At 43.9% G+C, this 72,089-nt stretch overlaps 2 protein-coding genes and 1 long non-coding RNA gene across 4 annotated transcripts in view; 1 reads left to right on the plus strand and 2 right to left on the minus strand.

The window, feature by feature from the left end:
• LOC311122412 (NLR family CARD domain-containing protein 3-like) overlaps window positions 1-9,163 on the plus strand; it is a 62,593-nt gene extending 53,430 nt beyond the window's left edge. The window contains exons 3-9 of the mRNA XM_084196771.1: window positions 1,512-1,628; window positions 2,163-2,326; window positions 2,691-4,468; window positions 4,772-4,938; window positions 6,774-6,947; window positions 7,963-8,009; window positions 8,480-9,163. Coding sequence (XP_084052897.1) covers window positions 1,512-1,628; window positions 2,163-2,326; window positions 2,691-4,468; window positions 4,772-4,938; window positions 6,774-6,947; window positions 7,963-8,009; window positions 8,480-9,006 — 2,974 coding nt within the window. The 3' untranslated portion in view covers window positions 9,007-9,163. The remainder of the gene's footprint in view (window positions 1-1,511; window positions 1,629-2,162; window positions 2,327-2,690; window positions 4,469-4,771; window positions 4,939-6,773; window positions 6,948-7,962; window positions 8,010-8,479) is intronic.
• A 24,608-nt stretch (window positions 9,164-33,771) lies between these two features.
• On the minus strand, window positions 33,772-42,476 carry LOC311122416. Of its 2 annotated transcripts, none has more exons than XR_014612434.1 (3): window positions 42,148-42,476; window positions 37,998-38,093; window positions 33,772-34,115 (listed from the first exon to the last, which is right to left on the minus strand). It is a non-coding gene; the product is annotated as an uncharacterized lncRNA (long non-coding RNA). The 2 variants fall into 2 exon arrangements; XR_014612435.1 differs by having other exon boundaries at window positions 37,998-38,115; window positions 42,148-42,475.
• A 4,216-nt stretch (window positions 42,477-46,692) lies between these two features.
• On the minus strand, window positions 46,693-47,971 carry LOC311122415 (uncharacterized protein). Its single transcript, XM_084196773.1, has 3 exons — window positions 47,960-47,971; window positions 47,614-47,842; window positions 46,693-47,094 (listed from the first exon to the last, which is right to left on the minus strand). The coding sequence occupies exons 2-3, from the start codon at window positions 47,822-47,824 to the stop codon at window positions 46,943-46,945; spliced, it is 363 nt and encodes a 120-aa protein (XP_084052899.1). The 5' UTR covers window positions 47,825-47,842; window positions 47,960-47,971; the 3' UTR covers window positions 46,693-46,942.
• Between the last annotated feature and the right edge of the window lie 24,118 nt (window positions 47,972-72,089).

Here is a 72,089-nt window from a genome sequence, read left to right on the forward strand (position 1 = left end):
ATTTGCTTTTTTGAGTAATGGTCAGTGACAGTATGAGTGTAGCCAGATCCTTTTCACTCGCTATCCTTGTTTCATCTTGTGGTTCACCGGATTCGTCATCATCCTCGAGGGACAGACGAATGACCTGCTAGCTAGCCAAGCTAGTCGGTACAGCTAGCTAAGCTAGCTACTCTACCAGCAGCATCCTAGTTATCCTAGCTACCACTACATCATCACCGGCTGCCTGCATTTCTTGTGGACCGATGGAGCTCCCTGGTTCTTTCTTCCACCTGTTAAATACCGTGGAGGGCTTCTCCCTCTCTCGTTGACGGATGCTGGCTACCTACCATCCCTCTGTCCGGTTCTCCTCTTCACTAGATGGACAGTAACTTTAGTGTTTAACCCCTCTGTGTCCAAGGACCGAACTTTTGAATATTATTTTTTACAACGTTTTTTTTCTGATAAAAATTAGTTCATTGCATCCGCCATGGAGCCTTGTTTCATAATATTACCTTATGTCTTTAGTTATGAAGTAGTCGCGAAACAACGTGCCTTATTTCATGGCATTTTTCACCCTACCAGCTCCTATTAGTTCTATTGAGCTCCGTGACACCGACTCGCCTTCAGAACGTTCTATTCCCAGCCCATTGTTCTGCGTCACAATGCCAGCTTCACTATTGTTATCAATGAGACCTGCCTGCGTTAAGCCTATAGGTTTACCTCAGGTAACTTATTATTAACAAGGTAACAGCTACTTGGGGAGCGTTAACCCTGTAGGTTTATCTCAGGTAACTTATTATTAACAAGGTTACGGCTACTACTAGGCAGATATATATTATTACTGTGTAAAACCTAGTAGTACTACTTATTTCTCTGAGAGTGAGGCAGATATATATTATTAATGTGTAAAACCTAGCAGTACTACTTATTTCTCTGAGAGTGAGGCAGATATATATTATTACTGTGTAAAACCTAGCAGTACTACTTATTTCTCTGAGAGTGAGGCAGATATATATTATTACTGTGTAAAACCTAGCAGTACTACTTATTTCTCTGAGAGTGAGGCAGATATATATATTATTACTGTGTAAAACCTAGCTGTATTACTTATTTCTCTGAGAGTGAGGCAGATATATATATTATTACTGTGTAAAACCTAGTAGAACTACTTATTTCTCTGAGAGTGAGGCAGATATATTATTACTGTGTAAAACCTAGCAGTACTACTTATTTCTCTGAGAGTGAGGCAGATATATAGCATTTTGCAAAAAAAACATGATTATTTGTCTCTCTGAAATGAAACCATCAAGTGATAGATTTTAAACAAATACATGTCTGTCATTGAACAACCCCATGCCATGATTAGATAGTAAAAAACACACCAATCTCTTTCATAATTTCTTCAAACAATAAAATATAATTGACCAACATTTCTGAAAATGGATATATAGCGTTTTGGAACGAAACTCTTGTTTCCCCATCTGAGCTCAGAGTAGATGAGAGATGTAATGTTTGTCTCTGTTGTGTTGAAGTCCAATCAAGCAGGAGAGACCAGCCTCCCCTGTACCCAGCTGTGTGTCCAATAAGAGTGACTGGTCTATGAGTCAACCTCTAAACTTTAGAGAGGGAGACTTTTCTACTGAACAAAGGTAAGAAGAACTCATGGGTCATGGTCATTGAGTTAAACAACACTGTCTCTAGTCATTTCTCCTCTCCCATTTTCCCATTTATTTTTGTTGTTTTCATAATCCATAGGGTAATCATTTTTTCCATTTTCATAGTCCTGAAATAATTTTAAACAAACACTACATTCCCTCTCTGTTTGTGTGTGTGTGTGTGTGTGTGTGTGTGTGTGTGTGTGCACTCCCTGGATGAGGAGATGTAATCTGATGTTTTGTCCACAATAGCCAACAGGAGAGATCAGAGTCAGAGATTCTCAGTGGTCAGTCTTCCCAGAGTCATCAAACAGACCTGGCCTCCATATTCAGTGTATGTGGTCCTGTTATGTACATTTGTTTTGGTTTACCTCAAGTAAAGTTGATCTATCAATCATTCATTCATGTGTTAATGAGAAAGCATTTAGTCTCTTGCTTATCTTATTTACTTGATTTATTTCAGTTGCTTGAAGAGAATATTATGACATTTGTGAAGAACGAGCTGAAGATGTTCAAGAGGATTCTTAGTCCAGAACTCCCAGAAGGCTTTGAGAGTCAGAAGCAGGATAAGGAAGTGGTGGATGCTGAAGATGAGAAGCAGGAGAGCAGTGCCAGAGAGGGGGCTCTGAAGATCACACTGCACTTCCTGAGGAAAATGAACCAGAAGGAGCTTGCTGACACACTGGAGAAAAGTAAGAGCTGTCTGCCTCATGTTGAATGCTGTTTTATAACAAATGTTTAAAAGCTGAAGCTAAAGTACAGATAAAGTAGCTGTGTAACTCAATTATATTGTAGCAGCCTTAACACAACACCTAGTGACGTCATCAAGTAGCAGCAGGGATGTGTGTTGATTAATTGAGAGAGAGAGAGAGAGATTAACGTTAATGACACCATCAGTAATACCAAATTATAATAATAGAATCAGTCACTCCAGTGTGGATTGCATTATGAAAACATTTACACATTTATAGAGTCAGTTCATAACACAGACCTACAATACTGTAGGCATTAAAATATATGTAATATTAATATCCTCTCTGTTATTTCTTCATTCAGATGAGCTTGCTGTGATTTGCCAACGTGAACTCAAATCTAATCTAAAGAAGAAGTTTCAATGTGTATTTGAGGGGATCGCTAAACAAGGAAACCCAACACTTCTAAATAAGATCTACACAGAGCTCTACATCACAGAGGGTGGAAAAGGAGAGGTCAATAATGAACATGAGCTGAGACAGATTGAGACAACAACCAGGAAACAAGCAAGACCAGAGACTGCAGTCAAATGTAACGACATCTTCAGACCCTTAACTGGACAAGACAAACTTATCAGAACTGTGCTGACAAAGGGAGTCGCTGGCATTGGAAAAACAGTCTCTGTGCAGAAATTCATTCTTGACTGGGCTGAAGGAAAAGCAAATCAGGATGTCCAATTTGTATTTTCATTCCCTTTTCGGGAGCTGAATTTGATGAAAAAGGAAAAACACACTTTGATTGAACTTCTCAATCACTTCTCAATGGAAACCAAAGAATCAAGAATCTCCAACTACGACAAGTACAAAGTTCTGTTCATCTTTGATGGTCTGGATGAGTGCCGACTGCCCCTAGACTTCCAGAAGAACAAGATTTGTTGTGACATCACAAAGTCAACCTCAGTGGATGTTCTGCTGACAAATCTCATCAAGGGAAATCTGCTTCCCTCTGCTCTCCTCTGGATAACTACCCGACCTGCAGCAGCCAATCAGATCCCTTCAGGGTGTGTTGACCAGGTGACAGAGGTACGAGGGTTCAATGACCCACAGAAGGAGGAGTACTTCAGGAAGAGATTCAGTGATGAGGACCTGGCCAGCAGAATTATCTCACACATAAAGACATCAAGGAGCCTCCACATCATGTGCCACATTCCAGTCTTCTGTTGGATTTCTGCAACAGTCCTTGAACACATGCTGAAACATAAGAGAGAAGAGATGCCCAAGACTCTGACTGAGATGTTCATACACCTTGTGGAGTTTCATACCGAACAGAAGAATGAAAAGTATCTTGGGAAAGAAGAGACAGGTCCACACTGGAATAAAGAGAGCATTCTGTCACTGGGAAAACTGGCTTTTCAACAGCTTGTGAATGGCAATCTGATTTTCTATGAAGAAGACCTGAAAGAGGCTGGCATTGATGTCAATGAAGCCTCAGTGTACTCAGGATTGTGCACACAGCTCTTTAAAGAGGAATGTGGGCTGTACCAGGACAAGGTGTACTGCTTCGTGCATCTGAGCATTCAGGAGTTTCTGGCTGCTGTATATGTGTTCCTCTCATTCATCAACAACAATGAGAATCTAATGGCCAAACCTCAATCAACGTCCAGCAACTTTTCTGTGAGGATCAGACAGAAGCGTAAAGTTACCGTCTACAAGAGTGCTGTGGATAAAGCCTTACAAAGTGTGACAGGAAACCTGGACCTGTTCCTCCGCTTCCTTCTGGGCCTCTCACTGGAGTCCAATCAGAAGCACTTACGAGGTCTACTGACAGAGACAAGAAGCAGCTCACAGAGCCATGAAGAAACAGTCAAGTACATCAAGGAGAAGATCAGGGAGAATCCCTCTCCAGAGAGGTGCATCAATCTGTTCCACTGTCTGAATGAACTGAATGACCATTCTCTAGTGGAGGAGATCCAAAGCTACCTGAGATCAGGAAGTCTCTCAGAAGAAGAACTGTCCCCTGCACAGTGGTCAGCTCTGGTCTTTGTGTTGCTGACTTCAGAAAAGGAGCTGGATGTGTTTGACCTGAAGAAATACTCCAGATCAGAGGAAGGTCTTCTGAGGCTGCTGCCAGTGGTCAAAGCCTCCAGAGCTGCTCTGTGAGTACATAAAATGACATTTAAGAACTAATCATCAGGAAGAAATATTACGTTTAGAGTAAAATATGTATTATAATATGTATATAATATTCTATTGAAAAATATATTGAATAAATGCATTGATGTTCACATTAATATAACAATATGACCATACAATTCTAGGAGACGGAAGATGAATCTATATGTTGTTTAAGAGAATAAACCAAATGCATCTGCCATTGTCCTTCTACACTACTGGTGTTAAATTAACAGTTTGTGAAATCATGATGATCTCTCTGTCAGGCTGTCAGGCTGTGGAGTCACAGAGAAAGGCTGTGCTTCTCTGGTCTCAGCTCTGAAGTCAAACCCCTCACACCTGAGAGAGCTGGATCTGAGTAACAATGACCTGAAGGATTCAGGAGTGAAGCTGCTCTCTGCTGGACTGGGGAATCCCCACTGTAAACTGGAGACTCTGAGGTCAGTATTCCTGTAGTTGGTCAACAAGTAATAACTGTTCACCAGATCCACATGTGTTTACCAGGCACACATAGTCCACACCATATTTGTTTGGACAGTGAAGCTTACAGTTTTACATTTGGTGCTATGCTGCAGCATTTTGGATTTGAGATGGAATGTTTCATATTAGGCAACAGTATATAATGTCACCTTTTATTTGAGGATATTTTCATACATATCTGAGTTACTGTTTAGAAATTAAAGCACTTTATGTATCTATTTCTCCAATTTTTATATGTCGTAATAATTTGGACACATTCACTTATATTGTATTAAAGTATTCCTAAGTTTAGTATTTGGTCCCATATTCCTTACCTGCAGTGATTACATCAAGCTTGTGATTCTACAAACTTGTTGAATGCATTTGCAGTTTGTCTTGGTTGTGTTTTGGATGATGTTTTTCCCAATAGAAACTGAATGGTGAATAATGTCCTGTCATTTTGGAGTCACTTCATTTGTATTGTCAGTAAGAATAGAAGATGTTTTTGAACACTTCTACATTCATGTGGATGCTACCATGATTATGAATAATCATGAATGAATCATGAATGATGATGAATGAGAAAGTTACAGAGGAACAAGGATCATACCCCCTCTGTTATTGGTAATGGTGAGAGGTTAGCATGTTTTATTGTAGCCTCTGTAACTTTCTCACTCATTATTATTCATGATTCATTCATGATTTTTCTTAATCATGGCATCATTAGGATTAATTTAGTAGTGTTTAGAAACATGTTATCTACTCACTTAGACAGAAAATTACTCCAGTCATCATCCACCATTCAGTTACTATTGGACAAAACATAACCCAAAACACAACCAAAACAAACTGCAAATACAACCAACGAGTTTGGGACCAAATACTCAACTTTTGACTACTTTATAAGTGAATTGGTCAAAATAGTTATGACTTCTTCAAATGGGGGACTAGATACATAAAGTGCTTTCATTTCTAAATGGTGAAACAGATATGTATTAAAATACCCTCAAATAAAAGGTGACATTATATACTGTCACCTCATATAAAACCTTTGATCTCAAATCCAAAACGCTGGAGTATAGAGCCACATTTAAAATGTTATCTTTGTCAAACCAGATATGGTGTGGACTGTATACTCAATACAATCTAAATCTGATACCTCACTGTCTGTCTTTTGACTGATACTGCTTTTTAAACTGCTCTGGTCAGTCTACTCAAATATTCGTACTATACATGTTTCTCTGTACAAGCAATATTATGATAATTTCTAATAATGATACATTCATTTATGAATAGATATGGCAGGTGTCACTAGCTGAGGTTAATATGGTGCGGGAGTCAGGCGCAGGACACCGAAGCTTAGTCCAACAACGTGTACTAGTGCAAACCCAAGCACAATACAATGAACGGCCTCAAACAACAAACAGAGGCGAGCGATTACGCAGACTGTGCGTAAACTAACAAAACAATAAACAGAGAAAACACGCAGCACTAACGGAGAGGCGAATAACAACACACAACCCCACCAATACAAAACAGGCAACTTATAGAACACATAATCAAACACAAACGGACACAGGTGCAATAGACAGACAAAAGCAATCAAACATAGAAACATTCAACGGTGGCAGCTAGTACTCCGGGGACGACGAACGCCAAAGCCTGCCCGAACAAGGAGGAGGAGCAGACTCGGCAGAATCCGTGACAGCAGGTTTCAGGACACTGATATATCTGAACATGCTGAAAAAATATACTGCCACTATTTTGACCACCAAAGAATATCAGTGTGGTTTTAATATGATTTGACTCTTTGCAGGCTGTCAGGCTGTCTAGTCACAGAGGAAGGCTGTGCTTCTCTGATCTCAGCTCTGAAGTCAAACCCCTCACACCTGAGAGAGCTGGATCTGAGCTACAATCACCCAGGAGACACAGGAGTCAGACTGCTCTCTGCTGGACTGGAGGATCCACACTGCAGACTGGAGAAACTCAAGTATGTAGAGGGTTTATGTCAATGTTCATATCAGACATGTTGGAGTTATCTGGCTAGTTAAGACAAACATTCTGACCCCCACTTGGACTAAGTTATATAAAGACTGTGTGTTTGTCCAGTGTGTGTGGGTCCAGTGTGTGTGTGTGTGTGTGTGTGTGTTTGTCCAGTGTGTTTGTGTGTACACACACTGGACACACACACACTGGACACACACACACACACACTGGACACATACACACAAAGGACGCACACACACACTGGACAAACACACATACTGGACATACACACTCACACTGGACACACACATTGGACACACACACACATTGGACACACACACACACTGGACAAACACACACACACACTGGACACACACACATACTGGACACACACACTCACACTGGACACACACACACTAGACACACAAACACACACACACAAACACACTGGACAAACACACACACACACACACTGGACACACACACACACACACACACACAAACACAACCACAAACTGGACACACACACAAACACACAGACTTACTCACACTGTAAACACACACACAAACACTGGACACACACATACACTGGACACACACACAAACACTAGACACACACACTAGACATACACACACACAATGGACACACACACACACACACTGGACAAACACACACTGGACACACACACACACACACACAAACACACAGACTTACTCACACTGGACACACACACACACACACACACACACACACACTGGACACACAAACACAAACACTGGACACACACATACACTAGACATACTTACACTGGACACACACACAATGGACACACATACACACACTGGACAAACACACACACACACACTGGAAACACACACTGGAAACACACACACACAGGACACAAACAGTAGACACACACACACACACACTTGGACAAATGTATGTACTGACTGTTTGTGTGTATGTGTGTTCAGGTGTATCCCTCAATGACTGTCTGTTCTTCTGCTTACCGCTACAGTGTGGAACATGGTGGAGAGAACAGAATGAAACCTGGAGTTAGAAAATGTGAGTGTTGACTGCTGTGAAGAATATGACTAAGAATAAGTCTTAATTCAAGTGAAGTCAAAGTCAAAGACAACCATCATTACTTACTTGGTCATATTAAATATCAGCTGTAGTTCTACAGAAGCACAAATCAGGGACACCAAAGTTTACAAAGAGTTGCTTTGACAATGTGTGTGTCTGTGTGTGTTTTCATGCTTGCATGCATACAGGTGTGTGTTCAGGATGTGTGTGTGTGTGTGTTCAGGATGTGTGTGTGTTCAGGGTGTGTGTTTGTGTGTAATTAATGGGAATAAGTGTGTTTTATATTCCCATACAGCAGAACATATGATCATTGAACAAATCTCAAGTTACCTTAACTTCTCCTTTTGATACCTAGAAACATCTACATTAAATGAATTAGTGAAAAGTGAGTTAACATTCTAATGTGAATGATGATGATTTCTAATATTGTGTCTGGTTTCATCCATCAGATGTCTGTGATCTCACACTGGACCTAAACACAGTAAACAGATTCCTCTCTCTGTCTGAGGAGAACAGAAAGGTGACATGGAGGACAGAGGAGCAGCCGTATCCTGATCACCCAGAGAGATTTGAGGTCTGTAGACAGTTGCTGTGTAGAGAGGGTCTGACTGGGCGCTGTTACTGGGAGGTAGAGTGGAGTGGGAGTGGGGCTGATATAGGAGTGACATATAAAGGAATCAGCAGGAGAGGAGGGGGTGAGGACTGTGTGATTGGATGGAATGACAAGTCCTGGAGTCTGTTCTGCTCTGATAACCGTTGCTCTGCCTGGCACAATAATAAGTCCACTACCATAGACGTCCCCTCCTCCAGCTCCCACAGAGTTGGAGTGTATCTGGACTGGCCAGCCGGCACTCTGTCCTTCTACAGAGTCTCCTCTGACACACTGACCCACCTGAACACATTCCACTCCACATTCACTGAGCCCCTCTATCCAGGGTTTTGGGTTGATGTTGTTGACTCCTCAGTGTCCCTGTAAATAATAACCATGGTAACACTGACACACACACACACACACACACACACACTGGACACACACACACACACTGGACACACACACACTGGACACACACACACACACACACACTAGACACACACACACACACACACACTAGATTCACACACACACTGGACACACACACTGGACACACACACACACACACTGTACACACACACACACACACTGAACACACACACTGGACACACACAAACACACACACTGGACACAAACAAACACATACACACACACACACACACACACACACTGATCACACACACTGGACACACACAAACACACACACTGGACACAAACAAACAAATACACACACACACACACTGGACACACACACACTGTACACACACACACACTGGACACACACACACACACACTGGAAACACACACACACTGGTCACACACACACTGGACACACACACACACTGGACACACACACACTGGACACACTCACACTGGACACACACACACACACACACACACACTGGACACACACATGCAGGACAACACACACACACACACACACACACACACACACACACACACACACACACACACACCGGACACACACACACACACACACAAACACACTTGGGACACACATACACACACTAGACACACACACACACTGAACATACACACACACACACACACACATACACTGGACACACACACACACACTGGACACACACACACACACACACTGGACACACACACGCACTGAACACACACACACACACACTGGACACACACACTGGACACACACACACACACACACTGGACACACACACACACACACACTGGACACACACTGGACACACACTGGACACACACACACACTGGACATACACACACACATACTGGACACACACACACACACACTGGACACACACACAAAGAACACACACACACTGGACACACACACACACACACTGGACACACACACATACACACTGGATACACACACACTGGACAAACACACACACTGGACACCCACACACACACATTGGACACATTTCCATGTGTTGGATTTTGATGAAAGGAAATCCCATATAGCCTACTGGACAGGACTTTGCTATGGCATCTTCTGTTTGGGTGTCTCAGGTCAGGTCTGAGCCATGATCAGAATGTGTCTCTGTGTCTATTTCCAGCCCTGCCATTTCTACCTGTCCTGATCTAGTGTTTCACCCCTGACCTCCTCACACCGTCTCACTGTCCATGTCTGCTTTTAGCTCCCACCTCTACTTCACTGTGTTATAATGGACCTTATGCTTGTTATGTCACCTCTGTAACCAGTTATCAAACATACTGACCTTTCTGACCCTATCCCATGGCCCTACTTTCTACAACTGAACATTTAAATTCCTCTATGAGTTTTATTTAGTGTCCATTTACTTATGTATGTATTTGTTGTATATTGGGGTTGTGCTGCAGAGCATCATGGGGGTTTGTATGTGTTGAGATGATCACGTTCCAGATAAATGGTTGAACTGATTCCTGTCTCCTGTCTCATCATTATTGAATTGTTATACAGACGTGGTTATGAAACCCACGAGACATAACAAAAGATTGGCGATGAGTAAGTCTGAATCTACAGGAACTATTCTGTCTGGAAGTAGTGGGTTTTTACAACTGTTTAAAACTGTTATTTTCTGTGGTACAGAATAGGCTAATGTTAGCACAGTGTATTGCTAGCAGAGGCAAGTGCATAGTCCAGCTAGCTAAGAAAGAGCGTTAACCAGTGGTGTAAAGTACTTAAGTAAAAATACTTTAAAGTACTACTTAAGTAGTTTTTTGGGGTATCTGTACTTGACTTTACTATTTATATTTTTGACAACTTTTACTTTTACTTCACTACATTCCTAAAGAAAATAATGTACTTTTTACTCCATACATTTTCCCTGACACCCAAAAGTACTCGTTACATTTTGAATGCTTAGCAGGACAGAAAATGTTCCAATTCACACACTTATCAAGAGAACATCCCTACTGCCTCTGATCTGGCAGACTCACTAAACACAAATGCTTTGTTTGTAAATTGTCTGAGTGTTGGAGTTTGCCTCTGGCTGAACGTACATTTTAAAAACAAGAAAATCATCTGGTTTGCTTTATGTAAGGAATTTGAAATGATTTATACTTGTATTTTTACTTTTGATACTTTAGTATATTTTAGCAATTACATTTACTTTTGATACTTAAGTATATTTAAAACCAAATACTTTTAGACTTTTACTCAAGTAGTATTTTACTGGGTGACTTTCACTTTTAGTTGAGTCATTTTCTGTTAAGGTATCTTTACTTTTACTCAAGTATGACAATTGGGTACTTTTTCCACCACTGGAGTTAACATCGTCATGGACGGCAGAAAAGGACTGGAGACGGACATCGGAGTGGGAAAACAACGTGATTAAAAAGTAGGAATATACAGTGATTAAAGGATAGGACATTTATTCAACTGTGAAGACAAACCTTTTAATTAAATCTGCTAAATGAGCGAACTTAGGAGGAAACGTCAGTGAGTGAAGTGAATGAAGATCACGTGACTGAGGAAAATATTGCTTGGGTTGAGGACAATATTGAAGTGAGTGACAATCAGGAGCTTATTGAGAAACAAAACATTATTGGAATTGTTGGAAACATTGGACAGTTTGATGAAAGTATTGAACAGTGGAGCTCTAATACAGAACAGTTTGAATATTTTGTTCTTGTAAATGACATGGATGAGGACAACATTGTGCCTACATGTTTTAGTGTAATGGGGCCAAAGACATTTAATTTACTAGGCAGCCTGCTACAGCCAGACAGAACAGGTAATAAGACGTATGGGGATATTGTGGAGATACTTAAAGGACATTTATCACCAGAACCACTAGTTAATGCTGAAAGGTTCAGGTTCCACAGGAGACATCAGGAAGAGGGAGAATCAGTAACAATGTTTGCTGCTGCATTAAAGAAACTACCAGAACACTGTGAGTGTAATGCTGTTCTAAATGACATCATTAGAGACAGACTAGTATGTGGGCTACGGAGTGAAGCTACACAAAAGAGACTGTTGACTGAAAGTCATCTGACCTTGGCAAAGGACATTGAAATCAGTGTGTCCATGGAACTAGCTGCTAAAGAGGCTCACCAGTTGAGTTCATCAGGAACTTAGTGGGTTCATCTAACAATCCTAATCACCAGCTGATACATTTTAATTTCATACCTTCCACCAAGAAAACATCATTTAATAGAAATCACAACCGCTCCTCTGTGTGATCTATGTAATCAAGGTGCCTTGGACTCCTTTAATCATATGTACTGGGAGTGACCAGGGGACATGTTTTGGAAAGAGGTATCCTCATACCTTGTTGCCCCCAACTGTTATTACTGAATGATAATTCTCCACTGTCATTACAGCAAAAACGTATAATGTTGTCAGGTTGGACAGCAGCTAAAAAGATGTTGGAACTAAGATGGCAACCACCACACCTCATTGGATCAGCACTTTTATAGATATCATTTATTTAGAACTATCCACTGCTAGGATCCATGGGGCTAGCCAAACAACAATTGCAGCTGAAACCATAAAATAACTCCTGTAGTGGGTTTTACCCAACAGATTGCCCGTTAATTATAATATTTGTGCAAACGTGTACCTTGATTTAGTATTTAATTTAATGGAGATCAGGTTGGGTGTGTTGGGGGGGTCCCAGGAGGGGTTGGAGGGTGGGTTGGGGTGGTCCCAGGAGGGGTTGGAGGGTGTGTTGGGGTGGTCCCAGGAGGGGTTGGAGGGTGTGTTGGGGTGGTCCCAGGAGGGGTTGGAGGGTGGGTTGGGGTGGTCCCAGGAGGGGTTGGAGGGTGGGTTGGGGTGGTCCCAGGACGGGTTGGAGGGTGGGTTGGGGTGGTCCCAGGAGGGGTTGGAGGGTGGGTGATTGTATATGTGGTTTGTTATAATTGTATTTATCTGCAATAACTAGTTTCCATAATATACTGAGATATACAGTCGGGAAAAAAAGTATTTAGTCAGCCACCAATTGTGCAAATTCTCCCACTTAAAAAGATGAGACAGGCCTGTAATTTTCATCATAGGTACACGTCAACTATGACAGACAAAATGAGGAAAAAAAATCCAGAAAATCACATTGTAGGATTTTTTATGAATTTATTGGCATATGATGATGGAAAATAAGTATTTGGTCAATAACAAAAGTTTCTCAATACTTTGTTATATACCCTTTGTTGGCAATGACACAGGTCAAACGTTTTCTGTAAGTCTTCACAAGGTTTTCACACACTGTTGCTGGTATTTTGGCCCATTCCTCCATGCAGATCTCCTCTAGAGCAGTGATGTTTTGGGGCTGTCGCTGAGCAACACAGACTTTCAACTCCCTCCAAAGATTTTCTATGGGGTTGAGATCTGGAGACTGGCTAGGCCACTCCAGGACCTTGAAATGCTTCTTACGAAGCCACTCCTTCGTTGCCCGGGCGGTGTGTTTGGGATCATTGTCATGCTGAAAGACCCAGCCACGTTTCATCTTCAATGCCCTTGCTGATGGAAGGGGGATTTCACTCAAAATCTCACGATACATGGCCCCATTCATTCTTTCCTTTACACGGATTAGTCGTCCTGGTCCCTTTGCAGAAAAACAGCCCCAAAGAATGATGTTTCCAACCCCATGCTTCACAGTAGGTATGGTGTTCTTTGGATACAACTCAGCATTCTTTGTCCTCCAAACATGACGAGTTGAGTTTTTACCAAAAAGTTCTATTTTGGTTTCATCTGACCATATGACATTCTCCCAATCCTCTTCTGGATCATCCAAATGCACTCTAGCAAACTTCAGACGGGCCTGGACATGTACTGGCTTAAGCAGGGGGACACGTCTCGCACTGCAGGATTTGAGTCCCTGGCGGCGTAGTGTGTTACTGATGGTAGGCTTTGTTACTTTGGTCCCAGCTCTCTGCAGGTCATTCACTAGGTCCCCCCGTGTGGTTCTGGGATTTTTGCTCACCGTTCTTGTGATCATTTTGACCCCACGGGGTGAGATCTTGCGTGGAGCCCCAGATCGAGGGAGATTATCAGTGGTCTTGTATGTCTTCCATTTCCTAATAATTGCTCCCACAGTTGATTTCTTCAAACCAAGCTGCTTACCTATTGCAGATTCAGTCTTCCCAGCCTGGTGCAGGTCTACAATTTTGTTTTTGGTGTCCTTTGACAGCTCTTTGGTCTTGGCCATTGTGGAGTTTGGAGTGTGACTGTTTGAGGTTGTGGACAGGTGTCTTTTATACTGATAACAAGTTCAAACAGGTGCCATTAATACAGGTAACGAGTGGAGGACAGATGTGCCTCTTAAAGAAGAAGTTACAGGTCTGTGAGAGCCAGAAATCTTGCTTGTTTGTAGGTGACCAAATACTTATTTTCCACCATAATTTGCAAATAAATTCATTAAAAATCCTACAATGGGATTTTCTGGATTTTTTTTTCTCAATTTGTCTGTCATAGTTGACGTGTACCTATGATGAAAATTACAGGCCTCTCTCATCTTTTTAAGTGGGAGAACTTGCACAATTGGTGGCTGACTAAATACTTTTTTTCCCCACTGTATGTTAACAGTATTGTGTTTCTAGCTGTATAACCATTCCTGCTGCTATTTGTTCTGATATATATTTTAACAGTATTGTGTCTCTATCTGTATAACCATTCCTGCTGCTATTTGTTCTGATATATATTTTAACAGTATTGTGTCTCTAGCTGTATAACCATTCCTGCTGCTATTTGTTCTGATATATATTTTAACAGTATTGTGTTTCTAGCTGTATAACCATTCCTGCTGCTATTTGTTCTGATGTATATTTTAACAGTATTGTGTCTCTAGCTGTATAACCATTCCTGCTGCTATTTGTTCTGATGTATATTTTAACAGTATTGTGTTTCTAGCTGTATAACCATTCCTGCTGCTATTTGTTCTGATGTATATTTTAACAGTATTGTGTCTCTAGCTGTATAACCATTCCTGGTGCTATTTGTTCTTGTCTGTGTTCCTTTCAAATAAATAAAAAGTTTCAACAGAGTTCTGATATACACTACCGTTCAAAAGTTTGGGGTCACTTTTAAATGTCCTTGTTTTCGAAAGAAAAGCAAATTTTCTGTCCATTAAAATAACATCAAATTGATCAGAAATACAGTGTAGACATTGTTCATGTTGTAAATGGCTATTGTAGCTGGAAACTGCTGATTTTTAATGGAATATCTACATAGGCGTACAGAGGCCCATTATCAGCAACCATCAGTCCTGTGTTCCAATGGCACGTTGTGTTTGCTAATCCAAGTTTATCATTTAAAAAAGGCTAATTGATCATTAGAAAACCCATTTGCAATTATGTTAGCACAGCTGAAAACTGTTGTGCTGATTAAAGAAGCAATAAAACTGGCCTTCTTGAGACTAGTTGAGTATCTGGATCATCAGCAATTGTGGGTTCGATTACAGCCTCAAAATGGCCAGAAACAAAGAACTTTCTTCTAAAATTCGTCAGTCTATTCTTTGTTCTGAGAAATGAAGGCTATTCCACGTTCTGTTTCATCTCAGCCGTCTCCCCATCCTGATAATAAAGTGTTTTATTGGTATTTTCCACTAGATGGCAGTAAACACCTGCTGTAACTAGACTACGACTATGTGTTCGGTTTCATACATGCAGTTTCCCAGAGGAGGAGTGCTGATCTAGGATCAGGTCCCCCCTGTCCATCTAATCTGTTTCATTATGATCTAAAAGGAAAAACTGATCCCAGATCAGTACTCCTACTCATTATGAATACTGTCACAGGTGACTCCTCAAGATGAGGCTCATGATTTATAAGTTATATTCTTTAAGAGTCAATTAATATAGTTAATTGAACTGCTTTGCCATGAACAGATCTGTGACGTCTTAACTTAAAGGTGCTACATAGACTTTATGGTCATTTAAATGGGGTTGAACATTAATCCCATCAGATTGTGTAAAGGATTTTATGAGTTCTGAAAAATACTGACTTGGAAGCATCTCTATGATCTCACCCTGCTGAAACACACCCAAGTAAAGACCACATAGCTACAGTTATATGCTTTTCTGTTTTTACCCACTTTTACAGCCAATGTGTGCACTGGCATCCATATGAATCAGTGGAAAATACAGACTAGTTAGCCATCTCCCAATAGATGGACCCCACGCAGAACTTTCAGCAATGCAGCATCTTCAGTAAGCGAGTATTCCAGACACTCCCTTCTTATGAACCAGTTGCTATTAAATGAAGGTTTTTGGACAGAAAACCTGCGGCTACGGTAGGATTCTAGGCTAATCTGGGCTGGCACCTCTGTTCCAAGATAGTCAGGAACAGTCGGAGGTGGAGGGGGCTGTGGAGCCATTATCCTGGCGGTGCTTGTGGAAGGGTGGGTAGGCTCTGCACACGGAGCTAACTGGAGCTCGGCAGCATCATAACTGTTGGGCTTGCCGGCGGCCTCGCTGGTTTGATGATGCTGCTGATGCTCATCACTCTCCTTTGGCTTTGTTTGGCTACTTTTTGTCCATTGTCTGAAGAAGCCTATTGTGGTGAAACGTCAGGAGTACGTTTTTTTTTTTTAGAAACTTTTAAATGAGCCACATGGATGCTAACTGGGGACTCAGCTAAAACTGGACAAATACACCTTTTTATTTTGGTATTTTGGGGACCAAATAAATGTATACCAACAGTGGACAATTCCCAGCAAAAGCATGGAGCTCCAACTCTCTAGTGGAGAATAGAGGGAGTATTCCCCTTGGAGAATCCAGAGTGGCTCACTGAAGAAAAACATATTGGAGAATAACAACAATCTCAATCTGAAGCTACAAAGAAATAAGGGGAATTCCTCTGAAAATCAGGAACACCATTCTTCCTCCTGCCCCACCTATTGTCCCTGTATGAATATTAGTTGGCATCTAATTGAAGAACATTCTGCTTTATAGATCCCAGCCTGACAAACAATTGTTTGGGCCTTACTTTGAGCACTTTGCACTGTGCCTCCATTGAGTCTCCATGTGTCAAGCAGTACAGAGAAACGCCCTCTAGATGACTGCAGAGGCCTGCTCTTGGATCTACCCTGTCTAACCACCAGTTTAGTGACCTTGTTCCATCAATATGTCCATACTACTTCACAACCGATTTGAGGTCTTGACCAGCAATGTCCCATTGGGCTCAACCGACCTTCAATTAGCTGCTCAGTGTTGATCTCTGTGGCTTGAACATATTCAGCCTCTGGCAGACTCTCTACATCGCTCATGTCATCTTCAATGGGATCAGTCCCCGTCTCAAATTCATCATGAGAGCAATTCTCATCTAAGTTGGGGCTTAAAAGCTCTGTGGTTTTGGTAGATGTGTGACCTATAGGCGCTGAAACATCTATTTGTTTTCCCACACCCATTAAGTCCACAGGTATTTAGACAATGTGGTTCATGCTGGTGATAAGAGGCCAATATGTGTGAGTCGTCTGAAATCCATACTTTTTCCATAAACGTTCATCAAATACAACCACCGACTTTTTGCTCCTTTCTGTTTCTTGAAGGTGGAAACGCAGCACGAATGCCCATGTGTCAATTGAATATCCGATGACGTAGGTCAACAAATACTCGTTATCCAATCAAATCACACAATCTACATGTCACGTTGTATAAGGATTTGAAGACAGGCGCAGGAATAGGTAATAGGGGTTTTATTTTCTCACCCCAACACAAGGTACGTCATGAACAACGACGGGGACGAAGCTCAAAACAAACACGTATATATATATATATAACACTGGGCTGTAACCCAAACACGTATATATTGATATATATATATATATATATAACACAGGGCTGTAACCCAAACACGTATATATTTATATATATATATATATATAACACAGGGCTGTAACCCAAACACGTATATATATATATATATATATATATATATATATATATATATATAACACAGGGCTGTAACCCAAACACGTATATAAATATATATATATATATATATATATATATATATATATATATATATATATAACACAGGGCTGTAACCCAAACACGTATATATATATATATATATATAACACAGGGCTGTAACCCAATCAAAGGAGAGAGGTGTAAACCTCTATATAATACACGGGACGAGACCCGTAATAACAAGAGCACAATACACGGTACTCAGGAGACCAACGGACATGGGGACAATAATGGACAAGGACAATGGGGAACAGAGGGGACATATATACACATACTAATCAGGGGGAATGGGAACCAGGTGTGGTAATGAGACAAGACAGTCCGGGGGTTGGTGGTAATGATCCATGTCAGTGGCGCCTAGAAAGCCGGTGACGTAGACCTCCGGAGCTGGTGAACGGAATGAGCAGCAGTACCGGGGGGATCCGTGACACTACAGATGGGGTGTCAACCAATCAACATTTCGCAGATCATTACAGGCGTCAGAAAACACAAAATGTGGCGCATAACTTTATTGACTTGGCACATTTTCTGTCCAGAGACACTGAGAAATAACAACCAGGAAAGATAAATCATAGAAATATATGTTTATTTTACATATTACAATAATTGTATAGCCTAGGTTTCATTTACAAACAGACACATTCACTACATTTGTTCCATTATTCACCAAATTACTTATTATTTTCAGTAAACTCTAATTCTATAACATTTACACTGCTAGTTTTACACAATATATTTTATATATATATATGTCATTTATATAATGATCAATATATAACCATATAATATATATAGCATTTACTATATAGACACACACACACACACCTAAAGTGAAGAAGGTGAGATTGGCTGTTACACCAGCTAAGGTGAAGAACGTGAGATTGTCTGTTACACCAGCTAAGGTGAAGAAGGTGAGATTGGCTGGAACACCAGCTAAGGTGAAGAAGGTGAGATTGGCTGGAAGACCAGCTAAGGTGAAGTAGGTGAGATTGGCTGTTACACCAGCTAAGGTGGAGAAGGTGAGATTGGCTGTTACACCAGCTAAGGAGAAGAAGGTGAGATTGGCTGTTACACCAGCTAAGGTGGTGAAGGTGAGATTGTCTGTTACACCAGCTAAGGTGAAGAAGGTGAGATTGGCTGGAACACCAGCTAAGGTGAAGAAGGTGAGATTGGCTGGAACACCAGGAAAGGTGAAGAAGGTGAGATTGGCTGTTACACCAGCTAAGGTGGAGAAGGTGAGATTGTCTGTTACACCAGCTAAGGTGGAGAAGGTGAGATTGGCTGTTACACCAGCTAAGGTGAAGAAGGTGCGATTGACTGGAACACCAGCTAAGGTGAAGAAGGTAGGATTGGCTGTTACACCAGCTAAGGTGAAGAAGGTGTCATTGTCTGGAAGACCAACAAAGTCCCCTGTCCCCGAGGTGAAGAGGACACCTCCAGTCTATGGGTCTTACCAGATATTACCTGGATTGCCATCAATACCTCCATGCTTTGTTTATGAGGTCACACGTGAAGAAGTACAAAGAGGTCATCATCAAGAGGTAAGGTAGTAGAAGTATGTGATAAGAGTGATTGTTTTTTAGACTTGAGATTATAATTCAGTTGATATGCCATACCATACCATATATCTACAATGTAGGATCATAGGTTTGTGTGATTTCTATGTACTTTCAGAGAAAGGAGTTAGTGCAAGAAAAAGATGGTCCCTTGTCCCAACCGGTGGAGACAGAGGTCTTTCAGACCTTTTCCTGGAGTGAGACTCTGGCGTGGGCAGAGGAGAAGGCACCTTTGATGACCACCTGTTAGAGGGCAACCCTTCCCCAGGCCAGAAACCTCAAAGTAGACCTCATCAAAGGTAGAGAAATCACCACAATGTGAGGATTAACCCAATATCATGTTCACACTAGATGTCCAATATCAATCATTTCACAATTTACATGTTGTATATAGTTGTACCGTTTCTACAAGTCAATTAGTAAAGTAAGTACGCCTCTGACATGTAAGCCTTGTCCGAGACAAAAGACAAAACTAAGAGAAGAAACCTTCTAATGTCTCCTCTTTTCAGAGACGACTTTCAACGTAAGTGGCTGCATGAGGTTGTGTTTTTCTCTAGCAGGAGGTAAGCTTGGCTTCTCATATGGTGTTGAGTAAAGCTTAAACCATGTATTTAGATCGTAGGTAGGTAGTTTATTTACGTAGTTATTTAGGTTGTTATTGTAGGTTTCCGTAGGCAATTATTGTAGGTAAGTATTGTATTGTTTACGGCGGAGCCCGGCGAAGCACGAGGCTAGCTAGCTAGCGGGTAGCTACTGGTAACGTTTATTGGTAATTATCTGTTTAGTGCAACGGTGGAGAGTTGTTTCCAGTGTTAATGTGCTAGCTAGCCAAAGTTTAATCTTTGCCGCGTTATGAAAGGAACTAGACACGGACATGAATTATCTGTTTAGTGTGTTAACACACTCTTGGTATGCTAGCTAGCTAGCGGGTAGCTACTGGTAACGTTTATTGGTAATTATCTGTTTAGTGCAACGGTGGAGAGTTGTTTCCAGTGTTAATGTGCTAGCTAGCCAACGTTTAATTTTTGCTGCGTTATGAAAGGAACTAGACACGGACATGAATTATCTGTTTAGTGTGTTAACACATTCTTGGTAGTTTGTTGTAACCAAGTATTGGTGCTAAACTGTGTGTTATTGGATGCTAGCATGCTAGTTAGCTATGGCGTCATAGCTAGGCATTGTGGGCTGTTGTGGGTAGTTACTGTTGGTTGGCATTGTTTTTCGGTGGTGCCGGGGGTTGCAGGAAGCTAGTTAGCTAGCTAGCCGTTCTTCAAACAAGGTCAACACAGTGGCCATTGCTAGCTAGCCAACATGACCAGCTAACTGTACTGTAGTAGCTAAATACAATATAGTTGTGCTGCATAGCCGAATTATCTGCTTAGTGTGTTAACACACTATTGGTGGTTTGTTGTGACCAAGTGTTGGTGCTAAACTGTGTGTTATATATATAGTGGCAGTAGTAGTGGCTAGTAGTGATAGAGAGATAAGACCTGGGTTCTATCAGGTGGTCTATATATATAGTGGCAGTAGTAGTGGTTAGTAGTGATAGAGAGATAAGACCTGGGTTCTATCAGGTGGTCTATATATATATATGTATATATAGTGGCAGTAGTAGTGGTTAGTACTGATAGAGAGATAAGACCTGGGTTCTATCAGGTGGTCTATATATATAGTGGCAGTAGTAGTGGCTAGTACTGATAGAGAGATAAGACCTGGGTTCTATCAGGTGGTCTATATATATAGTGGCAGTAGTAGTGGTTAGTATTGATAGAGAGATTAGACCTGGGTTCTATCAGGTGGTCTATATATATAGTGGCAGTAGTAGTAGTGGCTAGTAGTGATAGAGAGATCAGACCTGGGTTCTATCAGGTGGTATATATATATAGTGGCAGTAGTAGTGGTTAGTAGTGAGAGAGAGATAAGACCTGGGTTCTATCAGGCGGTCTATATATATTTATAGTGGCAGTAGTAGTGGTTAGTACTGATAGAGAGATAAGACCTGGGTTCAATCAGGTGGTCTATATATAGTGGCAGTAGTAGTGGTTAGTAGTGATAGAGAGATAAGACCTGGGTTCTATCAGGTGGTCTATATATATAGTGGCAGTAGTAGTGGCTAGTAGTGATAGAGAGATAAGACCTGGGTTCTATCAGGTGGTATATATATATAGTGGCAGTAGTAGTGGTTAGTAGTGAGAGAGAGATAAGACCTGGGTTCTATCAGGCGGTCTATATATATTTATAGTGGCAGTAGTAGTGGTTAGTACTGATAGAGAGATAAGACCTGGGTTCAATCAGGTGGTCTATATATAGTGGCAGTAGTAGTGGTTAGTAGTGATAGAGAGATAAGACCTGGGTTCTATCAGGTGGTCTATATATATAGTGGCAGTAGTAGTGGCTAGTAGTGATAGAGAGATAAGACCTTGGTTCTATCAGGTGGTATATATATATAGTGGCAGTAGTAGTGGTTAGTAGTGATAGAGAGATAAGACCTGGGTTCTATCAGGTGGTATATATATATAGTGGCAGTAGTAGTGGTTAGTAGTGAGAGAGAGATAAGACCTGGGTTCTATCAGGTGGTCTATATATATATATAGTGGCAGTAGTAGTGTTTAGTACTGATAGAGAGATCAGACCTGGGTTCTATCAGGTGGTCTATATATATAGTGGCAGTAGTAGTGGTTAGTAGTGATAGAGAGATAAGACCTGGGTTCTATCAGGTGGTCTATATATATATATATATATATATATATATATATATAGTGGCAGTAGTAGTGGTTAGTACTGATAGAGAGATAAGACCTGGGTTCAATCAGGTGGTCTATATATATTGTGGCAGTAGTAGTGGTTAGTAGTGAGAGAGAGATAAGACCTGGGTTCTATCAGGTGGTCTATATATATATATATATAGTGGCAGTAGTAGTGTTTAGTACTGATAGAGAGATCAGACCTGGGTTCTATCAGGTGGTCTATATATATAGTGGCAGTAGTAGTGGTTAGTAGTGATAGAGAGATAAGACCTGGGTTCTATCAGGTGGTCTATATATATATATATATATATATAGTGGCAGTAGTAGTGGTTAGTACTGATAGAGAGATAAGACCTGGGTTCAATCAGGTGGTCTATATATAGTGGCAGTAGTAGTGGTTAGTACTGATAGAGAGATAAGACCTGGGTTCTACCAGGTGGTATATATATTTATAGTGGCAGTAGTAGTGGTTAGTACTGATAGAGAGATCACACATGGGTTCTATCAGGTGGTCTATATATATAGTGGCAGTAGTAGTGGTTAGTAGTGATAGAGAGATAAGACCTGGGTTCTATCAGGTGGTCTATATATATATAGTGGCAGTAGTAGTGGTTAGTACTGATTGAGAGATAAGACCTGGGTTCAATCAGGTGGTCTATATATATAGTGGCAGTAGTAGTGGCTAGTAGTGATAGAGAGATAAGACCTGGGTTCTATCAGGTGGTCTATATATATAGTGGCAGTAGTGGTGGTTAGTAGTGATAGAGAGATAAGACCTGGGTTCTATCAGGTGGTCTATATATATAGTGGCAGTAGTAGTTGTTAGTACTGATAGAGAGATAAGACCTGGGTTCTACCAGGTGGTCTATATATATATAGTGGCATTAGTAGTGTTTAGTACTGATAGAGAGATCAGAACTGGGTTCTATCAGGTGGTCTATATATATAGTGGCAGTAGTAGTGGTTAGTACTGATAGAGAGATAATACCTGGGTTCTACCAGGTGGTCTATATATATAGTGGCAGTAGTAGTGGCAAGTAGTGATAGAGAGATAAGACCTGGGTTATATCAGGTGGTCTATATATATAGTGGCAGTAGTAGTGGTTAGTACTGATAGAGAGATAAGACCTGGGTTCTATCAGGTGGTCTATATATATAGTGGCAGTAGTAGTGGTTAGTACTGATAGAGAGATAAGACCCGGGTTCTACCAGGTGGTCTCTATATATAGTGGCAGTAGTAGACTGGGGGGGGGGGGTGTATATGGTAGCATGCAGGTCTACAGGACAATGTGTGTGTGTATTAGAGCTCTGAGACAGGATTGTGTTGAGGCACAGATCTTTGGTCCCCAAGAACACAGTGAAGAAAGTTTGGAACCACCAAGACTCTTTCTAGAGCTTGCCGCCCGGCCAAACTGATCAATCGGTGGAGAAGGGCCTTGGTCAGGGAGGTGACCAAGAACCCAATGGTCACACTGACAGAGCTCCAGAGTTCCTCTGTGGAGGTGGTAGAACCTTCCAGAAGGACAACCATCTCTGCAGCACTCCACCAATCAGGCCTTTATGGTTGAGTGGCCAGACAGAAGCCACTCCTCAGTAAAAGGCACATGACAGCCCGCTTGGAGTTTGCCAAAAGGCACCTAAAGGACTCTCAGACCATGAGAAACAAGATTCTCTGGTCTGATGAAACCAAGATTGAACTCTTTGGCCTGAATGCCAAGCGTCACGTCTGGAGGTAACCTGGCACCATCCCTACGTGTCAGAAGGCGACAGTGAAATGCGGTAGGCGAAGTCAAACACAGGACACAGAGTATTCTGGAAACGTACTTTACTGGAAAGTAACCAGAGAAGAAAAATAATCTCCAACATAGGAGGGAAAATGAACAACCCGCACACGAACACTGCCAATGACGAAATACAATAACACACAACACACAATGCACGACAGAGGGTTAAATAGGGCATACAATACAACATAATGGGGAACAGGTGTACACAATCAGGACAAAACAAGTCAAACACCGAAACATAGATCGGTGGCAGCTAGTACTCCGGGGACGACGAATGCTGAAAGCCTACCCGAGCAAGGAGGAGGAGCAGCCTCGGCTGATTCCGTGACAGTACCCCCCCCTTGACGCGCGGCTCCAGCCGTGCGCTAACCCCAGCCTCGGGGACGGCCAGGAGGACGCGGAGCAGGGCGAGTCGGATGACTCCGGTGGAAGTCCCTCAACATGGAGGGATCTAGAATGTCCCTCCTGGGGACCTAGCACCGTTCCTCTGGACCGTACCCCTCCCACTCCACGAGATACTGCAGGCCCCCCTTCCGACGCCTCGAATCCAAGATGGAACGGACTGAGTAGGCCGGAGCCCCCTCGATGTCCAACGGGGCCGGAGGAGCCTCTCGTACCTCATTCTCCTGGAGTGGACCAGCCACCACCGGCCTGAGGAGAGACACATGGAACGAGGGGTTAATGCGGTAATTAATGGGCAGTTGTAACCTATAACATACCTTGTTCAATCTCCTCAGGACTTTAAAGGGCCCCACAAACCGCCGACCCAGCTTCCGGCAGGGCAGGCGAAGGGGCAGGTTTCGGGTTGAGAGCCAGACCCGGTCTCCTGGTGCATACACCGGAGCCTCACTGCGGTGGCGATCGGCGCTCGCCTTTTGCCGCCTGATGGCACGCTGCAGATGGACATGCGCAGCGTTCCAAGTTTCCTCCGAGCGCCGAAACCACTCGTCCACCGCAGGGGCTTCGGTCTGGCTCTGATGCCAAGGTGCCAGAACCGGCTGATAACCTAGCACACACTGGAAAGGCGTAAGGTTAGTGGACGAATGGCGGAGTGAGTTTTGGGCTATCTCTGCCCAGGGAATATATCCCGACCACTCCTCTTGCAGGTCCTGGCAATATGACCTCAGAAACCTACCCACATCCTGGTTAACTCTCTCCACCTGCCCATTACTCTCGGGGTGAAAACCTGAGGTATGCTAATCGAGACCCCCAGACGTTCCATAAACGCCCTCCAGACTCTAGAGGTGAACTGGGGACCCCGATCAGACACTATATCCTCAGGCACCCCGTAGTGCCGGAAGACGTTTGTAAACAGGGCCTCAGCAGTTTGTAGGGCAGTAGGGAGACCCGGCAGGGGAATGAGACGGCAGGCTTTAGAAAACCGATCCTCAACGACCAAGATCGTAGTGTTCCCCTGGGAGGGGGGAAGGTCCGTGACAAAATCCACCGATAGGTGAGACCACGGCCGTTGTGGAACGGGTAGGGGTTGTAATTTCCCCCTGGGCAGGTGTCTAGGTGCCTTACACTGGGCGCACACCGAGCAGGAGGAAACATAAACCCTCACGTCCTTAGCTTAGGTTGGCCACCAGTACTTCTCACTAAGGCAGTGCACTGTCCGACCAATACCCAGATGACCAGAGGAGGGTGACGTGTGAGCCCAGTATATCAAACGGTCGCGAACCTCGAGCGGCACGTACCTCCGACCCTCTGGACACTGTGGAGGAGTAGGGTCGGAACGTAACGCCCGCTCGATTTCCGCATCTCCTCCCACACCACCGGTGTCACTGAACAAGACTCCGGGAGTATGGGAGTGGGCTCAATGGACCTCTCCTCTGTGTCATATAGTCGGGACAGGGCATCTGCCTTAGCGTTCTGGGACCCTGGTATATAGGTGAGCTTAAATACAAAACGGGAAAGAAACATTGACCACATTGCCTGGCGAGGATTCAGCCTCCTCACTGCCCGGATGTACTCCAGGTTACGATGGTCAGTCAGAATGAGAAAAGGGTGTTTAGCCCCCTCAAGCCAATGTCTCCACACCTTCAGGGCTTGAACCACAGCCAGCAGCTCCCTATCCCCCACGTCATAATTGCGCTCCGCCGGACTGAGCTTCTTAGAATAGAAAGCACAGGGGTGGAGTTTAGGGGGCGTACCCGAGCGCTGAGACAGCACAGCGCCGATCCCAGCCTCGGAAGCGCCACCTCCACCTGGAATGACAAAGAGGACGGATGCGCCAGCACCGGAGCCAAGGTCAACAGGTCCTTCAGACGTTTAAACGCCCTGTCCGCCTCAGCTGACCACTGCAGGCGCACCGGAACCCCCTTTAGCAGAGAGGTAATGGGAGCTGCTACCTGTCCAAAGCCTCGGATAAACCTCCGGTAGTAATTGGCAAAACCCAAGAAGCGCTGCACCTCCTTTACCGTGGTGGGAGTCTGCCAATTACGCACGGCAGAAACGCAGTCAATCTCCATCTCTACCCCTGACGCGGACAACCGATGTCCCAGGAATGAGATGGACTCCTGGAAGAACAGACATTTCTCCACCTTCGCATACAGGTCATGCTCCAACAGTCTACCAAGCACTCGACGCACCAGGGACACATGCTCGGCTCGTGTAGCGGAATATATTATAATGTCATCAATATATACCACAACACCCTGTCCATGCAAGTCCCGGAAAATCTCGTCCACAAATGATTGGAAGACTGAAGGAGCATTCATTAACCCGTATGGCATGACGAGGTACTCATAGTGACCCGAGGTGGTACTGAATGCTGTCTTCCACTCATCTCCCTCCCTAATGCGCACCAGGTTGTACGCGCTCCAGAGATCCAATTTTGTGAAGAATCGCGCCCCGTGTAATGACTCAGTTATACTCGCAATCAGAGGGAGAGGATAGCTGTATTTGATGGTGATCTGATTTAGACCACGGTAATCAATACACGGGCGTAAACCCCCATCCTTCTTCTTCACAAAAAAGAAACTTGAGGAAGTAGGGGAAGTAGACGGCTGTATGTAACCCTGTCTCAAAGATTCGGTGACGTAGGTCTCCATAGCGGCCATCTCCTCCTGAGACAGAGGATACACGTGACTACGTGGAAGCGCAGCGCCTACCTGGAGGTCTATCGCACAATCCCCCTGTCGATGAGGTGGTAATTGAGTCGCCTTCTTCTTACTGAAGGCGAGAGCCAAATCGGCATACTCAGGTGGAATGTGCAAGGTGGGAACTTGGTTCGGGCTTTCCACCGTCGTTGCCCCTACGGAAACGCCTACACACCGCCCAGTACACTGATCAGACCATCCCTGGAGAGCTCTCTGCTGCCATGAAATGTTGGGGTCATGAGCTGTTAACCAGGGAAGCCCCAACACCACGGGAAACGCAGGAGAATCAATCAAATAGAAACATACTATCTCCTCATGACCCTCCTGTGTTTTAGAGAGGCGCCGTGACCTCCCTAATCAACCCAGACCCCAACGGGCGGCTATCTAGGGCATGAATGGGGAAGGGCACATCAACAGGTACGATAGGAATCCCTAACTTATAGGTGAAGTGGCGATCGATAAAATTCCCAGCTGCGCCTGAATCTACTAGCGCCTTATGCTGGGAGTGAGGAGAAACCTTGTGAAACACCACTTTAATACACATATGATCAGCAGAGAGCTCTGGGTGAGTTGGGTGCCTACTCACCTGGAATGACTCATCAGTGCGTCGCCCACTGCCTCGATTCCTAGGAGACCCTCCCCAGCACTGACCAGCAGTGTGTCCTCTGCGGCCACAGTTGGTGCAGGGGACGGCCTCCCTCCTGGTCTCCCTCCTGGTCTCCCTAGCACCAGCACCTCCGAGCTCCATAGGTGTTGGCTCGGAAGTGCTGGGGGATGGAATGGACGGCCCCGAATCCGGACATCCACGGGTGGCCAACAGGGTATCCAGGCGAATCGACATGTCCACCAGTTGATCAAAGCTGAGGTTGGTGTCCCTGCAGGCCAATTCCCGACGCACGTCCTCCCTCAGGCTGCATCTGTAGTGGTCGATGAGGGCCCTCTCATTCCATCCTGTGTTGGCAGCTAGCGTCCGGAAGTCCAGCGCGAACTCCTGCACGCTCCTCCTCCCCTGTCTAAGGTGGAATAGACGCTCACCCGCCGCTTTACCCTCTGAGGGATGATCGAATACTGCCCGGAAGCGGCGGGTGAACTCCGCATAGCTGACCGTAGCGGCGTCTATCCCACCCCATTCGGCGTTGGCCCACTCCAGCGCCTTGCCGGACAGACAGGAAATGAGGGCGGACACGCTCTCGTATCCCGAGGGCACCGGGTGAATGGTTGCTAGGTAGAGTTCAACCTGGAGTAGGAAACCCTGACACCCGGCCGCGGTGCAATCATAAGCCCTCGGGAGCGAGAGCCGAATCCCACTGGACTCCGGAGATGGAACGATGGGTATGGCTGATGGTGGTGGTATCGTAGGAGGAGGTGTGGGCAAACCTCCACTCTCCCATCGCCTCAAGGTGTCCATCACCTATTGCATGGTGGTGCCCAGGTGCTGGATCCTGGCCTCTTGGTGGATTACGCGCTCCTCCAGTGATCCCCTTGGCACCGCCGATCCTGCTGACTCCATGATGGTGTGTTATTCTGTCAGAAGGCGACAGTGAAATGCGGTAGGCAAAGTCAAACGTAGGACACAGAGTATTCTGGAAACATACTTTACTGGAAAGTAACCAGAGAAGAAAAACAATCTCCAACATAGGAGGGAAAATGAACAACCCGCACACGAACACTGCCGATGACGAAATACAATACAACACACAATGCACGACAGAGGGTTAAATAGGGGATACAATACAACATAATGGGGAACAGGTGTACACAATCAGGACAAAACAAGTCTAACACCGAAACATAGATCGGTGGCAGCTAGTACTCCGGGGACGACGAACGCCGAAGCCTGCCCGAGCATGGAGGAGGAGCAGCCTCAGCTGATTCCGTGACACTACGGTGAAGCATGGTGGTGGCAGCATCATGCAGTGGGGATATTTTTCAGCGGCAGAGACTGGGAGACTAGTCAGGATCGAGGGAAAGATGAACGGAGCAAAGCAAAGTACAGAGAGATCCTTGATGAAAACCTGCTCCAGAACGCTCAGGACCTCAGACAGGGGTGAATGTTCACCTTCCAATAGGACAATGACTCTAAGCACACAGCCAAGACAACGCAGAAGTGGCTTCGGGACAAGTCTCTGAATGTCCAGAGCCCGGACTTTAACCCGATCTAACATCTCCGGAGAGACCTGAAAATAGCTGTACAGCGACGCTCCTCATCAAACCTGACAGAGCTTGAGAGGATCTGCAGAGAAGAATGGGAGAAACTAACCAAATACAGGTATGCCAAGCTTGTAGCTTCATTCCCAAGATGACTTGAGGCTGTAATCGCTGCCAAAGGTGCTTCAACAAAGTACTGAGTAAAGGGTCTGAATACTTATGTAAATGTGATTTTTTGTTTTGTCATTATGGGGTACTGTGTGTAGATTGATGAGGATTCTTTTTTTTTCAACCCTAGAAAGCTGAAGCTAGTTCTAAACAGGTACCAGTGCCTTCAGAAAGTATTCATACCCCTTGACTTAATCCACATGTTGTTGTGTTACAGCCCCTCTAAAAATATTTATTTTCCGTCTCTGTGTTTCATCATTTTCCTTCAGAGGCTGGATGTATCTCACCGGAGAAAGCATCCGAGCGAGTGAAACAGCGCCCCTCTGTCTCTGTATGTGTAGGCCATCTATCTGATGCTGTCTGGTGCAAATGAGTATGACGTTGTAGCCGCCCGTAGCTGTCACACCCTGGCTCTGGGACTCTATATGTTGAGCCAGGGTGTGTTCATTCTATGTGTTCTATTTATATGTTGGGGGTTCTAGGTTGTGTATTTCTATGTTGGCCTGAGTGACTCCCAATCAGAGGCAACAAGTGTCAGCTGTTGGCTGGTTGTCTCTGATTGGGAGCCATATTTATACTGTCTGTTTTCCTTTTGTGTTTGTGGGTTCTTGTTCCGTGTCGGTCATTGTTACCGTGGACTTCACGAGTCGTTCATTGTTTTGTTGTTTCGTGTGTGCACTTTAATTAAATAAAGTAATCATGTTCGTTCATCACGCTGCGCATTGGTCTACTTCTCTTCAAGACGATCGTGACAGAAGAACCCACCATACAAGGACCAAGCAGCGTGTCCAGGAGCAGGCAGGCTGGACATGGGAGGAGATATTGGACGGGAAAGGGTCCTGGACTTGGAAGGAGATACAGGCCGGGATGGATCGGCGTCCGTGGGAAGAGACGGTGGAGGCGCGCCGTAGAGAGGAGCAGCGGCGCCAAACGGGTCAACGTCGGACAGGCGAGAGGCAATCCCAGAAAATTTTTAGGGGGGGGCACACGGCATGGGCGACTGGGCAGCAGGAGGCTGCCACAGGGCGATTAGGTGAGGAGGCCACCAGGTTAAGGGGGCTATTGGCGCAGAGGGAGCAGGAGTTAGTGGTGCAGAGGGTAGAGTTACTGGAGGCGATAAGGGAGAGGGTGAGAATAGAGGCACGGCGAGAGGAACTAGGTAGGCAGCTGAGGGAGCGGAGGGTTATGATGAAACCCAGTCCCGCTCCTCACACCAAGCAAGTGGTGTGCGTCACCAGTCCGGTCCGGCCCGTTCCTGCTCCCCGCACTAAGTTAAGGGTGCGTGTCGCCAGTCCTGCCCGACCTGTTCCTGCCCCTCGCACCAAGCCTACGGTGTGCGTCGCCAGCCCGGTCCGGCCGGTTCCTGTCCCTCGCACCAAGCCTAAGTTGTGCGTCGCCAGCCCGGCCCGGCCTGTTCCTGCCACTCGCACCAAGCCTACGGTGTGCGTCGCCAGCCCGGCCCGGCCTGTTCCTGCCCCTCGCACCAAGCCTACGGTGCGCGTCGCCAGCCCGGCCCGGCCTGTTCCTGCCCCTCGCACCAAGCCTACGGTGTGCGTCGCCAGACCAGCCCAGCCTGTTCCTGCCACTCGCACCAAGCCTACGGTGTGCGTCGCCAGCCCGGCCCGGCCTGTTCCTGCCACTCGCACCAAGCCTACGGTGCGCGTCGCCAGCCCGGCCCGGCCTGTTCCTGCCACTCGCACCAAGCCTACGGTGTGTGTCGCCAGCCAGGCCCGGCCTGTTCCTGCCACTCGCACCAAGCCTACGGTGCGCGTCGCCAGCCCGGCCCGGCCTGTTCCTGCCACTCGCACCAAGCCAGGGGTGCGAGTCGTCAGCCTGGTCCAGAACGTTCCTGCTACTCGCACCAAGCCAGGGGTGCGAGTCGTCAGCCTGGTCCAGCCCGTTCCTGCTACTCGCACCAAGCCAGGGGTGCGAGTCGTCAGCCTGGTAAAGCCCGTTGCTGCTCCACGCACCAAGCCAGGGGTGCGCATCGTCAGCCCGGTAAAGCCCGTTCCGGCTCCACGCACCAAGCCAGGGGTGCGCATCGTCAGCCCGGTCCGGCCCGTTGCTGCTCCACGCACCAAGCCAGGGGTGCGAGTCGTCAGTCCGGTAAAGCCCGTTCCGGCTCCACACACCAAGCCAGGGGTGCACATCGTCAGCCCGGTCCGGCCCGTTGCTGCTCCACGCACCAAGCCAGGGGTGCGAGTCGTCAGTCTGGTGAGGCCCGTTCCGGCTCCACGCACCAAGCCAGGGGTGCGTATCGTCAGCCCGGTCCGGCCCGTTGCTGCTCCACGCACCAAGCCAGGGGTGCGCATCGTCAGCCCGGTCCGGTCATTTCCTGCCTCACGCACCAAGCCAGGGGTGCGCGTCGTCAGTCCGGCACAACCCGTGCCTGGGTCACCGGTGCCTAATCAGGTACCGGTCAACTGCTCCACAACGGAGCTGAAGCTAACCGCTCCTGCTACGTCCAGTTCAGCTCCAGCCAGCGGGGCCAGACCGGACCAGGGGCGCTATGGGGGGTTTATTGGAGGGTGGTGGGCAAGGCCGGAGCCAGAACCGCCGCCGAGGAGGTATGCCCACCCAGCCCTCCCCTGTTTTGCTCTGGTTGAGGCGCGATCGCAGTCCGCGCCTTTAGGGGGGGGGTACTGTCACACCCTGGCTCTGGGACTCTATATGTTGAGCCAGGGTGTGTTCATTCTATGTGTTCTATTTCTATGTTGGGGGTTCTAGGTTGTGTATTTCTATGTTGGCCTGAGTGACTCCCAATCAGAGGCAACGAGTGTCAGCTGTTGGCTGGTTGTCTCTGATTGGGAGCCATATTTATACTGTCTGTTTTCCTTTTGTGTTTGTCGGTTCTTGTTCCGTGTCGGTCATTGTTACCGTGGACTTCACGAGTTGTTTATTGTTTTGTTGTTTCGTGTGTGCACATTAATTAAATAAAGTAATCATGTTCGTTCATCACGCTGCGCATTGGTCTCTCCCTGACGATCGTGACAGTAGCATTGAATGCAAGTGAAGCCAGCGAGCATTTGGCCTCCCTTGATTAAAGAAAATATACAATTATAACCAATCAGCATTGAGCTAAACTGAGTGAGCTCAACTCTGAATGGTCCCAAAAAAAAGTATCAAGAGAAGCCAGTTTGGATTTGGCTTGGATTTGGCATCTCGTTGTGTTGTTGTCCTCCGGTGGCTAGCTAGCCAGCTAGCTAAAATTGACCTTTTCCTAAATTAGCCATGGATGGAGATAGGAATTTGGACTTGTGGATTTACTTAATTCTCCGTACTGGCTAATGATTATAATGGCGATTCTGAACTAACCATTAATTAATACATTGTTGTGCCCCTGGCCTGAGAGGATGGAAGTTCAATATGTAGCTAGATGTAGACGGCTAATGTTAACTAGCTAACGTTGCCCATGAATGGAAGTTAGGCTACCAAGCAAGCTTTTTAGCCAGGTAGGACAACAACAAATAAAAGCCTGTACTGTATGACAGAGTGATAAGACCGTTTTGTTGTGCTGGAATTTTGTTGCTGAAGAGATTGCTATCTCTTCTCTCACTCTGTTTTGGTTCATGCAGGTGACTGTGACCCTCAGACCAATTGGCAGAATATGTGTACTGAGTTGGGTGGAACCTCTCCAGTTAACTGTTAATAAACAATGATTCATTTAAGTTTGACTTTGAGTGTCCCTGTGTTAAATTTCCACGACATCGTCAACATGAAAGAGGAGGATGTCATTGGTGATTCACAGAAATCAGACCCATGGCCAGCCATATCATATTTAGCTTACATTGATTGGACTAAATTGTTTTTGGTATCTTTTAGTTGTCACTGTATTAGACTAAGCATTGGTGACTTAATAATGTTGAAATGTTGAAGTTGAAATGGTGCTGGAATAGTGGAGGCAGCTCCTGTTTTCTTTGCGACTTGCGTTAACTCTACGTGGTTCTAAATCAATAGTTGTTTAGTGCATATGAACTAACAGGTTATAGAGCAAACAACGCAATTATCACAACAAATAGATTGTAATATGGCTTTTTCTGGCTTGGCTTCCCCGGTGATTTGACCCACGCACTCCTACTGCTTATTATGTGACTTGTTAAGCGCATTTCTAATCCTGAACCTTTTCAGGCTTGCCATAACAAAGGGGTTGAATACTTACTGATTCAAGCTTTTCATTTTTAATTCATTTGTAAAGACTTCGTAAAACATAACTCCACTTTGACATTATGGGGTATTGTGTGTAGACCAGTGACCAATACATTTAAAAAATAATAATAATAATAATAATAATAAAAATCTGAATTTTATCCATTTTTAATTCAGGCTTTAACACATCAAAATGTGGAAAAAGTCAAGGGGTGTGAATACTTTCTGAAGGCACTTTATATACCTTCATTTCTGATGGAAAAACACAAATGTGAAGAAATGGTGGATATAGCGTTTTGGACATAAACTCTTCAAATAAATTCTTAAACAAAATTGTCATCTCACCTCTTAGATTTGGTGTCATGTTCCCCAGAGAGACTCATTTTAGAGGCAGGGCCCCCCTCCTCTCTCTCCCCAGAGAGACTCATTTTAGACCACTGACCCCTAAACAGAGATGCAGCATGTTGGTTGTGGTGAACACAGTGACAACTAATTCTAGAATGTCAATTGTTCTCTTTTATTCATTATCTCTTAGAAATAAAATATTTACTAACATTCTAGTGTGTTGCTTTGTTCAACATTCTATTGTGGGGCGGCAGGTAGCTTAGTGGGTAAGAGCGTTGTGCCAGTAACCGAAAGGTCGCTGGTTCTAATCCCCGAGCCAACTAGGTGAAAAATCTGTCGATGTGCCCTTGAGCAAGGCACTTAACCCTAATTGCTCCTGTAAGTCGCTCTGGATAAGAGCGTCTGCTAAATGTAAAAATGTGTTGCTTTGTTCAACAGGTATGCTATTACTGAATTCAGTTCATAATATCAATGTTAAGAAAAGTATGTTCAGTGGTTTCATCCCAAATTACACAGGAAGTAGGAGCTCATTGTAATTTTGAAAACAACAATTTTTCCGATATTCTGAAAGACGATTTATGACGAACTATGATACATAAAAAAATACTCAAATTGTAAAATAACCACAATATACGAATATATGAACAACATGTTTTTGAATTTGACTTGCCTACGCCCAGTTATCGTCATTTTGTATGATTGAACTGTCACGTAGCTGTCCCGGTGAAATGGACTGTTAGGTTTGAGTGTTTTACTTCCATGCACCATACTAAAATTACACAGTGGTGTAAAGTACTTAAGTAAAAATACTTTAAAGTACTACTTAAGTCGTTTTTTGTGGGGTATCTGTACTTTACTTTACTATTCATATTTTTGACTACTTTTACTTCACTACATTCCTAAAGAAAATAATGTACTTTGTACTCCATACATTTTCCCCTGACACCCAAAAGAACTCGTTACATTTTGAATGCTTAGCAGGACAAGAAAATGGTCTAATTCACACATTTACCAAGAGAACATCCCTGGTCATCCCTACTGCCTCTGATCCGGCGGACTCACTAAACACATGCTTCTTTTGTAAATGATGAGTTGGAGCACGCCCCTGGCTCTACGGAAATAAAATAAAAACTAGAAAATGTGGCTTTGCTTAACATAAGGAATTTGAAATGATTTATACCTGTACTTTTACTTTTGATACTGTTACACCCTGGCTCTGGGACTCTAAATGTTGAGCCAGGGTGTGTTCATTCTGTTGTGTTTATTTCTATGTTGGCTAGAGTGACTCCCAATCAGAGGCAACGAGTGTCAGCTGTCATTGGTTGTCTCTGATTGGGAGCCATATTTAAACTGTCTGTTTTCCCTTTGTGTTTGTGGGTTCTTGTTCCGTGTTGGTCATTGTTACCGTGGACTTCACGAGTCGTTTCTTGTTTTATTTATTGTTGTCTATTATCACTAAAGATAATAAAGTTAACCATGTTCGTACATCACGCTGCGCCTTGGTCTATTCAATACGACGATCGTGACAGAAGAACCCACCTTACAAGGACCAAGCAGCGTGTCCAGGGGCAGATCTTGGACTGGACATGGGAGGAAGCACCGGGAAAGGAGATGGAGAGGTTGGCGATGGCCCAGGTGGGCAAAGTGTGGTCCTGGGAGGACATGCTCGGGGGAAAAGGGCCATGGGCTAGGATTAAGGCCCTGGCGAGAGAGGAGCAGCGGCGTCAGCAGTGTCAACGTCGGACAGGCGAGAGGCAACCCCAGAAATTTTTTAGGGGGGGGCACACGGCATGGGTGGCTGGGCAGCAGGAGGCTGCCACAGGGCGATTTGGAGAGGAGGCCACCGGGTTAGGGGGGCCAGAAGGCAGGTTGGCGGAGCCTGGATGGAGAGCGGAACCAACTTCCCGTACTCAGGCATGGCAGCATGGGACGGGGCAGGTTCCGCAGAATGCGGAGCGGCGTACTGTGCCACGAGTGGTCCGGCATAGTCCTGTACGTCCTGTGCGAGCACCCCGCACGTGTCGTGCGAAGGTGGGTATGCAGCCAGGACGGAGTGTGCCGGCTCAACGCTCGTGGTCTCCAATGCCTCTCCGCGGTACCGGATATCCTGCTCCAGTGTCACGTGCTGTTATGCCAGTACGGGTACACAGCCCTGTACGTCCTGTGCGGATGCCTCACACAGAGTGTGTGAAGGTAGGCATTCAGCCAGGACGGGTTGTGGCCGCTCTTCACTCCAGGTCTCCTATCCGTCTCCACAGCCCGGTTCGGCCTGTCCCTGCTCCACGCACCAAGCCTACGCTGTGCGTCGCCAGCCCAGTCCGGCCTATCCCTGCTCCACGCACCAAGCCTACGGTGTGCGTCGCCAGCCCGGTCCGGCCTGTCCCTGCTCTACGCACCAAGCCTACGGTGTGCGTCGCCAGCCCAGTCCGGCCTGTCCCTGCTCCACGCACCAAGCCTACGGTGTGCGTCGCCAGCCCGGTCCGGCCTGTCCCTGCTCCACGCACCAAGCCTACCCTGTGCGTCGCCAGCCCAGCCCGGCCTGTCCCTGCTCCACGCACCAAGCCTACGGTGTGCGTCGCCAGCCCAGTCCGGCCTGTCCCTGCTCCACGCACCAAGCCTACGGTGTGCGTCGCCAGCCCGGTCCGGCCTGTCCCTGCTCCATGCACCAAGCCTACGGTGTGCGTCGCCAGCCCAGTCCGGCCTGTCCCTGCTCTACGCACCAAGCCTACGGTGTGCGTCGCCAGCCCAGTCCGGCCTGTCCCTGCTCCACGCACCAAGCCTACGGTGTGCGTCGCCAGCCCGGTCCGGCCTGTCCCTGCTCCACGCACCAAGCCTACGGTGTGCGTCGCCAGCCCAGCCCAGCCAGTCCCTGCTCCACGCACCAAGCCTACGGTGTGCGTCGCCAGCCCAGCCCAGCCAGTCCCTGCTCCACGCACCAAGCCTACGGTGTGCGTCGCCAGCCCAGCCCGGCCTGTCCCTGGTCCAAGCACCAAGCCTACGGGGTGCGTCGCCAGCCCAGCCCGGCCTGTCCCTGCTCCACGCACCAAGCCTACGGTGTGCGTCGTCAGCCTGGTAAGGCCCGTTCCTCCTCCACACACCAAGCCAGGGGTGCGCGTCGTCAGCCTGGTAAGGCCCGTTCCTCCTCCACGCACCAAGCCAGGGGTGCGCGTCGTCAGTCCAGCACAACCCGTGCCTGGGTCACCGGTGCCTGGTAAGGTCCCGGTCAACTGCTCCACTACGGAGCTGAAGCTAACCGCTCCTGCTAAGTCCAGTTCAGCTCCAGCCAGCGGGGCCAGACTGGACCAGGGGCGCTATAAACCCCCCATTTATTGGAGGGTGGTGGGCAAGGCCGGAGCCAGAACCGCCGCCGAGGAGGTATGCCCACCCAGCCCTCCCTTGTTTTGTTCAGTTGAGGCGCGGTCGCAGTCCGCGCCTTTAGGGGGGGGTACTGTCACACCCTGGCTCTGGGACTCTATATGTTGAGCCAGGGTGTGTTCATTCTGTTGTGTTTATTTCTATGTTGGCTAGAGTGACTCCCAATCAGAGGCAACGAGTGTCAGCTGTCGTTGGTTGTCTATGATTGGGAGCCATATTTAAACTGTCTGTTTTCCCTTTGTGTTTGTGGGTTCTTGTTCCGTGTTGGTCATTGTTACCGTGGACTTCACGAGTCGTTTCTTGTTTTGTTTATTGTTGTCTATTATCACTAAAGATAATAAAGTTAACCATGTTCGTTCATCACGCTGCGCCTTGGTCTATTCAATACGACGATCGTGACAGATACTTAAGTACATTTTAGCAATTACATTTACTTTTGATACTAAAGTATATTTAAAACCAAATACTTTTACTTGAGTCATTTTCTATTAAGGTATCTTTACTTTTACTCAAGTATGACAATTGGGTACTTTTTCCACCACTGAAAATACACCATACATTTAATTTCTCTACACACTTTACAATCATTCCTGTGAAGAGTCTCACCTTGTAGCCTGAATTCAAAACCAGAACATGTCAAGTCATTGAGATATTTTCTGTTGTGCTGAGAGAGCACCTTCCTGATGTGGTGGTATCTATGTTCTACGTACAGTTGATATAATATCTGGTCAAAGTATAGTAGCCCAACACCATAGTATATAATTAACAGAACAGTAGTTTAATCTTTTACTTTTTTTCTCAAAAAGGTAGGGGTCAAAATTGGCTCTCCCTTTCAATACCTCCCTTGTGAGGATAACGGCACTGAGGCTTTTTCTAAAATGTTTTCTGAGTTGGAGTGATCTTAGACAATTCCTCCATACAGAATCCTTCCAAATGACCAACTACAGGAAGGTAAAGCTACAACTAAACACACAATAAAGAAACAAATCTCCCTAAATTTACCCACCGGCCTTTTACTACTATCCCAATGTATACATTCTACCATCATACATAAATAATCCCTGGTAGGATCCTTACTAATATCCCAATGTATACATTCTACCAACATCATACATAAATAATCCCTGGTAGGATCCTTACTACTATCCCAATGTATACAGTGGGGAAAAAAGTATTTAGTCAGCCACCAATTGTGCAAGTTCTCCCACTTGAAAAGATGAGAGAGGCCTGTAATTTTCATCATAGGTACACGTCAACTATGACAGACAAACTGAGATTTTTTTTCTCCAGAAAATCACATTGTAGGATTTTTAATGAATTTATTTGCAAATTATGGTGGAAAATAAGTATTTGGTCACCTACAAACAAGCAAGATTTCTGGCTCTCACAGACCTGTAACTTCTTCTTTAAGAGGCTCCTCTGTCCTCCACTCGTTACCTGTATTAATGGCACCTGTTTGAACTTGTTAACAGTATAAAAGACACCTGTCCACAACCTCAAACAGTCACACTCCAAACTCCACTATGGCCAAGACCAAAGAGCTGTCAAAGGACACCAGAAACAAAATTGTAGACCTGCACCAGGCTGGGAAGACTGAATCTGCAATAGGTAAGCAGCTTGGTTTGAAGAAATCAACTGTGGGAGCAATTATTAGGAAATGGAAGACATACAAGACCACTGATAATCTCCCTCGATCTGGGGCTCCACGCAAGATCTCACCACGTGGGGTCAAAATGATCACAAGAACGGTGAGCAAAAATCCCAGAACCACACGGGGGGACCTAGTGAGTGACCTGCAGAGAGCTGGGACCAAAGTAACAAAGCCTACCATCAGTGTCACACTACGCCGCCAGGCACTCAAATCCTGCAGTGCGAGATGTGTCCCCCTGCTTAAGCCAGTACATGTCCAGGCCGGTATGAAGTTTGCTAGAGTGCATTTGGATGATCCAGAAGAGGATTGGGAGAATGTCATATGGTCAGATGAAACCAAAATATAACTTTTTGGTAAAAACTCAACTCGTCGTGTTTGGAGGACAAAGAATGCTGAGTTGCATCCAAAGAACACCATACCTACTGTGAAGCATGGGGGTGGAAACATCATGCTTTGGGGCTGTTTTTCTGCAAAGGGACCAGGACGACTGATCCGTGTAAAGGAAAGAATGAATGGGGCCATGTATCGTGAGATTTTGAGTGAAAACCTCCTTCCATCAGCAAGGGCATTGAAAATGAAACGTGGCTGGGTCTTTCAGCATGACAATGATCCCAAACACACCGCCCGGGCAACGAAGGAGTGTGTCACGCTCTGGCTCCGGGACTTTGTATTGTTGAGCCAGGGTGTGTTCGTTTTGGTTGTGTTTTGTTTGGTTGGTTTGTCATTGGTTGTGTTTGGTCCAGTGACTCCCAATCAGTGGTAACGAGTGTCAGCTGTCGGCTCGTTATCTCTGATTGGGAGCCATATTTAAACTGTCATTGTTCACCTTGGGGTTGTGGGTTTTTGTTCCTTGTCAGTCATTGTCATTGAGGACTTCATGATCGTTGTTTGTTGTTTTTGTGTCGTGTTCAGTACGAATAAAGTATGTACGCTTATCACGCTGCGCCTTGGTCCGCTTCCTCTATTAACGACGATCGTGACAGAAAAACCCACCAAGATGGGACCAAGCAGCGTGTCCAGGAGTCATCGCCAGGGAGATCCCTCACAGATCTCCTTCGCCTCCTGGACTGGGTCAAGCCGAGGGAGGAAGACAAGGGCTTGACATTATGGCAGAAGGGCGAGAAGCTGGCGAGAGATATGGAGACGTGGTCCACGGGTAGGAGAGATGCCCCGAAAATTTTTAGGGGGGGGGGGCTCACGACGGCGGACCAGCAGGAGGCCGCGATAGAGCGGTCCAGTGGGTTGCCGGAGAAGGCCGCCGGGTTACGGGGGCCACTGGTAGAAGAGGGGATGGAAGGTGTGGAGGCACGGCGAGAGGTACTGGCGTGTGTTGCCAGTCCGGTCCGGCCCGTTCCAGATCCCGGTGTAGAGCCAGTGGTGTGTGTCCCCAGTACGGTCCGGTCTATTTCTGCTCCCCGCACCGAACCTGCGGTGCGCGTCGCCAGCCCAGTCCGGCCCATTCCTGCTCCCCGCATCAAGTCTGTGGTGCGTCTCGTCAGTCCGGCACGGCCGGTGCCTGCTCTCCGCACCAGGTCTGTGGTGCGTTTCGTCAGCCCTGTCCGGCCCATCCAAGCTCCCCGCACCAAGCAAGTGGTGTGCGTCGTCAGTCCGGCACGGCCCGTGCCTGCTCTCCGCACCAAGTCTATGGTGCGTTTCGTCAGCCCTGTCCGGCCCATTCCTGCCCTCCGCACCAAGTCTGTGGTGCGCGTCGCCAGCCCGGTCCGGCACGTCCAAGCTCCCCGCAACGGGACAGTGGTGCGCGTCGTCAGCCTGAGGAGGTCCGTTCCGGCTCCACGCACCAAGCCGAGGATGCGTATCGTCAGCCAGGTCCGGTCCGTCCCTGCCTCACGCGCCAAGTTAGGGGTGCGCGTCATCAGTCCGGATCCAGCCAGCTGGGTTGGATCGGACCGGGGCCATTACGGGGGGATGGATGTAGGATGGTGGTCAAGCCCGGAGCCAGAGCCGGAGCCGCCTCCGAGGAGCAACACCCACCCAGCCCTCCCCTATTTGGGTTCTTTGAGGCGCGGTCGCAGTCCGCGCCTTTAGGGGGGGGTACTGTCACGCTCTGGCTCCGGGACTTTGTATTGTTGAGCCAGGGTGTGTTCGTTTTGGTTGTGTTTTGTTTGGTTGGTTTGTCATTGGTTGTGTTTGGTCAAATGGCTCCCAATCGGAGGTAACGAGTGTCAGCTGTCGGCTCGTTATCTCTGATTGGGAGCCATATTTAAACTGTCATTGTTCACCTTGGGGTTGTGGGTTTTTGTTCCTTGTCAGTCATTGTCACTGAGGACTTCATGATCGTTGTTTATTGTTTTTGTGTCGTGTTCAGTACGAATAAAGTATGTACGCTTATCACGCTGCGCCTTGGTCCGCTTCTTCTATTAACGACGATCGTGACAGAGTGGCTTCGTAAGAAGCATTTCAAGGTCCTGGAGTGGCCTAGCCAGTCTCCAGATCTCAACCCCATGGAACATTTTTGGAGGGAATTGAAAGTCTGTGTTGCCCAGCGACAGCCCCAAAACATCACTGCTCTAGAGGAGATCTGCATGGGGGAATGGGCCAAAATACCAGCAACAGTGTGTGAAAACCTTGTGAAGACTTACAGAAAACGTTTGACCTGTGTCATTGCCAACAAAGGGTATATAACAAAGTATTGAGAAACTTTTGTTATTGACCAAATACTTATTTTCCACCATAATTTGCAAATAAATTCATTAAAAATCCTACAATGTGATTTTCTGGATTTTTTTTTCTCATTTTATCTGTCATAGTTGACGTGTACCTATGATGAAAATTACAGGCCTCTCTCATCTTTTTCAGTGGGAGAACTTGCACAATTGGTGGCTGACTAAATACTTTTTTCCCCCACTGTACATTCTACCAACATCATACATAAATAATCCCTGGTAGGATCCTTACTACTATCCCAATGTATACATTCTACCAACATCATACATAAATAATCCCTGGTAGGATCCTTACTACTATCCCAATGTATACATTCTACCAACATCATACATAAATAATCCCTGGTAGGATCCTTACTACTATCCCAATGTCTACATTCTACCAACATCATACATAAATAATCCCTGGTTGGATCCTTACCTTGCAGCCTGAATTCAAAAACAGAACATGTCAAATCATTGAGATTGTCCTTTGTGCTGAGAAAGAAACCTTGGGAAAAGTTTATTCACCTCCCCAATGTCAAGTGACTTTGTGTAATTTTTTTACTGATTAATTTAACATCTGCTAAAGTCTAGTGACATTGACCCCATGTCAGAATAATCAGAAAACCAGTTGAACCTGTTTAGGAGAAAAGCCATGGGTTTCCAACATGGCTGTGTAGCTACTGCTAGAGGTCTCATGGATGGAATGGCATTTATATTTTTAATAATTTCATAATTAATAAACGGTTTGTTATATTTCAGTATTCTGTGATGTATATAAAGTGTAATATTGGGATGTAAACTCAACATGTAATACATTTCTCATCTATATCTAACATGGTACAGGTGTCTTCTTTTTATTAAGCCCATAACCATGTGTGAGAGGTGTGTACATTCGTTTCAAAGTAGATTTGTTTAAGAATACCAAGAAACACTGTGTGACCCTGATTTAGCCCACTGCAGTACAAGGTTAATCATTAAAAACAATACGGTATGAACAACTGGCAGTGTCCAGGACCAGTGATTCAAGTCTGAGGTTCCATCCCTAATGGCACCCTATTCCCTCCATAGTGCACTACTTTAGACCAGGACCAATAGGGCTGTAGTAGTGCACTATATAGGGTGCCATTTGAGGAGGCAGACTGAGTGTTATCCAGGCTTCTCTCTCTCTCTCTCTCTCTCTCTCTCTCTCTCTCTCTCTCTCTCTCTCTCTCTCTCTCTCTCTCTCTCTCTCTCTCTCTCTCTCTCTCTCTCTCTCTCTCTCTCTCTCTGCCTGTGATGTCACAATGACGCAGTCAAGATTCATTCCAAAATACACCTGAATACCACAGCACATCCTCTCATGGCAGACTCAATAGACTCCTGAACACCACAGCACATCCTCTCATGGCAGACTCTATAGACTCCTGAACACCACAGCACATCCTCTCATGGCAGACTCAATAGACTCCTGAACACCACAGCACATCCTCTCATGGCAGACTCAATAGACTCCTGAACACCACAGCACATCCTCTCATGGCAGACTCAATAGACTCCTGAACACCACAGCACATCCTCTCATGGCAGACTCAATAGACTCCTGAACACCACAGCACATCCTCTCATGGCAGACTCAATAGACTCCTGAACACCACAGCACATCCTCTCATGGCAGACTCAATAGACTCCTGAACACCACAGCACATCCTCTCATGGCAGACTCAATAGACTCCTGAACACCACAGCACATCCTCTCATGGCAGACTCTATAGACTCCTGAACACCACAGCACATCCTCTCATGGCAGACTCAATTGACTCCTGAACACCACAGCACATCCTCTCATGACAGACTCAATAGACTCCTGAAAGACACAGGACATCCTGGTTTCTACTGAGTTCGTTTAGTTACCATGAACGTAAGAATGACAAACTAACAAAACGGTGTATTAGTAGGTAGGTGGTGATAATGTCTCCAGTCTCTATCTCTCTCTCTTCACTCCTCTCTCCGTCTCCCGCGCTACAGTCTCCACACTCCACTCTCTCTCACAAACATAGACTCTGACCTGTCCAATGAGACAAACTGATTAAAGAATCCCACAGTACCCAAACACTCTCTCTCTCTCTCTCTCTCTCTCTCTCTCTCTCTCTCTCTCTCTCTCTCTCTCTCTCTCTCTCTCTCTCTCTCTCTCTCTCTCTCTCTCTCTCTCTCTCTCTCTCTCTCTCTCTCTCTCTCTCTCTCTCTCTCTCTCTCTCTCTGTCCCTCCCTCCCTCTCTCCCTTCCTTCCAGGCTGTTAGGTTAATGGACTATGGAAACCTACTGAGAATCTGCCATACAGAGAGAGCTACAAATTAACATGACTAAACTATTTTAGTAAAAGGAAATTGCATTAAACCGTGTTAAACACATTTCCATGTATGTTGTTCTTTCTCTCTCTCTGTTTGCAGGACTAGAAATAGGGTTTAAATCAGGTCAATACAGCCAGAGAATGAATGATATATCCTCAAACCGTAGACTCATGTCCGTCCACATGCTGGCTTAAACCTAACCCTAACCCTAACCAAACCCTGTCCCTAACCCTAACCCTAACCCTAACCCTAACCCTAACCCTAACCCTGTCCCTAACCCTGTCCCAAACCTGCTGTACCTCATTATAGATCCATCTGTGGTTGGTTCAGCTAGATATGTATTCTGTACCTCATTATAGATCCATCTGTGGTTGGTTCAGCTAGATATGTATTCTGTACCTCATTATAGATCCATCTGTGGTTGGTTCAACTAGATATGTATTCTGTACCTCATTATAGATCCATCTGTGGTTGGTTCAACTAGATATCTATTCTGTACCTCATTATAGATCCATCTGTGGTTGGTTCAGCTAGATATGTATTCTGTACCTCATTATAGATCCATCTGTGGTTGGTTCAGCTAGATATGTATTCTGTACCTCATTATAGATCCATCTGTGGTTGATTCAACTAGATATGTATTCTGTACCTCATTATAGATCCATCTGTGGTTGGTTCAACTAGATATGTATTCTGTACCTCATTATAGATCCATCTGTGGTTGGTTCAGCTAGATATGTATTCTGTATCTCATTATAGATCCATCTGTGGTTGGTTCAACTAGATATGTATTCTGTACCTCATTATAGATCCATCTGTCAGCATCGTAAACAATGTCACGTCTAGAGTGTAACACACACACACACAAATCTGTAGGAATGTCACACACACACACTTTATGGAACCACGACTGTCTCACAAAAGTTCCTCTGCATTACAGCCCCCCCTTGTGTTCAGGATCAGTACTGCAGATGTGTCATTCAGGACAGTTTGGAGTGAATGAATTAATTATTATTTCAAGGGTTTTTTATTTATCTAAACATTTGTATTTATGTTTTTGCTGCAAAACCGTCTTTGTACAGAAAGTGCACACGTACAAGACACACGTAACTAGTATTGTTAAAATCATTTAATAACACAACACTAACAACCAGGCTATACAGTAGAAGAACAGCAGAGACAAACCACCATTTACATTTCAGAATCCTAGTAGCCAATACAGTAGTTATATTTGGCGTATCACAAAGATTTAAAACAGTAATGCTCATTCGTTCATTAACACAATTATAATTTGTTGGATCCTAAACATATCCCCATTTTCCTTCAAGAAAACTGTTGTTGTTTATGAATTAACTTTGTCTGAAGGAGTTGACTAGACTGATGGCCAGTCTGTTCTTGCTTTCTTGACAACTCTTTATGGAATTGTCATGTTTGACTTGACAATGACAAGCTAGGAGTTGACACTACTCTATAGTAAAGCAAAATAAACATTTAAAAGGTTTTTAAAATGTTGGCTTTTTTCCTAAACGCTGATATCACAGCTTTATCTCTTTGGCACAGAGGAGAAAGTATGAAAACAACAAGCGCTCTAACAATGAACTGAGCTCAACAAAGCAACTCAACCCCACTATGTACTAAAGGTGCTTTAACAATGAACTGAGCTCAACAAAGCAACTCAACCCCACTATGTACTAAAGGTATGTAGACATGTAATAAACATTCAACAGCAAACACTATGTACATCTTTCCACTGGAACCTTGGATTGTCTGTTCTTCTCTGTAGTTTACTCACACATGGGTGTGTATAATGTAGACCTGGGTTCAAATAGGATTTGTTTTCTTACAAATGCCTTAGCTGGGCTTGATTGAGCTTGCCTGGCACAATGAAACCAATGGAATATTGCCAAAAGTACAAACACTCAAAAATGTAATCAAATGCTCAAAGTGTTTGACGGAAAACAAATACTATTTGATCCCAGGTTGGGTATGTGGTCCTATTAGTTTCCTGATTCAGATCTGTGTGGTTCAAACCAACTATTAGTTTCCTGATTCAGATCTGTTGAAACCAACTCTTAGTTTCCGGATTCAGATCTGTTGAAACCAACTCTTAGTTTCCTGATTCAGATCTGTTTGAACCAACTCTTAGTTTCCTGATTCAGATCTGTTGAAACCAACTCTTAGTTTTCTGATTCAGATCTGTTTAAACCAACTCTTAGTTTCCTGATTTAGATCTGTTTAAACCAACTCGTAGATTCCTGATTCAGATCTGTTTAAACCAACTCGTAGTTTCCTGATTCAGATCTGTTTAAACCAACTCTTAGTTTCCTGATTCAGATCTGTTGAAACCAACTCTTAGTTTCCTGATTCAGATCTGTTTAAACCAACTCTTAGTGTCCTGGTTCAGATCTGTTTAAACCAACTCTTCTGACTCATTGTCATGCCATGTATATCTAAAGGAGTTGGCTAAAGCACACACAGATCTGGGACCAGACTAATGTATCCGTGGGTTGCCAGTTAGACTGTTTGTCTGGTCTCTGGTCTGTGGTCAGCAGTGGTGGCTGGTGGCATGGAGGACAGGCTCATAATAATGTCTGGAATAAAATGAATGGAATGGTATCAAACGCATCAAACACATACATACAATTCCATTCACTTCATTCCAGCCCTTATTATGAGCCGTTCATCCTCCCCTCACCAGCCTCCTCTGGTGGTCAGTGGGCACAGCATGGTTGGGGTCAATTCCATTTCAATTTCAATCAATTCAGAAGGTAAACCTCATTAAGAAGCATTGAAGAGAATTGTAACGTTAGTGTACTTCCTGAATTGACTCCAACCCTGGGGCAAAGTGCTGTGTTCTGCTGGTGGTGGTGGTGTGAGGCCTTAACCTCAGCCTCCCTCCCTCTCTCATTCCCTCTTCCTCAGTACCATGTAGATGAGACCACTGACCAGACACAGAGGGAAGGACACCCAGGCCAGGACGTAAAGCCCAACGCAGCATCCACCTCCCCATCCGGACACATCACTGTGTAGATTATTGAGCCACACATCACAAAGACCTGGAGAGAGGGGGAGGAAGAGAGAGGAAGGGGGAGGAAAGGAGAGAGAGACAGAGAGACAGAGAGAGAGACAGAGAAGAGAGAGAGAGAGGACAGAAAGAGAGAGGACAGAGAGAGGAGAGAGAGACGAGAGACAGAGAGAGAGACAGAGAGAGACAGAGAGACAGAGACAGAGAGAGAGACAGAGAGAGACAGAGAGAGACACACGTGCCTTGAGTGCCTGTTTGGTAAAATATATATTAAAATATATCCGGCCCTGTTGTGACCATTCTGAGAAATCATATGAAACTTCTCTGAATAATACTAGACACCTTAATAATGCAGAATATATGACTTATGTGTTGATAAGTACAACTTTAACATCTCTAGAGCCTGTGAAGTATCAACTTTTTTCTCTCACTATTGTGTTAATGCTGCTACAAAATCATTGAGTTACACAGCTACTTTAGCTGTACTTTAGCTACAGCTTTTAAATGTTTGTTATAAAACAGCATTCAACATGAGGCAGATAGCTCTTACTTTTCTCCAGTGTGTCAGCAAGCTCCTTCTGGTTCATTTTCCTTAGGACGTGCAGTGTGATCTTCAGAGCCCCCTCTCTGGCACTGCTCTCCTGCTTCTCATCTTCAGCATCCACCACTTCCTTATCCTGCTTCTGACTCTCAAAGCCTTCTGGGATTTCTGGACTAAGAATCCTCTTGAACATCTTCAGCTCGTTCTTCACAAATGTCATAATATTCTCTTCAAGCAACTGAAATAAATCAAGTAAAGAGAAGAAATGCTTTCTCATTAACACATTCATTAATGATTGACAGATCAACTTTACTTGAGGTAAACAAAAACAAATGTACATAACAGGACCACATACACTGAATATGGAGGCCAGGTCTGTTTGATGACTCTGGGAAGACTGACCACTGAGAATCTCTGACTCTGATCTCTCCTGTTGGTTTCTGTGGACAAAACATCCAAGGAGTGCACACACACACACACACACACACTAAAATGAGGGAATTTTGTGTTTGTTTTAGGACTTATGAAATAATAAGTTCTGCTATTCTGATGTATCAAATACTTATGTCATGCAATAAAATGCAAATGAATTACTTAAAAATCATACAATGTGATTTTCTGGATTTTTGTTTTAGATTCCGTCTCTCACAGTTGAAGTGTACCTGTGATAAAAATTACAGACCTCTACATGCTTTGTAAGTAGGAAAACCTGCAAAATCGGCAGTGTATCAAATACTTGTTCTCCCCACTGTATAAGATATCTAGCTATATAGTTAATTAACTAAATGTATGGTGTTTTTGGTTTATGTCAGTTTCATTGTTTGTTATGCTATAAATGGTTATTTTATGGTTCAATGTGGCACCATCATAGGATGCCACCTTTCCAACAAGTCAGTTCGTCAAATTTCTGAGACATCACATTTCTTCCCTGCTAGAGCTGCCCCGGTCAACTGTGTGCTGTTATTGTGAAGTGAAAATGTCTAGGAGCAACCGTAAAGTGGTAGGCCACACAAGCTCACAGAACTGGACTGCCGAGTGCTGAAGTGTGTAAAACCGTCTGTCCTCGGTTGCAACTGTCATGGAAATTCAACACAAGGACACTCAAAGTCAATCGTAAATGAATCATTCTTTATTGTCAGCAAGCTGGAGAGGTCACAGTCAAACTTAGATGCATAAAGTGCCGGTCTGAAGTGATGGTCCTTTCATAATGCCTTATACGGCTACACAAAAACCTACATAAACATGATTCATACGATTGGTTCCTGCATGTGACTGGCACCATCTGCTATCTTAATTTATAGAACATATTCTGGGCGTTCGGCCAGATGGTCTTAAGGAAGGGGTCATGACGTCCCCCCCGCTTATATCTTTACCCAGCACAGGCAGGAACCAATGATTGTTTATGACAGAGTGGACAATATGAACATTTTCAAGGCTGTCCCTCCAGACTATACATTTTTCCTCCACATTCCCCCCTCTTATCACTTCTATGATAATAATTGTTCAAATGTAATGTGTATGACTTAAATCAAAGAAGGCTCTATCAAAATACATTACATAATTTCATTAATGATAATACTATCATCATAATAAATCATAATAAAGGTTATCCTTCTATTAACAGGAGCTAATCTAATTTAATTAATAATCATCATCATAAAGCTCAAATCTACAATAAGGTTATACTTTTATCAACGGGAGTGGATCTATCAAAAATACACACACATACACAAGGGATCTGTAGATTCAGAGGTGAATATATCTCTCAAAGTTTAACCATTGTTTCCATAGTTACTTACCACAATCGGGTTGTATTAACATATGTTCTTCATTAACATATCACGGCAACTGGTTTGATACATTCACCTCTGAAGATAAATAATATACTTACATTCAGTAATCTTGCTCTGATTTGTCATCCTAAGGGTCCCAGAGATAAAATGTAACATAGTTTTGTTTGATAAAATCCATTTTTATATTGAAATGTAGGAACTGGATTCTACAGTTTGAACCCCTGCTGTCTCTGGCTCTACAACCTCCCCGCCCGGCCATCTAGATGTGTGAAAGTTAGTGTATAAGCTAATGATCCATCATTTATGACATTCCTGGGAGTGTGTAAACTTACATTTTGTATTACCATATTATTTTTGTATGTTCTCTATAGTTATGTACTTGAAAATGTATCAATTGACCAATTCGGCACATTTGGGCAGACTTGATACAAAATAGTCCAGTATTGCAATGCTTCACTGGATCAATCTGAAACTTTGCACAAACACTGCTGCCATCTAGTGGCCAAAATATAAACTGCGCCTAAACTGCAATATTATATTGTGGCCTTACTCTTGCATTTCAAAGTTGATTAAAAAAAAAAAAAAAAAGAAAACACATGACAGTTGCTGAGATCTTATTAGCCCTGGAGACACTAATAGCCTTATAGCATGTTAATAACACAACATAGCAAACTAAGCAAAAAAATGCATGCTGCAGCCCATTGGCCAATTTGGGATCCCCAACTTCCAAACAGGGATTCCAACCAAGTTTCAAGCATCCACTCTGGTTTTGGGGAATTATTCTTAGAAAATAGTGGCAATGTTTTCTGGAAGATCAGTCACATTAGAAGAGTGATCTGGGAGTACAAAAGTACAATATTCATCATCAATGACTGCACAAGTGCCCCCTTGACCTGCCAGAATATAGTCAAGAGCCTCTCTGTTTTGCAGAGCTAACTTAAGCAATTATTTTAGTTCCCCATTCAATTGTTCCAGGGCATTTCTAGTAGCATTGCCAAATTTCTCTTTGTGTCTAGAGATGTCACGCATTTGGTTTAGGGCACATGCAACTCCATACCCAGAAAAAAACACCCCAAAGAACCTGGAGGCTGGTGCCTGAGTGTGAGTGACGTCAGCTAGAGACCTCTTATCTCTCCTCATTCCAGGAAGTTTGTAGTCTCTAAACAGAGCCTTCAGATCCTTTTCGTTATCTGGAACGGTTCTCATAGCTGTCACCAAAAACCCAACAGTACAAGTACCTCCCCAGTTCGAGGGAAGGATATAGTAAGCCATCTTACCACATAGCCAATAGGTGCCATTCGGGGCTCCTTTCAGAGTTGTGCTATGTTTGTCAACCCACATTTTAAACGGTTCCTTATCGGCCTGACCATTCTCCTGTATCACTGTTAAATTGCAAGCATTTGATCCATTAAGATTCATAGTACAATTACATTTCAATTCACCCAAATCGTGATCTCCATATCCTCTAATACACCAAGGGGCAGTCATCACCCCAGCCACTGAAATGGGCGGGAGTGAGACATTACCAGGCCTCAGGTAATAGGATACATTGGGTTGATTATATACCTTAACATTGCTGGTCATAGCATAAAAATGAATTTTTCCTGCCAATGCTATAGTAAAGTTCACCCCTATTGGGACTCCTATAAGGGGCAAGCCTGCCCCTACCTTAACCGGACCCATCCCACACACCCAACAGTCCTTTTCTTTGGATGTCTGGTCGGCAACCATTTCTGCTCTAGAAAAGAACAAATTGTCCTTATGGTTGTGAGGGCCCAGCAGGGTTCTCCTTCTACAATGACCATCTACTTCTGGGCCACTACTCCAGGCCTGCGTTGGCCCCTTTGGCTCAGGACTCCTTCTGTCATTACCATCTACTTCTGGGCCACTACTCCAGGCCTGCGTTGGCCCCTTTGGCTCGGGACTCTTCTCATCCTCTGTCAGATCTCCAACAAGAGGACAACCTACAGTTCTTATTAGCACTACTGTGCTAATACAGAGGAGGGCCACACTGCACCACCGGAACTGGCCAGGCCCCATCTTCTTCTGGATCAGGAACTCATCTGCAGTGCGACAGGTGGGTCCAGGTATCTCTCTCAGCAACCTTCACCGCAGTGGGGGGTGGTCAGAAGAACTTGGTACGGGCCTCTACACAGGGGTCCTTCCAAATATTTCTCCTGAAGTCTTTCACCACCATGAAATCACCTGGGTTCAAACAGTGTTCAGCTCCATCTGCTAGATTTAGCAAAGACGCCTTCAAACCAGGGGAAAATAGTCTTAAGAACACTGTTAAGGGTGACACAACACTCAACCACGCCTTCCTCCATTTCTTGCAGGGACAACCTGTTCTGGGAAAAAGGTGTATTTGTCATCCGCATGGGACGGCCAGTCAGCACCTCATGTGGAGAGAGACCAGTGACTGTAGGGGATCTGCCTCTCATCGTCATCAGTGACAATGGAAGCACGTTCACCCATGTCAGGCTTGTTTCACCAATTCTTTTGGTTAATTTAGTTTTCAAAGATTCATCCCTTTGACTGTGCCCCCAGATTGGGGATGATAGGCACAATGTGTTCTCAAATCAATCTGCAAAGCCTCTGACAGGGACTGAACAATCTCATTCACAAACTGTCGACCATTGTCAGAATACATTTTTGATGGCAGTCCCCACCTAGGTATGATCTCTCTCTCGCTGTGGCTCTCCTGCAAGGGAACGTTTCAATCCATTTAGAAAACATGTCAACAGTCACCAAACAATACTTATTCCCCTCACAAGGGGTCAACTCAATGAACTCCATCATTAACTGCTCAAAAGGTCCTTCAGGCCTTGGATGGGATGCGGGGGATACTGAAATGCCACGTCCAACATTGTTAGTCTTACAAATCAAGCATGTGTTACTGACATTTCCTGCAAACACAGTAAAACCTACTGTACCCCAATATTTATTTACAAGATCCACCATCCCTCCTTTTGACACATGGTCTTGACCATTTGACAATTTTGCGAGGAACTGGAATGTACAATGGGGCATGGCAGGTCTGCTCCACACATCAAGCCATACACAAGAGGCGTCCTTATGACAGCACCCCGCCCACTTGAGTTTCTGAAAGCATCAGCCATGGCCTGTAAAGCAATGATATCATTAACAGAGAAAGGGTTGGTGGGAACTGGAAATGCGGCCATCTGTAGGAAGGGGGAAACAGAAGAAGAAGCAGACAATTTAGCAGCACAGTCAGCCTTGGCATTCCCCAGAGAAATGTTATCCTTAGAGGGAGTATGGGCCTGACACTTTATCACCGAGATTGACGAGGGGAGTTGAACAGCCTCCAACAGAGAGGACACAAGTTTCATCAGTCCAGACCACAACTTCACTCGCCTCCATCTTTCTCCCATAAATACAATCCTGCAGTGGTTGAACTATCTCTGCATAGTCTTTCAACCACGGACGACAGTAACCAGCCACACCCAACAAAGACATCATGTGCTGCTTGGTAACAGGTTTAGGCAAAACTTTAATTGCATCTAATCTATCTTTGGAGAGGGCGCGACCCTCAGAAATAATGTCATGACCCAAATATTTAACGGAGCTCTGGAATAACTGCATCTTACTGGAGGAAATGTTATGACTATTTTCTGCTAAGAAAATCAACAATGCCCAAGTGTCCTCGTGACATATCTCCTCTGATTTTGAGCAAACCAACAAATCATCAAAATATTGAACCAAAATGCTTCCACCAGGGGCAACAAAACCCTCTAGGTTCCTAGCCATTTCTTGGGCAAAGATGGCATGTGATTGAACATACCCCTGGGGCATCACAGTCCAAGTCCATTTGTTTTACCAAGAAACGTAAATGAGAACCACTCATGTTACTCTTCAGCCACAGGGATACTGAAAAAAGCATTGGCCAAATCAATCACTGAAAAACAACAACTACCTGGAGGCACCTGGCATACAATGGTACCAGTGTTTGGCACCAGGGGTGCTCTAGCAAGTAATGCATTGTTTACTAGTCTAAGGTCTTGCACAACACGATAATCACCAGATGGTTTCCTAACAGGTAAAATTGGTGTGTTTCATGCGTCCAATGTCGGTCTTTGATTTTACCCACAGTTCTTCAGGTATATATTTTAGCCAATCAATGTGTGAATTATCTTGTAATACCACAGGCATGGTTTCAACGGGAGTTGGTTATTTTCTTGGTAATGTCATTGCAGTAGCCCAGTATGGGGAATAGAAAAGTTGCTGTTGAAGCTGACCACATTCCTTCTCCTTCCCAAGACACCCAATCAGTTGCTTCCATCACTGTCTTTATCCAAACACCCACATATTTCCATTGTTTTCCAGGAGCTTTTGATAAGCTCCAATGGGGAACAGAGCCAGGGACTTCATACAGACTTGCCTTTGTATCCGTCAGCAACACTCCAGCTGCTACGAAGTCTTCTCCTCTGTATGTCCCATTCATGGTCATCTCAACTTTCTCTTTTTGGTTTAACCATCTCTGTTGGTTTTCAAGGTCGTCTTCGCATAAGGGAACAGCAGCAGTACAATGTAGGTGTTCAGAAACTTCCCAGTTAGCATGCAATGGGGAAGAGAGAGATTGCTCTCTCAGCTGTCCCTCAACATGTTGATCATTCAAGTGCCAAGCATAGGAACAGTTTATTAGGCACAGGAAGATTACATTTTCTCTCGATCCCAATGACAATCTCTCTTCAGTACAGGCAACAGACAAATTAATTTAACGCATCAAATCTCTTCCTAATACATTTACCGGGCAGGCAGATGAATATAGGCTCTTCCTAATACATTTACCGGGCAGGCAGATGAATATAGGCTCTTCCTAATACATTTACCGGGCAGGCAGATGAATATAGGCTCTTCCTAATACATTTACCGGGCAGGCAGATGAATATAGGCTCTTCCTAATACATTTACCGGGCAGGCAGATGAATATAGGCTCTTCCTAATACATTTACAGGGCAGGCAGATGAATATAGGCTCTTCCTAATACATTTACAGGGCAGGCAGATGAATATAGGCTCTTCCTAATACATTTACCGGGCAGGCAGATGAATATAGGCTCTTCCTAATACATTTACCGGGCAGGCAGATGAATATAGGCTCTTCCTAATACATTTACCGGGCAGGCAGATGAATATCGGCTCTTCCTAATACATTTACCGGGCAGGCAGATGAATATAGGCTCTTCCTAATACATTTACCGGGCAGGCAGATGAATATAGGCTCTTCCTAATACATTTACCGGGCAGGCAGATGAATATAGGCTCTTCCTAATACATTTACCGGGCAGGCAGATGAATATTGGCTCTTCCTAATACATTTACCGGGCAGGCAGATGAATATAGGCTCTTCCTAAGACATTTACCGGGCAGGCAGATGAATATAGGCTCTTCCTAATACATTTACCGGGCAGGCAGATGAATATAGGCTCTTCCTAAGACATTTACCGGGCAGGCAGATGAATATCGGCTCTTCCTAAGACATTTACCGGGCAGGCAGATGAATATAGGAATCTGTGTCTCAATTATCCCTCACCCCACACCACATCCTGGGGAAAGGTCAAACTTTCTTCAGAGGGAATTCCAGATGCTCCAACTGTGTGTATTGTTTTCTTTGAGGGGAGAACAGATAGGGCAGACATTTTCAACACTGAGACCACGGCCCCCAGTGTCCACCAAAAATTGAATTTTATAGTTATTAACTAAAATGTCAATAAGGGGGTTTTGGGTTGACAAGGTGGTCCATTTTAACATTTGACAGGTTTCTTCTGGTTCTTCATCAATGTTTTCTTGAGTTTGAGTTTGAGTTTGAGTTTAAGTTTATTTTTACAGGGACAGTGCACATTAATCAACGTTTCAGTAAAAGTGCCGGTTTTAGCCAGCCGGCTAATTTTCAACCGCAGTCCCTGGGCAGGTTATTAAAAACAATTACAATATAGACAATAACAACATAGAACAAGACATAGCATACAGACATAGCAACATAGGACAAGCAAGACGTAGCATACAGACAGAGCAACATAGAACAAAAAGCAGCAAGACAAAATTCATAAAAGCAACAAAGTGTTTCCACACCTCACAAGTTACAGACAACAGACATGGAAAGCGGCAACACACAGCTAGGGACCATGTTCACAAATCTGATTGACCTTTAGCCATGTCTTCAAGCATTTTGTGAAAGTGTGATATGTGGTGCAGTTATGTATGTCTGATGGCAGTGTATTCCAGACATGGGAAGCTCTCACAGAAAAAGCGGATTTACTAAAGGTGCTTTTCCTTAGGGGAACTACACAGTCACCTCTCATGGCAGACCTTGTGGATCTGCTGCCATATGTTTGGGTTTTCTGTTTAACAAAAATACTGAGTGGAGGGGGAGCCAAGCCATTTAGGATATTGAATACAAGACATGCATCGGTGTATTGCACAAGATTTTCCCAACTCAGGAGCTCATGCTTTCTAAGGATGTGACAGTGATGATGGCTATTGGGCTTCCTATCAAGCACTTTGAGAGCTTGTTTGTAGACAGACTGAATAGGTCTTACTGTTGTACAGCAAGCTTGGGCCCAACTAGCCAAACAGTATGTTAAGTGGGGGAGTATCATAGATTTGAAGTAAAGTTTTGCTACCTCTGTAGTCAAACAATTTCGTATAAATCGGAAATTAGCAAACTCAAGAAAACATTGGAAATTGGTTATTTGAATTACCTTTTTCACATGCTTTTTAAAAGAGAGGTTGGAATCAAGTATGATGCCAAGGTACTTAAAATCAGATACCCCCTGGAGCTTCTCCCCTGACACATAGACTTCTGGCTCAGTAGCATCTGTTGCCCTCTTTGTGAAGAACATGCAAACAGTTTTTTTCACATTGAGATGCAAACACGAGTCACTGAGCCACTTTGTAACCTGGACCATTACAGTAGTGAGTTCTTGTGCAGCTTGTTGTTTGCTCTTTGCATGCACATATATCACTGTATCATCTGCATACATTTGAACTTCAGACCCAGTACAGACAGAAGGCAGATCATTAATGTACAGGCTGAACAGGAGGGGCCCCAGTATTGACCCTTGGGGCACACCCACATCATAGCTAAGAGTGGGCGACAGCTCATTGTTCACTCTGACACACTGAGTTCTGCCTTCAAGGTATGATTTCATCCATCTCAAGGCATCGGGGGAAAAGTTGAACTTGGACAATTTTGTGATGAGAATCTCATGGTTAACAGTATCAAAAGCCTTCCTTAGGTCCAGAAACACAGCCCCAACAACGCCCCCTTTGTCCATCTTGGACTTCACATTTTCCAGAAAAAAGCAGTTGGCCATTTCTGTGGAGTGTTTCGCTCTGAAGCCAAACTGCATGCAATGTAATGTGAAGGGGCTGTTGTTGAGGTGGGCAATCAGTTGTTCTGCTACACACTTTTCAACAACCTTTGACACCACAGGTAGTATACTAATGGGCCTGTAGTTACTCACGTCAGCAGGGTCGCCTGATTTAAAGATGGCCGTTATTATGGCCGACTTCCATACCCTTGGAAACACCCCGAGACCAATAGATGTGTTGGTGACCTTAGTAATGGGGCCAATGAGTGACTCTTTGTAGTTTTTAAGAAAGGTAGAGTCCATCCCAAACACATCTTTGGCTTTAGAGTTCTTTAGTGAGCTAATCACCTTGTCTACCTTTGACTCAGAAACCTCCCTTATGATGAAGACAGGTTGAGCATCATTTACTAGCACTGAGCCCAAGAAACCAGTGGAGGGGTTCTGTGTCAGTACCCTGACAGAGTCAATAAAGTAGGAATTGAAGGCTATTGCTATTTCGACTGCATCCTGTGTTAGATTGTTATTCACCATGATTTCTAGTCTTTTTGCAGTGTTACTATGGTCTTTCCCTGTTAACTTTTTTAGATTCTCCCAGATCAGTTTAGAATTTCCCTTTGCTTTACCAATTATGTTAATAAAAAAGTTTGCCTTGGCCTGTCTGATTTCTTTCATCACCTTATTTCTCAACATGGTAAACCTACGTCTGTCATGCTCTAATTTGGATCTTAGGGCTATTTTTAGATAATAATCTCGTTCTTTCATCAATTTCCAGATTTCTCCATTTAGCCAAGGAAGAGTGTTCTTTTGGCCAGGTTTGGATTTGATTTTCTTTAGGAAACCATTTAATGTAGTCTGGATTGCGGATAGAAAAACTTGACTATCAGCTTCCACGTCTGCATAGGACAAGAGATCATTCCAGTTAATTCCCTTAATTGCATTTTCAAAATAGCTTAATTCACTTTTAGGTATTCTTAGTTGATCAGGCTTTCTAACAGTAGAGAGGTTAAACCTGCTCTTAGACAGCTTTCTGGCTATAAGTGTCAGATTATGATCAGATAGCCCAGTAACCATATTGAATGATTTAGTCACTCTCTCTGGTTTATTACTGAACACCAAATCAATCTGTGTTTTAGAGCAACAAGTCACCCTGGTTGGCCCTTTAACTAGCTGTGTAAGGTCAAAGGTACTAGTGATCCGTTTGAGGGTTTTCCTACAACACTTGTCTTCATAATTAATGTTAAAATCTCCCATTAAGATGACCTCTTTCCCAAAATCACATTCCCTAAGCATGTTATTAAACTGATCAAAAAACACACTTTTGGTGGAAGGTGGCCTATACATTCCAATGAGGGTAAAAGACATTTGGGGAGACAGTGTAATGTTCAGGCCAATACATTCTAGTTCATTATCACCTGACCACTCAATTTGTTTACATCGGATATGTTCTTTAATATAAATCATCACACCCCCTCCTCTTCCTTCAGTCCTGTCTCTCCTGAAAACATTGTAGCCAGGCACAATCAAAGCAGCAGATGGAGAGTTTCTATGGAGCCATGTCTCTGAGAGGCAGAGAAAGTCAAGGTTGGAGTCTGTGAGTAGATGTTGAATTTGATCACTTTTTGGAATGACACTACGAATGTTCAAGTGCCCCCCTAGTAGTCCCTTGGGCTTAGCTCGTGGGTCCCAGATGACTCGAGAGTGATTGACACATTGAAAAAAGTTAAATTTTCTGTGTTGTCTGACGGCTGGGTTTAGGCCGTTTTGTTTCGTTTTGATTAGGGGCAGTTCGGTAGCGCAATTAACAATCCCTCCCGCCTGCACTGGATGCGGGAAACTAATTAAAACAGCTTGCATACCAGAAGCAGAGTCAGGGATCGCATATAGCGACTTTGGTATGTTTGAAGAGTCAAAATCCATCCTGGAGCCGGGTGAGTCGAGAGAAACCACAGGACCATAGCACTCACCCACCTCCAGAGCGGCGACGACCAGTGGACGAGGCCATCCACCACCCTCCACTCCGGTGCGCATCGCTGGCTCGGTGATGCTGGGCCCAGGATTGAGTTGCACATCCCCGGAGAGCAGGAGGGCAGTGAACAGGTAGTTTAACAGTTTCCGATAAATGTTGGACTTGTGTTTGTTGCGCCTAAGCGGTTCAGTAGAATAAGGAGCGAGGTAGACTTGGCCATTATTCAGAACATTATGGTATGCTGTGTACTGTCCGCTCCCGTGGAACGGTGAACCAATGTGTTTGTGTTTGGTGTTAATATTCTCCGGTAGTAGACTGATTGTGTCATCCCAGCAAGGACACACTGAGATTATCAGTAGAGCAGCTACATAACTGACAATCATGGCAGAGTACTGGAGATAAAACACATAATTGCGCTTTAACTCTTTGCATGAGTTACTTAGCTGGGGTCGGCGTACACCTGACGGTTTAGATAAAATTACAGCATTCGAATGAGAAGCGGCACCTGCCGCACCACCCTGTCTTCCGTCCGCCATTTCCTGTCTCTTCATTAGTGTCTTATTCTGTTTAAACCTCATCCTATGTTTAGTAGCCCCCTCGTCTTCCAAATGGGTTGTCCACCTGTACGCCAACAGGTGGGGAAGGCCAATCGTTTTGTTGTTCTCCTCCTTCAGGACAGTTTCTTGAGAAATGCCCTAACTTCCCACAGTCAGCTCCAGCAGGTACCTCTGCCTCTTCGGTTTCCACAGTTACCACCATTTCTTCAATGTCCTCTTCCTCCTCCAGAGTAGTACATCAGCTGTGCCTTCTTCAGTGTCTTTCCGTCCTTAGTTTCATTTTCATTCAACAGTCTTTCCTCATGGGTTATATATGGCTTTACTTCAGACAGTGGTTTAGTTCCCCATGCAATACAAGTTGTTGTTACAGCCGTCTTCAAATCTTGTCTCAGGCCGGTTACCACAGCATGGCACAATAGGCTGCTGTAGGAGTCTTGGTCAGGCGTCAGGCCTGAGTGTTGGAGGAAGACTGGCTCCATTCTTTCCATGTAGTCACGCAATGTTTCACCAGTTCCCTGTTTAGTCGAATGGATTTTCTGCCAGTCTGTGTGTTTAGGGAAAGCAGCCTTTATAGCGGTAAACACTGCATCCAGCCGTTAGTACATCACGGTTCCACATGTGTTTATAGTCCTTCCATTTCCATTTCAAGCAGCAGCAGAGTATTTCTTCAGATTCTCTGGTAGTGGGGTTGTACATGGAGATATTTGCTCTTAGCTATTCTTCGAACTTTACAGCATATTTTGCTGGGTCAGTGACATCACCCACTATTTCTTTAATTTCGTCAACATCCCACGGTCTCTCCATTTCCAACATGCCACCACCACTGGGGAAGCGTATTATCAGACACTTTTTCTCCTTTTTCCTATTTCTTCAGTTTTTGTCCTGGCTGCTCGCTTTATTTTCTTCTTTGTCTTGTCTACTTTCTTCACTGACGTCATTGTTCCTGCATGCGCTCCTTCCTTTGCCTCTTGTTTTTCTACGGCTCGTCCACAGGCCCAACCCCAAGTGGGTTGTGAGGAGTGGGAGGTCACTGGTGGAGGATTTGGCAGTGGTGGATACCAGGGGGGCCCAAAGTTAAGGGTTCCCCTCGGAGAAGAAGGGCCAGACAGGCTTCTCCTCCTTCTTCTCCTCCTTCTTCTCCTCCTTCTTCTTCTTCTTCTTCTTCTTCTTCTTCTTCTTCTTCTTCTTCTTCTTCTTCTTCTTCTTCTTCTTCTGCTTCTGCTTCTGCTTCTTCTTCTTCTTCTTCTTCTGCTTCTTCTTCTTCTTTTTCTTCTTCTTCTTCTTCTTCTTCTTCTTCTTCTTCTCCTTCTTCTTCTTCTTCTTCTTCTTCTTCTTCTTCTTCTTCTTCTTCTTCTTCTTCTTCTTCTTCTTCTTCTTCTTCTTCTTCTTCTTCTTCTTCTTCTTCTTCTTCTTCATCCTCCTCTTCTTCTCTGGTAATACCACTTGTTTTACCATCAGTCCTCTTACAGATTTATCTTTTGCATTTTCTGCTTCCATTTACCATTTTCTGAAATCGTCCCACTTCACTTTCACTTTGTTCAGCAGAGTAAAATCTCTGAGCTGGTTCAAAAAAACATTGTTATTAACGTTGCACTTGAAAACGCTCATACTCTAACGCCTGCCTCAGACCACTCGTAGAAAGTAGAAAGACTAAGTGAGTTGTGAATCATTGGAAACTATTTTTGTCCTCCTGCATCACTTAAAACACAGAAGATCTTCCCTAAACATAGAATCACATATTTCTCTCTGTGATGCCGATAAATTCAGAACAAAGTTGACTACAAATACAAAGTTGCAAATGTCTTTGCATTTGATACAAACAAGTGATGTATAAAATGATGCTTCAAATGAAAACCGAGATGACTGCATTACAATATAAACATATTGAAATACATTTCATGTTCAATCAATTGAGTTCAATTTTTCTACTTATAGGCTAATCTTTCATTTGTCAATATATTTAATGATGTGTAGCCTAACATGTGCGTAATGAAGTGCCAAATCTGTGATTTAGAATAAGCCGCCTCAATACTTGCAGCCGTAGGTGGTAATATCTCTCTAGGAGCTGATCTGTCATCAGTATTGTGAACTAATTATAATTATAAGGAAAGATTTTTAATGGAGAAAGCTGATCCGAGAGCAGCGCTCCCCTTCTTTCGATCCTATCAGTATCGATACATGCTCCACCGGACGTGATACCTTGTCATGCTGCTGATCCAGTTTCTACTGGTCTGCCTGCGGATATGGAACTCTGACCTGTTCACCGGACGTGCGACCTTGTCCCGAACCTGCTGTTTCGACCCTCTCCCTCTCTCCCTCTCCTTCTCTCTCCCTCTCTCTCTCTCTCTCTCTCTCTCTCTCTCTCTCTCTCTCTCTCTCTCTCTCTCTCTCTCTCTCTCTCTCTCTCCCTCTCCTTCTCTCTCTTTTCCACACCTGCTGTCTCGACCTCTGAATGCTCGGCTATGATAAGCCAACTGACATTTACTCCTGAGGTGCTGACGTGTTGCACCCTCTTTAACCACAGTGATTATTATTTGACCCTGCTAGTCATCTATGAACATTTTAAAATCTTGAAAAACTATCTGAACCATATCCTCTTATAATCTCCCCCCAGCACAGCCAGAAGAGGACTGGGCACCCCTCAGAGCCTGGTTCCTCTCTAGGTTTCTTCCTAGGTTCCTGCCTTTCTAGGGAGTTTTTCCTAGCCACCATGCTTCTACATCTGCATTGCTTGCTCTTTGGGGTTTTAGACTGGGTTTCTATATAAGCACTTTGTGACAACTGCTGATGTAAAAAATGTATTCTGGGAATGCATTTGAAGCAGACCAGGCCAGGGTTTGGGGTTTGAGAAGTCAATGAGAGGTAAAAATGACTTCCTCAGTTGTTAATATTGAAGATGTTCTGTCTTAAGTTGTTTAATGAACTGACACATTTTCATGTTAGTCAAAGACAACGATTTGACGGCCTGCACATGTGCAGTTCAACACAACACGACCATTAGACCCAATGACGTATTTCTGCGCATGAGCTTCAAATCAAATCAAATTGTATTTCTCACATGCGCCGAAAACAACAGTGGTACACTTTACCGTGAAATGCTTACTTACGAGTCCTTTCCCAACAATGCAGAGTTAAAAAGTCACAAAAATTAGCTAAATAAAAAAAGGAAATAGTAACATAATAAAATAACAATAATGAGCCTATAAGGAGTACCAGTACTGAGTCAATGTGCAGGGGTACCAGGTAGTTGAGGTAATATGTACATGTAGGTAGGGGTAAAAGTGACTAGGCAATCAGGATAGAAATTATATCTCCTCATCCAGGGAGTGCACACACACTCACTGACACACACACACACACAGGGAGGGAATGTTGTGTTTGTTTAATATTGTTTTATGACTATGAAAATGGAAAAAAAAGATTAGCCTATTGATTATGAAAACATCAAAAATAAATGGTAAAATGGGAGAGGAGAAATGACTAGAGACAGTGTTGTTTAACTCACTGACCATAACACATGAGTTCTTCTTACCTTTGTTCAGTAGAAAAGTATCCCTCTCTAAACTCTATAGGACGATTCATAGACCAGTCACTCTTAATGGACACACAGCTGGGTACAGGGGAGGCTGGTCTCTCCTGCTTGATTGGGCTTCAACACAACAGAGACAAACATTACGTCTCTCATCTTCTCTGAGCTCAGATGGGGAAACATAAGAAGAGTTTCATTCCAAAACGCTTTATATCCATTTTCAGAAATGTTGGTAAATTAATGTTTTTTTTTGCAAAATGCTATATATTTGCCTCCCTCTCAGAGAAATAAGTAGTACTGCTAGGTTTTACACAGTAATAATATATATCTGACTCACTCTCAGAGAAATAAGTAGTACTGCTAGGTTTTACACAGTAATAATATATATGCCTCACTCTCAGAGAAATAAGTAGTACTGCTAGGTTTTACACAGTAATAATATATATCTGCCTCACTCTCAGAGAAATAAGTAGTACTGCTAGGTTTTACACAGTAATAATATATATCTGACTTACTCTCAGAGAAATAAGTATTACTGCAAGGTTTTACACAGTAATAATATATATGACTCACTCTCAGATAAATAAGTAGTACTGCTAGGTTTTACACAGTAATAATATATATGCCTCACTCTCAGATAAATAAGTAGTACTGCTAGGTTTTACACAGTAATAATATATATCTGACTTACTCTCAGAGAAATAAGTATTACTGCAAGGTTTTACACAGTAATAATATATATGACTCACTCTCAGAGGAATAAGTAGTACTGCTAGGTTTTACACAGTAATAATATATATGCCTCACTCTCAGATAAATAAGTAGTACTGCTAGGTTTTACACAGTAATAATATATACAGTGGGGGAAAAAGTATTTAGTCAGCCACCAATTGTGCAAGTTCTACCACTTAAAAAGATGAGAGAGGCCTGTAATTTTCATCATAGGTACACGTCAAATATGACAGACAAAATGAGAAAAAAATATCCAGAAAATCACATTGTAGGATTTTTTATGAATTTATTTGCAAATTATGGTGGAAAAAAAGTATTTGGTCAATAACAAAAGTTTCTCAATACTTTGTTATATACCCTTTGTTGGCAATGACACAGGTCAAACGTTTTCTGTAAGTCTTCACAAGGTTTTCACACACTGTTGCTGGTATTTTGGCCCATTCCTCCATGCATATCTCCTCTAGAGCAGTGATGTTTTGGGGCTGTCGCTGGGCAACACGGACTTTCAACTCCCTCCAAAGATTTTCTATGGGGTTGAGATCTGGAGATTGGCTAGGCCACTCCAGGACCTTGAAATGCTTCTTACGAAGCCACTCCTTCGTTGCCCGGGCGGTGTGTTTGGGATCATTGTCATGCTGAAAGACCCAGCCACGCTTCATCTTCAATGCCCTTGCTGATGGAAGGAGGTTTTCACTCAAAATCTCACGATACATGGCCACATAAATTCTTTCCTTTACACGGATCAGTCGTCCTGTTCCCTTTGCAGAAAAACAGCCCCAAAGCATGATGTTTCTACCCCCATGCTTCAAAGTAGGTATGGTGTTCTTTGGATGCAACTCAGCATTCTTTGTCCTCCAAACACGACGAGGTGAGTTTTTACCAAAAAGTTATATTTTGGTTTCATCTGACCATATGACATTCTCCCAAACCTCTTCTGGATCATCCAAATGCACACTAGCAAACTTCAGACGGGCCTGGACATGTACTGGCTTAAGCAGGGGGACACGCCTGGCACTGCAGGATTTGAGTCCCTGGCGACGTAGTGTGTTACTGATGGTAGGCTTTGTTACTTTGGTCCCAGCTATCTGCAGGTCATTCACTAGGTCCCCCCGTGTGGTTCTGGGATTTTTGCTCACCGTTCTTGTGATCATTTTGACCCCACGGGGTGAGATCTTGCGTGGAGCCCCAGATCGAGGGAGATTATCAGTTGTCTTGTATGTCTTCCATTTCCTAATAATTGCTCCCACAGTTGATTTCTTCAAACCAAGCTGCTTACCTATTGCAGATTCAGTCTTCCCAGCCTGGTGCAGGTCTACAATTTTGTTTCTGGTGTCCTTTGACAGCTCTTTGGTCTTGGCCATAGTGGAGTTTGGAGTGTGACTGTTTGAGATTGTGGACAGGTGTCTTTTATACTGATAATAAGTTCAAACAGGTGCCATTAATACAGGTAACGAGTGGAGGACAGAGGAGCCTCTTAAAGAAGAAGTTACAGGTCTGTGAGAGCCAGAAATCTTGCTTGTTTGTAGGTGACCAAATACTTATTTTCCACCATAATTTGCAAATAAATTCATTAAAAATCCTACAATGTGATTTTCTGGATTTTTTTTCTCAATTTGTCTGTCATAGTTGACGTGTACCTATGATGAAAATTATAGGCCTCTCTCATCTTTTTAAGTGGGAGAACTTGCACAATTGGTGGCTGACTAAATACTTTTTTTCCCCACTGTAGTTTAGTAATACCACTGTGGACATGTTATTCATTCCAGAGGCTACTACCACTCAGAGAGCAGAGTATTATGTTCCCAGCTGTCTGTCTATGATCAGTGACTTCTCCATGAATCGTCCTGTCAATTCCAGTGGTGACCCAAGGTCCGTCACTAGTCAGAATAATATTACTAGTGAAGAGGAGGTGGTCTATATATATAGTGGCAGTAGTAGTGGCTAGTAGTGATAGGGAGATAAGACCTGGGTTCTATCAGGTGGTCTATATATATAGTGGCAGTAGTAGTGGTTAGTACTGATAGAGAGATAAGACCTGGGTTCTATCAGGTGGTCTATATATATAGTGGCAGTAGTAGTGGCTAGTAGTGATAGAGAGATAAGACCTGGGTTCTATCAGGTGGTCTATATATATAGTGGCAGTAGTAGGGATTAGTAGTGATAGAGAGATAAGACCTGGGTTCTATCAGGTGGTCTATATATATAGTGGCAGTAGTAGTGGCTAGTAGTGATAGAGAGATAAGACCTGGGTTCTATCAGGTGGTCTATATATATAGTGGCAGTAGTAGTGGCTAGTAGTGATAGAGAGATAAGACCTGGGTTCTATCAGGTGGTCTATATATATAGTGGCAGTAGTAGTGGTTAGTACTGATAGAGAGATAAGACCTGGGTTCTATCAGGTGGTCTATATATATAGTGGCAGTAGTAGTGGCTAGTAGTGATAGAGAGATAAGACCTGGGTTCTATCAGGTGGTCTATATATATAGTGGCAGTAGTAGTGGTTAGTACTGATAGAGAGATAAGACCTGGGTTCTATCAGGTGGTCTCTATATATAGTGGCAGTAGTAGTGGTTAGTACTGATAGAGAGATAAGACCTGGGTTCTATCAGGTGGTCTATATATATAGTGGCAGTAGTAGTGGCTAGTAGTGATAGAGAGATAAGACCTGGGTTCTATCAGGTGGTCTATATATATAGTGGCAGTAGTAGTGGCTAGTACTGATAGAGAGATTAGACCTGGGTTCTATCAGGTGGTCTATATATATAGTGGCAGTAGTAGTGGCTAGTACTGATAGAGAGATTAGACCTGGGTTCTATCAGGTGGTCTATATATATAGTGGCAGTAGTAGTGGTTAGTACTGATAGAGAGATAAGACCTGGGTTCTATCAGGTGGTCTATATATATGGTGGCAGTAGTAGTGGCTAGTACTGATAGAGAGATAAGACCTGGGTTCTATCAGGTGGTCTATATATATAGTGGCAGTAGTAGTGGTTAGTACTGATAGAGAGATAAGACCTGGGTTCTATCAGGTGGTCTATATATATAGTGGCAGTAGTAGTGGTTAGTACTGATAGAGAGATAAGACCTGGGTTCTATCAGGTGGTCTATATATATAGTGCCAGTAGTAGTGGCTAGTAGTGATAGAGAGATAAGACCTGGGTTCTATCAGGTGGTCTATATATATATATATATATATATATATATATATATATATATATATATATATATATAGTGAAAGTAGTAGTGGTTAGTACTGATAGAGAGATCAGACATGGGTTCTATCAGGTGGTCTATATATATAGTGGCAGTAGTAGTGGCTAGTACTGATAGAGAGATAAGACCTGGGTTCTATCAGGTGGTCTACATATATATAGTGGCTGTAGTAGTGGTTAGTAGTGATAGAGAGATAAGACCTGGGTTCTACCAGGTGGTCTATATATATATAGTGGCAGTAGTAGTGGTTAGTAGTGATAGAGAGATAAGACCTGGGTTCTATCAGGTGGTCTATATATATAGTGGCAGTAGTAGTGGTTAGTAGTGATAGAGAGATAAGACCTGGGTTCTATCAGGTGGTCTATATATATAGTGGCAGTAGTAGTGGCTAGTACTGATAGAGAGATAAGACCTGGGTTCTACCAGGTGGTCTATATATATAGTGGCAGTAGTAGTGGTTAGTAGTGATAGAGAGATAAGACCTGGGTTCTACCAAGTGGTTTATATAAATAGTGGTAGTAGTAGTGGTTAGTACTGATAGAGAGATAAGACATGGGTTCTACCAGGTGGTTTATATATATAGTGGTAGTAGTAGTGGTTAGTACTGATAGAGAGATAAGACCTGGGTTCTATCAGGTGGTCTATATAAATAGTGGCAGTAGTAGTGGTTAGTAGTGATAGAGAGATAAGACCTGGGTTCTATCAGGTGGTCTATATATATAGTGGCAGTAGTATTGGTTAGTAGTGATAGAGAGATAAGACCTGGGTTCTATCAGGTGGTCTATATATATAGTGGCAGTAGTAGTAGTTAGTAGTGATAGAGAGATAAGACCTGGGTTCTACCAGGTGGTCTATATATATAGTGGCAGTAGTAGTGGTTAGTAGTGATAGAGAGATAAGACCTGGGTTCTATCAGGTGGTCTATATATATAGTGGCAGTAGTAGTGGTTAGTAGTGATAGAGAGATAAGACCTGGGTTCTATCAGGTGGTCTATATATATAGTGGCAGTAGTAGTGGTTAGTAGTGATAGAGAGATAAGACCTGGGTTCTATCAGGTGGTCTATATATATAGTGGCAGTAGTAGTGGCTAGTACTGATAGAGAGATAAGACCTGGGTTCTACCAGGTGGTCTATATATATAGTGGCAGTAGTAGTGGTTAGTAGTGATAGAGAGATAAGACCTGGGTTCTACCAGGTGGTTTATATATATAGTGGTAGTAGTAGTGGTTAGTACTGATAGAGAGATAAGACCTGGGTTCTATCAGGTGGTCTATATATATAGTGGCAGTAGCAGTGGTTAGTAGTGATAGAGAGATAAGACCTGGGTTATATCAGGTGGTCTATATATATAGTGGCAGTAGTAGTGGTTAGTACTGATAGAGAGATAAGACCTGGGTTCTATCAGGTGGTCTATATATATAGTGGCAGTAGTAGTGGTTAGTACTGATAGAGAGATAAGACCTGGGTTCTATCAGGTGGTCTATATATATAGTGGCAGTAGTAGTGGTTAGTAGTGATAGAGAGATAAGACCTGGGTTATATCAGGTGGTCTATATATATATAGTGGCAGTAGTAGTGGTTAGTACTGATAGAGAGATAAGACCTGGGTTCTATCAGGTGGTCTATATATATAGTGGCAGTAGTAGTGGTTAGTAGTGATAGAGAGATAAGACCTGGGTTATATCAGGTGGTCTATATATATAGTGGCAGTAGTAGTGGTTAGTACTGATAGAGAGATAAGACCTGGGTTCTATCAGGTGGTCTATATATATAGTGGCAGTAGTAGTGGTTAGTAGTGATAGAGAGATAAGACCTGGGTTCTATCAGGTGGTCTATATATATATAGTGGCAGTAGTAGTGGTTAGTAGTGATAGAGAGATAAGACCTGGGTTCTATAAGGTGGTCTATATATATAGTGGCAGTAGTAGTAGCTAGTACTGATAGAGAGATAAGACCTGGGTTCTATCAGGTGGTCTATATATATAGTGGCAGTAGTAGTGGTTAGTAGTGATAGAGAGATAAGACCTGGGTTCTATCAGGTGGTCTATATATATATATAGTGGCAGTAGTAGTGGTTAGTAGTGATAGAGAGATAAGACCTGGGTTCTATCAGGTGGTCTATATATATATAGTGGCAGTAGTAGTGGTTAGTAGTGATAGAGAGATAAGACCTGGGTTCTATCAGGTGGTCTATATATATAGTGGCAGTAGTAGTAGCTAGTACTGATAGAGAGATAAGACCTGGGTTCTATCAGGTGGTCTATATATATAGTGGCAGTAGTAGTGGTTAGTAGTGATACAGAGATAAGACCTGGGTTCTATCAGGTGGTCTATATATATATAGTGGCAGTAGTAGTGGTTAGTAGTGATAGAGAGATAAGACCTGGGTTCTATCAGGTGGTCTATATATATAGTGGCAGTAGTAGTAGCTAGTACTGATAGAGAGATAAGACCTGGGTTCTATCAGGTGGTCTATATTTATAGTGGCAGTAGTAGTGGTTAGTACTGATAGAGAGATAAGACCTGGGTTCTATCAGGTGGTCTATATATATAGTGGCAGTAGCAGTGGTTAGTAGTGATAGAGAGATAAGACCTGGGTTATATCAGGTGGTCTATATATATAGTGGCAGTAGTAGTGGTTAGTACTGATAGAGAGATAAGACCTGGGTTCTATCAGGTGGTCTATATATATAGTGGCAGTAGTAGTGGTTAGTACTGATAGAGAGATAAGACCTGAGTTCTATCAGGTGGTCTATATATATAGTGGCAGTAGTAGTGGTTAGTAGTGATAGAGAGATAAGACCTGGGTTATATCAGGTGGTCTATATATATAGTGGCAGTAGTAGTGGTTAGTACTGATAGAGAGATAAGACCTGGGTTCTATCAGGTGGTCTATATATATAGTGGCAGTAGTAGTGGTTAGTAGTGATAGAGAGATAAGACCTGGGTTATATCAGGTGGTCTATATATATAGTGGCAGTAGTAGTGGTTAGTACTGATAGAGAGATAAGACCTGGGTTCTATCAGGTGGTCTATATATATAGTGGCAGTAGTAGTGGTTAGTAGTGATAGAGAGATAAGACCTGGGTTCTATCAGGTGGTCTATATATATAGTGGCAGTAGTAGTAGTTAGTAGTGATAGAGAGATAAGACCTGGGTTCTACCAGGTGGTCTATATATATAGTGGCAGTAGTAGTGGTTAGTACTGATAGAGAGATAAGACCTGGGTTCTATCAGGTGGTCTATATATATAGTGGCAGTAGTAGTGGCTAGTACTGATAGAGAGATAAGACCTGGGTTCTATCAGGTGGTCTATATATATAGTGGCAGTAGTAGTGGCTAGTACTGATAGAGAGATAAGACTTGGGTTCTATCAGGTGGTCTATATATATAGTGGCAGTAGTAGTGGTTAGTACTGATAGAGAGATAAGACCTGGGTTCTATCAGGTGGTCTATATATATAGTGGCAGTAGTAGTGGCTAGTACTGATAGAGAGATAAGACCTGGGTTCTATCAGGTGGTCTATATATATAGTGGCAGTAGTAGTGGCTAGTAATGATAGAGAGATAAGACCTGGGTTCTATCAGGTGGTCTATATATATAGTGGCAGTAGTAGTGGTTAGTAGTGATAGAGAGATAAGACCTGGGTTCTATCAGGTGGTCTATATATATATAGTGGCAGTAGTAGTGGTTAGTACTGATAGAGAGATCAGACCTGGGTTCTATCAGGTGGTCTATATATATAGTGGCAGTAGTAGTGGTTAGTAGTGATAGAGAGATAAGACCTGGGTTCTATCAGGTGGTCTATATATATAGTGGCAGTAGTAGTAGTTAGTAGTGATAGAGAGATAAGACCTGGGTTCTATCAGGTGGTCTATATTTATAGTGGCAGTAGTAGTGGTTAGTACTGATAGAGAGATAAGACCTGGGTTCTATCAGGTGGTCTATATATATAGTGGCAGTAGCAGTGGTTAGTAGTGATAGAGAGATAAGACCTGGGTTATATCAGGTGGTCTATATATATAGTGGCAGTAGTAGTGGTTAGTACTGATAGAGAGATAAGACCTGGGTTCTATCAGGTGGTCTATATATATAGTGGCAGTAGTAGTGGTTAGTACTGATAGAGAGATAAGACCTGGGTTCTATCAGGTGGTCTATATATATAGTGGCAGTAGTAGTGGTTAGTAGTGATAGAGAGATAAGACCTGGGTTATATCAGGTGGTCTATATATATAGTGGCAGTAGTAGTGTTTAGTACTGATAGAGAGATAAGACCTGGGTTCTATCAGGTGGTCTATATATATAGTGGCAGTAGTAGTGGTTAGTAGTGATAGAGAGATAAGACCTGGGTTATATCAGGTGGTCTATATATATAGTGGCAGTAGTAGTGGTTAGTACTGATAGAGAGATAAGACCTGGGTTCTATCAGGTGGTCTATATATATAGTGGCAGTAGTAGTGGTTAGTAGTGATAGAGAGATAAGACCTGGGTTCTATCAGGTGGTCTATATATATAGTGGCAGTAGTAGTAGTTAGTAGTGATAGAGAGATAAGACCTGGGTTCTACCAGGTGGTCTATATATATAGTGGCAGTAGTAGTGGTTAGTACTGATAGAGAGATAAGACCTGGGTTCTATCAGGTGGTCTATATATATAGTGGCAGTAGTAGTGGCTAGTACTGATAGAGAGATAAGACCTGGGTTCTATCAGGTGGTCTATATATATAGTGGCAGTAGTAGTGGCTAGTACTGATAGAGAGATAAGACCTGGGTTCTATCAGGTGGTCTATATATATAGTGGCAGTAGTAGTGGTTAGTACTGATAGAGAGATAAGACCTGGGTTCTATCAGGTGGTCTATATATATAGTGGCAGTAGTAGTGGCTAGTACTGATAGAGAGATAAGACCTGGGTTCTATCAGGTGGTCTATATATATAGTGGCAGTAGTAGTGGCTAGTAGTGATAGAGAGATAAGACCTGGGTTCTATCAGGTGGTCTATATATATAGTGGCAGTAGTAGTGGTTAGTAGTGATAGAGAGATAAGACCTGGGTTCTATCAGGTGGTCTGTATATATAGTGGCAGTAGTAGTGGTTAGTACTGATAGAGAGATCAGACCTGGGTTCTATCAGGTGGTCTATATATATAGTGGCAGTAGTAGTGGTTAGTACTGATAGAGTTATAAGACCTGGGTTCTACCAGGTGGTCTATATATATAGTGGCAGTAGTAGTGGTTAGTAGTGATAGAGAGATAAGACCTGGGTTCTATCAGGTGGTCTATATATATAGTGGCAGTAGTAGTGGTTAGTACTGATAGAGAGATAAGACCTGGGTTCTATCAGGTGGTCTATATATATAGTGGCA

The sequence above is a fragment of the Coregonus lavaretus genome (genome assembly GCF_964263955.1).
Source record: "Coregonus lavaretus genome assembly, contig: HAP1_SCAFFOLD_890, whole genome shotgun sequence".
In the NCBI taxonomy this organism is placed as follows: Eukaryota; Metazoa; Chordata; class Actinopteri; order Salmoniformes; family Salmonidae; genus Coregonus; species Coregonus lavaretus.

Excerpts from the sequence above, each read along its gene's own strand:
- LOC311122415 (XM_084196773.1), bottom strand. The coding sequence starts at position 47,824 with ATGACATTTGTGAAGAACGAGCTGAAGATGTTCAAGAGGATTCTTAGT. Across the intron at positions 47,095-47,613 it reads TGCTGACACACTGGAGAAAA|GTCTTTGTGATGTGTGGCTC; the intron begins GTAAGAGCTATC and ends CCCTCTCTCCAG.